This window comes from Leuciscus leuciscus, assembly GCF_965113295.1.
Source record: "Leuciscus leuciscus genome assembly, chromosome: 6".
In the NCBI taxonomy this organism is placed as follows: Eukaryota; Metazoa; Chordata; class Actinopteri; order Cypriniformes; family Leuciscidae; genus Leuciscus; species Leuciscus leuciscus.
Window position 1 is genome coordinate 8,902,281 of NC_138730.1, and position 72,089 is coordinate 8,974,369.

General features: G+C 38.6%; 2 protein-coding genes across 4 annotated transcripts; one reads left to right on the top strand and one right to left on the bottom strand.

The window, feature by feature from the left end:
- Positions 1-746: 746 nt before the first annotated feature.
- Positions 747-13,540, bottom strand: wrnip1 (WRN helicase interacting protein 1). Its single transcript, XM_082174014.1, has 7 exons — positions 12,860-13,540; positions 9,525-9,719; positions 6,443-6,675; positions 5,311-5,534; positions 3,510-3,665; positions 3,319-3,398; positions 747-1,217 (listed from the first exon to the last, which is right to left on the bottom strand). The coding sequence occupies exons 1-7, from the start codon at positions 13,364-13,366 to the stop codon at positions 936-938; spliced, it is 1,677 nt and encodes a 558-aa protein (XP_082030140.1). The 5' UTR covers positions 13,367-13,540; the 3' UTR covers positions 747-935.
- An 8,908-nt stretch (positions 13,541-22,448) lies between these two features.
- Positions 22,449-46,990, top strand: mylk4a (myosin light chain kinase family, member 4a). 3 transcript variants are annotated; one of them, XM_082173985.1, is made up of 15 exons: positions 22,449-23,607; positions 33,330-35,167; positions 36,269-36,359; positions 36,446-36,911; positions 39,258-39,535; positions 40,443-40,548; positions 41,153-41,246; positions 41,342-41,451; positions 42,623-42,764; positions 42,896-42,966; positions 43,055-43,183; positions 43,464-43,616; positions 44,831-44,909; positions 44,996-45,050; positions 45,167-46,990. In XM_082173985.1, exons 2-14 carry the CDS (start codon positions 34,661-34,663, stop codon positions 45,047-45,049), a joined length of 2,280 nt encoding a protein of 759 aa, XP_082030111.1. In that variant the 5' UTR covers positions 22,449-23,607; positions 33,330-34,660; the 3' UTR covers position 45,050; positions 45,167-46,990. The 3 variants fall into 3 exon arrangements, with proteins under 3 accessions (XP_082030111.1, XP_082030113.1, XP_082030112.1); XM_082173987.1 differs by lacking the exon at positions 33,330-35,167 and having other exon boundaries at positions 22,468-23,607; XM_082173986.1 differs by lacking the exon at positions 22,449-23,607 and having other exon boundaries at positions 33,806-35,167; positions 39,261-39,535.
- The last annotated feature ends 25,099 nt before the right edge of the window (positions 46,991-72,089 follow it).

Below are 72,089 nucleotides of genomic sequence, written 5' to 3' on the forward strand. Positions count from 1 at the left end.
TTGAATGTAATTCATTGCATTCAATGTTATTTATTTTTATTTGTAAAAATTGTCTTATATTGTATTGGCATAGATGTAAAGTAATTGTCCGTTATGTATGTGTGTGTGCTCAAGAACACAAAGAACTGTGGTTCTACTCCTAGAACCTTAAAAGGAAATCAGCCATCTTGGTTGAGTTTACACGGACATGAAGAGGTGGACAGCTTGCAGCTGCGAGGCCTTTAGGAGGGTCTGGGAAACTTTGAAAAGTCACAACTTATGTCAATCAAAAAGATTAGAACCTAACGCCTGTGGTAAACAACAGGAGTATAAAAGACTGATGAGCCGATTGCCTCTTTGGATACTGATATGTCAGTACCTCCGACGCCTAGAAGCCCACAGCTGAGGACAAGAAATCCCAAGCGGAAGACAAGAAGCCCAGAGCTGACTACAACTTTGATTCAAAATGTGATTATTGTATGTTATACTTTATTGATGTTTTATTTGCCTTTACATTTTTGTTTATTATATAAAGAAAAGTAACCAATTAAAAGAAATGTAATTGATTACAAAAACTGCCTACCGAGGCTTCTATTTATTGTGTTGTAAGACTTTTAATAAGAACATACCACATAGTATGACTTCTGACCAAATTATAAGTGATTTTAAAATGCTTATAATTTATGCCGGACTCAACTTACTTTAACCTAACCTGAGAATAATAAGTAATAAGGTTAAAGGTGTTAAGATCAAAGTACACACCGCAAATCAATTTACTTTTTATTTAAAACTTTGATTTATATTAAACCATTATTAGCAGCATAAGAAAATACAGATTTATTGAAGATTCTGTGAAATCTCGTTGTAAGAAGTGGAAGACACGACAACAATGACAAAGGAAAAAGAAAAACGGCAAACGTATAAGTCCATTTCTCAAGCAGCCAAAAGGGGAACAGTCATCGACTGGAGGGCGTCCAGGTAAAAAAGTTGATGCCATGAAGTTCCTCAGGAAGGTAATCTTGGTCCACTGGCCCATTGAAGTTTGGGTTATATTTGTATCCTTTAGCGTAGCCCAGATTCTTCATTAGTTTGGTGGGGGCGTTGCGTAGGTGGAGGGGCACGGGCGGTAACGGGCCCTGATGGTTTCTCAGACAGGCCTTGACGTTATTATAGGCCTTGTACACCTCCACAGACTTGGGCGCTCTGGCCATATAAACCACACACTGGGCCAGAATGACCTAAAATAATTCAAGAAGAGATGTAGGTGAGATTGAAGGTGAAAAGTTATTAAGAAAGATCAGGGATATCAAAAAACTACTTCAACAAGTATATAAACTTTATGGAAGCTTTACTTTTGTTTAAGTAATTGTAATTGGGAATTTTTAATCTCACTCTTTTTCTCGCAATTGTGAGAGAATTTTGACTTTTTTACTCAGATTTGTGAGATAAAAACTTAAATTTGCGAGTTATAAAGTCCAAATTGTGAGAGATAAACTCACAATTGTGAGAAAGTAGCAATTCTGAGAGAAAAAAAAAGAGATTCTGACTTTTTTCTTGCAATTGCACGTAAACGTAGATACAAGATATACAGGGTTCTCACACCTTGGTTAACTTCAAATGTATGGCTTTCCAGGTCCAATACCCTAAAATTCAAGGACTTAATGTGGGGACACATTTCGAGTGAGAGCAAGGTTTACATCGTAAGATAACTTTAACAATGTTTCATGTGTCAAACAAAACTATGCAAAAAAGCTTTTTATTTTGCATTTATTTTTGGCCATATAACAGAGATCTGATATTCTATGTCATATTTCTGTTTTGCATAAAACTGAAGAATATTCAGTACATCCAATAATGTATTCTAAAATGATCTGATATAAACTTTTGCATGGATTTTATTGAAAAGAGCTTAGGCTCATGTAACCAGAAGTTTTAAGATATATGAATATAATGTGTGTAGATCCAGCTGCATGGCTTGAAAGAGCCGCTTCTCCCATGCTATCCACTTTGATAGATTGACAACAGGCTCTGCACTGGCCAAGTGATGGTCCTTTGGATCTCTGGCAAGTAGGGTTGCCACCTTCAGAGAGGCAAAATAAGGGAAACCCATACACGACCACCCATAATTTAAATAATCTGTCTAATAACATCTACAAATATAATAGTTACCGGTCTACCAAGCTCTAAAAATGTATGGAATATTATATTAAGAGATTATCCAAATTTAAAACCGAAACAAAAAAGCAATAGGCCTATACCTTTAAAAGCACGGATTTGTCTGTCACTGCTTTAAGTCAGAAGTCCACCGCACCGCATGAGCAAATGAAACTCTGCAGTTCGCCTTACGTTCATCATTAGTTACTGGACAGACCCATTGATACCTTTTTTCATATCTGGAGATGACGTGAGCTCGACATGGTTTTAAAAAAGCCGCGCATTACGCCCGCTTATAGCACATGTTCTCTAGACTCCGTCGGTATGGAAACAAAGACGCTAACATGCAATCACCTGCAAATGCAAAGTGACATCACAAAACTTCTCTACTACTTCTTGTGAAATTTATATCATTATAATTACTATTAGTATTATCCACACTGCAAAATCCTTATTTGTTTATTCAACTATGTGTGGGTCTATGTAAAATACATCTTTTTTTGACATATTTCTGTGTGTATTTAACAGTTTAGGCGTGCCGGAGCTCAAGGTTCACTTTTCTTGTCCGGTTTCCACTCTGGTCTCGGAGCGCGTGCACAGAAAGCCACTTTCACAGTTTCAATAACTCTTATTATTAATCACGCACGCCCTGCAGTTTAGCAACAGCAGACTGTATTTTACGACAATCACTGATCTAGCTGATTTGGGCGTTAAGTTTGGGCTTTTAGGGAGGAACGAATGTGCACCGTAAAAGAAATGCACTAAAATCGCACAGCCCTAGTTTCTTGCTGTAGAGTTGCTGCCGTTGCAATGTCTCTGATCTCTGCAAAGACGTTGCAGATTTATTGTCCTTTTCAGACACCTGGTAGAACTGCCAGACTGGTGAATGTAGTGAAGCAATCTTAGCTGTGCAGAGAGAAATTGTCTTGCGAGTTTTCTGTCATCTGATCAGCCATTATAGAGACCACCGATCAAACTATATAAAGCTATTATCGGCTGATTACGATCTGCGCCCGATCAATCGGACCACCCTTAAATAACAGTTAAAAGTAGTAAAACTAATGTAGAACAAGAATTGTTTTAGTATCTGATTGTGACTCCCAGAATCTAAATTGGATCGAATGGTGATGTGCCTAAAGATTCCCACCACTAGCAGCAATGGCAGTGTATTTGTCTGTGTTGTACCTCACATTCGGGCATGCCGATGAAGTGACAGGCCTGGAACGCCGATACAGCCTGAGTGAGCGCCACAGGGTCCGCCAGACCTTTAGAAGAGTCCACAACAGATCTGGTCTGTCAAGACGTTAACTTTTGGATCACACACTAATTATGGTAAAACAACACAGGTTTTGGAAAACAAAGGACCAGCTACTTACCAATATCCTCACTAGCAAACCGGACCAGTCTGCGAGCCACATACAGGGGGTCTTCACCTCCCTCCAGCATCCTTCCCAGCCAGTAGAGGGCAGCATTTGTTTCTGATCCTCTCATCGACTTGTGCAGGGCTGAGATACAGTTATAGTGCTCCTCACCTGTGGGTCACAGAGTTTAAAGTTCTAGTGAACCGTGGATCTGACTCAGTGTATTGTGTGTCGGTGAGAGTTTGAGTACAACTACCTGTAAACATTTATGTGCATTATGACAATATGCAATAAACATAACATTAAGCTTGAGATTGACTGTTCATACAACAATGAACTATAAAGTAGTTTGATCAGTCACACGAAAGTAATCACTAATCAGAATCAATACTGACAGTGCTACCAAGACAATTACAAAATATATAATTGAGTGTTAAATACCATGAACAGAGACATGATGTGAAAAACACTGCATCAGAATGGTATTATTACATAAAGAATGGGTATTAAATGTTTTGATTGTAAAGTTTAACATCAACACAGTGGTGTAACAGATTATATCATATTTAACATTTCAATCTAATAACGTTAACACCAGCTTGAACTTCAGTATGAATGTTAGTCAGCCTTAATCAGCCTACTGGTGCTGTAATAAACAGCTTATTAAGCAATCATGATTTATTTGTTTATTTATTTGTTCATCTACTTATTTAACATGTATGTGTGCATTAAAAGTACCATTTTGGCAACTGAACGTTTCTGTGCCAAATGAAGATTAAGATGTGTTCTGGTGACTGGCGTGTTTGTTGAACCAATCAGATAAGAGTAAATCGAGAGTCATCGAGAAGCTCATCTGATTGGCTACATGAAGAAGGTGGACTCGCCCTCCTCTTCACGCTTGCAAAACTCAATGAGTGAGAGAATCGTGCCAAAACTGGAGGCGCAGGTAAAAGAAAGACGCAACTGTACAAATCGGGTTATTTCGGGAACTTTTTTGCCTCATGTACACAACAAGTCATTTAGACATTTGCAACAGTTTATTTTTTACACAAAGTTTGATTTTACACACTGAATCTGTTTTGCAGATCCCGACTCTGTTGTTTTCGCTTGCAAATTGCTGTTCACAGGCCTGCAATACTTTTGGCCGTATTTGTGCGCAAAAACCGTGCCAAAAGTGTAAGCGCGGAAAAATGGAAGTCAGAAGAATACAGAGCCTATTTATTTAGCGTTAGCATGAAGCTGCAGTTTCACAATACATGAATTACACTTACGAATAACAGTAAAATGCTGCAATTTTTTTTTTTCTTACACTTGAAAGGCGATTTACACCTTTACAAATCTCCTCTTGCGCATGCAAATTTAATTTACGCTTGCAATCTTATGTACACTTTCACAAATCTTACCCTGAGCATGCGATTCTTTATGGCATCATATTACCTTCATAGAATGTATTATTTTTTATAAAAATGTGTGGAAAAATTCTGAAAACTATTGCAAGTAATGTAGGGATAATCTGGGATTGCTTGAACTTGCATTAATTCTGCAGTTCAAAAACATAGTGAGCCACCTGCATGCAAAATATCTTAAAATATATATATATATATTAATAAGCTAATGACAAAATACTTTAATAAGCTTAACAATATATGACACACAAATTGAAGACCCTAAAAGGGACACCACAATGGGAAATGGTTGCAAATTTGTGGTAGCCTAATTCGTGAATCTTTTGTTACAGGTTGGTTTAGCCACACTAATTGCATTAGATGAAATGGACTGATTATTGGATAATGACTTCAGTGCAAACCGGCCATACCTGCTTTGTCATAAAGAATGTGTGATCTCTGAAGGCCCTCTTTAATGTGTTGCTCACGCACGATTATCTGCTGAGGGCTGCCGTTGGGTTTGGAGGAAGCCGCGCGCGCCTGGACAACACACGCCTGCACCGCCAGCTGAAGGCCGTTGAGAGCGGCTCGGGCATCCCCATCACACAGGTGCGCCACAGTGTCCAGGGCTTTCTGCTCAACACACACCTGAGATCTGAAGACAAACAGCACACTGAGTTCAGGCCTCTTTAACAAATAGTGTTTCCCAACCCTTTTCATTTCAACATTTTCAAGCTTTATAAAGACATTGCAAAAAGTAATCCATATGAATCGAGCAGGTTAATCTTCTAAAGTCTTCAGAAGAGGCACTTCCCTCCACAGAAGACAGTCATACAGGTGTGGAACAACATGAGGGCGAGTACATTTTATATATATATATATATATTTTTTTTTAAACGAAGGGACAGACTATCCCTTACCGAAATCACGTAAGGTACACATAACTAAGCTCAATTATTAATAATACAGGGTGGGCCATTTATATGGATACACCGTGGTGGCATGGGAGTGGTTGGTGATATTGAGGTCCTGTTTGTGGCACATTAGTATATGTCATGGTCACCACCCATCTTGAGGAGTTTGCCCCCTCACATGTACTGGTGTGCCACAAACGGGACTTTGGTGTCACCAGCCATTCCCATGTTGTTGCGGTGTATCCATATATATGGCCCACCCTGTATATTAATATTCTTCACAGTCATTCAGTGGTCCTACTCATCAAATGTTTTATACTCATCCGTAAGATCCAAGTCACAGATTGCTCTTCAGACTGAGTCTCATAAAACAATGAGAACATTCGGTTCATTGAAACTCAACACCGACTCCAAGCGTTTGTGTTTACGGCAGACGCTTCCATGACTCCTAAGGGCCCTAAAACCTGATCCGGAGCGGTTCACAGCTGGTACACTTGAGGTCAGGGTTAGAGACAACTGTTTGTCCTACTTACCAATCCCAATGACTAACAAGCCAATAAATCATCAAAATGAGGCATTAAGGTGGGTGGCAGAGCCATCTCTGTTCCGGGTGATACGCTGTGATAACAAGAGCACAACTGACACTTACTCTGAGCAGATCTCCGAAGAGTCCCGTTCCACTGCATCCCCATTCAACACCTGCAGTCCGAGGAAGTCTACAGCCCGACGCAGGATCAAGCCCATCGCTTCCACCGACAACCTTTCCAGCACCAGAACCCTGCACCGACTCAGCAGCGCGCTGTTGACCTGGAAGGACGGGTTCTCTGTGGTGGCCCCTATAAGAGTGATCGTCCCACACTCCACGTGAGGCAGAAAGGTGTCCTGATGCCAGAACGGGAAGAGGAATATTGAAGTAAGGGAACATTGCGGGGGGAAAAGAAGATACCAAGCATTCCCCAAAAAATGGCTAAATATCAAAGGTGAGTCAGTTCTAGAAGTAATGATGACGGTTGATATCTTTGTCTTAGAAAAGCTAATTTTTTCTTTTTAAATAGGCTAAAACTTGACAACACTAGTCAAAAAAAAAAAAAGTACCAACTTCGGTACCAAGTTGCTACTGAAATGTTAAAAATGTGAGGCTTTGAGCGCTGTTAAGCAGAATCGTAAACGCCTCTGCTTGACAACACTGTTTCAGACCTGTAGATTGTTCTAGAGCTTGCACGATTCTGGATAAATTGAGAATCACACATTTTTTGACGTGATATTTTAACGATTACTCGTGCAGATTTCGATTGTTCACTTTGTTCCGAAGTACTTCGATTTTTGCCATGTTGCATTTTCTTCTTGGTTTGGTTTGGTTTGCTTTTACAAGGCAACATTTGAAAGAGCACCAAAATGTGTTCATGCAGGTGACGCGAGTAAAACTGCGCTTTCATTGGTCAGAGTGCACCTGTTTATGTTCCTCATCCGTCATGATGGATTGACAAGGGTTTATTGTGGCTTTAGCTGTCGTTACACTCACTTGTACAAATGTATAGAAGCATTTATACCCTCTCAAACTGAGGTATAGAGTGGGAATCAAGGCTTTGTCTGGACAGCATTGTTGTAATACACTGGTTTCGAAGTTAGTGCAATTACATGACGTTTTAAGATGAAGAGGCGCTCATTGGTTTTCAACGCAGAGAATATGACACTGCTGCTTTTTATGGAACAATTTTCCCATTATGAATTATAATACCGTTCAGCTCATTGGTGTGTTGGGTCTGATTGCTTCGTCATCACAAGCGAGGTGAGAAAACGGCCTTAATGAATTCTGCAGAACTCAACATTGCATCAAGCTGCGGTCATATTTAGACTTTTTCAGCAAATTGTTATGGTCGAAATCCAGTCATTTCCGTGCATTCTGGAATTTCACTTCAGAGTAAAAGATTTCCCCATGCAGATTTTGCATTGTATTTAAGTAAGATGGTTGTATAGAAAGGAGCTATTTGTCTGATTAACTGGACATGTTTGCACTCGTGACACAGATGAGGTACACAATTATCTTTATCTTCCTGTTGACCTCATATTTTCTGTCTAATAGTTTCCAGCTTGAGAGCCTCAATGAGGCCACTTTGGTATTCTGGAAGCACACAATAAAGAGGCGCAATACATTCCAGCATAAATATATGTCGCTCCTTTTTTTGTCGGGGGGGAATATGTTTCAGGTTCTTTGAATCCAAGCTAAATAAGAAGGAATGAGAAGGGTATCCCCATGCCTGGCATATTGTCTGCTGCATTTAGAAATATAATTATGGGTTTATTTTAAGGCCACTGGCGCTGTCGTGAAGGATAAACTTTACTGGCTGTCTGGCATACACAAATAAACATGTTTCCAGGGTGATCCTGTGATAGCTGTACCTACACGATAGGGCTGGGAGAAAAAAAATCGATTCCCCTAGCTATCGCGATTTAAAAAAAAAAAAATTATTCTAAAATCGATTTTTTATTCCAGAATCGATATTAATTCAAATGCAATTGCTTTATTTTTGTCCTTGCTTGTAGATGAGGTTGACAAAAGTTGGCCACTTTTGTTCCAACAGAGGATGAAATGTGTCGTTATCTATGAGTGTTGAGTGACGTAATATTCCTTTCAAGTGGACGTGTGGAAGAGACGTGAGACTGAACGCACTGAAAAGCCCTTGTGCTAACTCATATGCTTAGAGAGAAATAAGACAATAGAGCTGCACAATTCATCTTTAAAAGACTGTGATCTCGATTCAAACACCCACGCGATCCTTCAATTCGTCTGTCTATTAACCTGACAAAATCATATCGCAACATTCAAATCTGTGTTGGCGCTGGCGCTGACCCGGAGAGAGTCGTCATGAAACAGCTTCACAAACAGCCTTTTCAATGTCATAGTATCATTATTTCTGTGATGCAATAGTTAAAAGTTCAAATATGAACACTGATGTCTACGACAGCGATCAAAATCAGCTTTTGATAGAAACTTGTTGCTTAAAATAACGCATCTATTGATTACAAGTGACTGTTAAAAATGTTATTTGTTATTGAATCATTTATTCAAGAGAATGTAGTAATGTAAGATGTGATGATTTGTTTTTGTAAATATGACTCATCTTATACATCATGCACAGTCTGTATAAGTGTATGATTTAACTTTTCCCAATGGTCTAGTGTTAAAAAAATTGAAATATATTACAATATCGAATCACAATACTTGTAGAATCGCAATTCTTAATTTTTTTTTATTTTTTATAAATCGCAATAAATATTGTATCGGCGCCCAAGTATCGTGATAGTATCGAATCGGGAGATAGGTGTATCGCCCCAGCCGTACTACACAAGACATCTAACATACATGAACTTACACTCAATGACATGCACTGGTCACCGAAAGTACTTGGAGAGCTGCACGCAAAAACATCTGAATTTCAAATCAAGTGTCTGTATCTAAAATGCTATGAGGAATCAGCTGACGTTCTAGGGTTTTTTATGGATGTACTGTATGATGTCAGTTCTCCTCAGTTGTCCTAGAGAATTACATGAACTATCATCATGTCCCACTAATGTTTTACAACCACAAAATGGCACAAATGTCTCGTCTTCAATTTCAAAAACAGATCTATTATGTTTGATGTTCTAGTGTTTTTACCTAATGTGCTGACATTCATAAATTCTATGGCTTTAGCATCCAAATACTGTCTCTCTAATGTAAGGTAACAGACCTGCTGGGATTTGTTGAAGCGATGGATCTCGTCGATGAACAGAACAGTCTTTCTCTTGCACAGACGAAGCTCGTTCTGGGCCTGTTTGATGACCTCACGCACATCACTGGTTGAGGCGCTGGTGGCGGAGAGCGTTATGAAGCGTCCTGTACCTTTCTTCTTTACAGAACTGGCAATAATATGGGCCAGGGTGGTCTGTGAACAACAAACAGGATGGGGTGGTGAAATTTACAAGAATCTTCTCATGATTTCATCAAATGTGATCACTTTTGACTCAAAATCAAGTTTCAATACATGTTTGTTGTTTGCAACGTATCAATTCCATTTGAAATAGTTGAGAAACACAAAATTTGACATGAGTGAACTCAAGTAGAGGGGAATAGACCCCCAACATGTGACACTGGCTCTGCTGTAGATCCATGTGACAATCTATAAAATACCAAAAATAAATGAGTGAAACCAGATAGTGGACACAGGAAGGTCCCCGTTTCTGAATCCCCCGAGTCAGTTTTCCATTACACATCACAAAGTGAACTATCCATCACAGCAATCGAAAATAAGCTTCTAGTCTACACTAAAAAGAGTACATCTCGACATCCATACAAGTACTGAAGGCAAGATAATAACAGGGCGAACGTCACAAAGAAATGTCTGAGCCACTCGAAAATCTAAAGAGAAATAAACATTCAAGCACATTACATTCTCATTACTATAATGCAGTAATGAAAATCATCCTGTCCCGCCACTATCTTTTCAGAGTAGTAAGTTAACTGAATGACCCCTAGGGACATTACTCTAGCACATGCACCTGTCAACAGCTAATGTGACCCTTTTCACACGTCTTAACACGTCACTTCAGAATAGCATACAATTGGGTCAACTAGCTCAAATGAAACCAATGACATTCACGTTGTCATATCTCAAATGTCATTACTTTTGACCAAAGTCAATTATTCTAATCGTAATAATAGAACTGAAATAAGCTCACGTCCACCTTCTACAAGAGATCTTTACTGTATAGAAGACATTAAATGCTCTATTATGGCCAAAACATTGACACACATACATGACTTTTTATAAACTCTCAGGCTCTGTTTACACCTAAGATGTGTTTTGGTCGATCGGATCACAAGTAGACGAGGGAGACTCATTCCTGTTTACACCTGGTGTTTTAATCCGTCTCTTTTGTCCACTTTCACCCACTTCTGTCCTGATTTCTTCCATGGTCGGGTAAATGTATGAACTTTTTCAGATCTTTCAATCAAATGGACAAATTAAGCTCACGCAATTCACATACGAACGGCCCGGAGACGATGGGAAAAACACACGGAGAGCATCAGCTTTAGTTTCTGCTCTGACAGACACAAGACCAGCCGAACGCTGTGAGTGTGTGTTAGAAATCAGGAATGGAGAGAGAACATTGTGCTTGGGACATTTTTCACCTTTAAACCAAACTTGGATCTCCAGCCGACAAAGTTTAAATCCCGTCTGGCAAGAGCTCTTCCCATAATGTTACTCATGAGGTCAGTAGACGGAGAGAAGACGGTGTTTAGTGGCTGTTTGAACACATTCGACCACATGACTGTTTACACTACGAAAGCAATCCGGTTAAATGTGTTTTCAACTTCTTCTGGAAGTGGTCGACAGTGGACAAGCTCAAAACCTCTTAAACCCCGTTTACACCTGTATTTAGTGTCGTCCACTTGTGATCTGATCTACCAAAACACATCTTAATGCCAGCCGTACACAGGGCCATACATACAAAGGTTCAAAAAGGGGGTTTTGGTTGCATTAGAAGAACCTTTTTTATTATTATTATTATGAAGAACATTTTAATAATCTAAATAACCTTTAGTGCGAAGAGAAGGTTCCATGTGTGTTCTTCATGGAACCATCAATGCAAATGAAGAACCTGTCACTGTAATGAGACTGTTTGGGGGAATTATGCGTAACTGTTATTATTAATAAAGCTGCATTTTCTTCCAGTAAAAATGTCCTTTTATTTTTATTTCAATTCCACTGTGAGATTTACTCACATATGCGGTATATTATCTGGATATTACCTACTTCCTGGGACAGGTTCGTGTCCATATAGTGACTTGTGCGATAGTCTTAAACATAAGACCATCACAACTAGGCAGCATACAGTATTTCCAGCCACAACAAAGACACTAAACAGGGAATGGAAAGGTTGCATTGGAGTCAGATATCAAACAGTGAGGAGAATGAAACGACTAGGCCTTTGGAAAGCATCATTCCCTCTGCTGTGACATGAATCACTGAGGCAGTGTTTCACGAGTCTCGTGTATGGAATAATTCCTATAAAATTCCAGATGAAGAATCTGAAAATGAAAAGTGACTTTAATAACAATGACATGACAAAAATGTGACTAGCATGTAACATTTTGGAGAAATAATTTGAAATGTAAAAACAAAATTGTGTGTAAAAAGCCTAATTTATTTTTTGATAAATGCAAATATTTGAAAATTATTTTTTTGGGAAATATAACGAAGGATCGGCCTGATATTTACAGTTAAAATGTAGAGTTCAGCCAAAAATGTTAAATTCTACATAATTTTTTAATGACATTTATAACGCAAGACTTTTGTTTGTGGACATTTTTTTAATAATTTTTTTTTTTAAGTATTCTTTTGTATTCCGCAGAATAAATAAATCCATACAGGATTGGAACAACATGACACTTACATAAATGGTGACAGAATTGTCATCTATGGGAGAACTATTCCTTGGCATATTTTCAAGCTGTTAAAATGAGTTTTTGAAGGTTAATAACTAAGTAAACAATCAGTCTGTAGCATCCATTAACATATATCTATATCTGGAGTCTCAGAGACCAGGATAAAGGACTTTTGAAACACATTAAAAACAAGATGTCTTACTTGATGATATGTTTTATTTTTTCAATACCACATGTTTGTGGGTATCTCCCTTAAAGTCAGCATGAAATTAAAGTTGAGATTTTGCTTCCCAATTGGGAAAAAGCTTATGAGAATAAAGAAATAAAAATAGGATTTGTCTATGGGAAATGTTAGTGATCGTTGTTGTTTGCTGTTGCCGTGATCTCATGCCAGTGACAGGAATGAAGCTGAAAGTGGAAGGCAAAGTTATTTTGAATAAAGATTATGAGGGCACATTCTTTTTTTTTTTTATAATAATACAATGATGTGTGCACGGATAAATAACTGATAATAAATACTGCAATATTTCATAAAACATAAGAATTGTCCATTTTGATTTCATGGTGACTTTAATAGAACATAAAGCTTGAAGCTATATCTAGTGCAAATGAGTGAATTAACTACAAACCAGAGACCTTTCCACAGCCTGGCGGCCCCCAGAGAATCAGAGATGGGATGTCCTGTGACAGAAGCAGGGGTCTCAGCAGGGTCTGCTCTCCCAGCAGTTTATTCTGCCCGAAATACTCCTCCAGGGTGCTGGGTCTCAGGACTTCAGCCAGGGGTTTGCCATTATTCAGACGTAATGCTCTGGGTGAAGATGCAGCGGGTGCGTCTGGACACTCAGGGTTCACGTCTGGACTGATGGACACTTCTGTAGCGTTACTCTCTGTGCCCAAAGATGCGGGCTTCTGTTTCTGAGGATCAGTCGCTTTAGATCTGGGTTGAAACACGGAGAACACTGAAGAAGGGCGGGTGTCAGTAGTGCCAGTGCGGGGTTTTTTGGAGGGTGGTCCAGATGTTTGATGAGGAGCATCATTGCCCTGTAAACACTCATCCAAGTGCGCATTAATTCTGCCCGGGTCAAAGTCACACGCGCAAACCGGACACTTCACGACACGATCATCTGACGCATTCTCCGCCATGCTCACACTGAATTCCTCTGCGTATTCCCCGAATATAGCGTGTAAATCACCTGTCGTGCCTTCTTGTTGACATTCACCCACATGCACAGAAAGAGCGCTCTTCCGAGAGGTTATTATGACGCGGGAGATTGAAATCTCCTCTCGCGAGATTCTGTAGTGACAGCAAAGTTAACTTGAGTTCCTGGTTCCACTGAAGTTCCACGTGAAGTTCGAAGTTGGAATTTAGAACGTCGCTCTTCATTCGCGAAACAAACACACTGCACGGGTGTGTGTTTTACTTCCATTCATAATGAAATGGCTCTTGTAAGCCGGAAACGGTGTAGACTTGCCGGAAGAAATTTTAATTAACGTACTAGCCTACTTCATATGTCAACATTACGATATAAGCCACAAGTTGCAATTAAATATCATGTTGCAATTTTAGGAAATCGTTTTTTTTTTGTGAATAAAAAAAAAATCCCTACAAGTTTTTAAACCATACAAATGCAGGGTGTAGTTTAGTCATGTTTTAATAACCATAATCTTAAGAACTAGGCTAAGTTATAATATCTGATTAAAAACAATTTAATTCATATGTATTTGTATAGCGCTTTTCACAATACATTGTTCCAAATGCATCTTTACAGAAAACGCATGTGTCTACATTACAATTTAGAGTAATCTTTTATCAGATTTATAATTAGTCACATTTCCAAATATTTTCTAATTTTATATTTAAAATTTAGTATAAATATTTATTTATAATAATTATTATATAATATATAATAGATATAATCATTCTGATGGAATTTCAACATTTAATCAATGTCACCTTGCTATCTGGGCTGTGTCAAAGTAATGTCCATATGTCAGCAATGTACAGTTAGTTCTAAGATGATACAAACCATGCATTTAGATAACATCATGTATTCATTTTAGGAAGGAACAATGAGCTCATGAAAGTAATTATTACAAGTTGTGAACATAATGATTACAATAGGCTATAGACAATTTGGCGTGCTGGTTTGGTGTCGGGGGTCTCCTGCATGACTGTCTTCTCGTTGTCTGCTTTGATGAATTTATTAAACAATAGAAAGTATTGTACAATTACAGTTTTCATCATGGCTCATGTCTAACAACTAGCGTAAGAACAAGATATAATAATAACAACAACATATGAATGCTTTTTAATTTCTTTATTTGGAATTGAGTGCATTCACTTCCTGCTGCAGAATTTTACTGATGGACTAATTAATTTCAACTTTCTTTTTACGCATCTAGCCCTAAAAAGCAACCAAGCCACGAGAGGCCGGTGACTGAAGTGACCCTGCTCAAAAACACAGAGACTCCAGATGAATCTGCTCAATTCAAACAGGCCAGCATACATTTGGGAAAACTGGCCTTTTCCCACTATCTGGAGAGGGTTGAGACCATGCGCTGCTTCTGGGAGCTGAAGCATATTGAGCTTGAGGGCGAACAGGTATAGGCATACTGTGCACACACAAAGACTGTTTACATCAAACAACGTTATTATGTACATGTGATTTAACTTAAGCTTTTGAATTCCATGCCAGTCATGCCCTGTCTTCCTTTAGCTGCACTCACTATACTGCTATAGCATGGCACCATTAACAGTAATGCCACTGGTTTTAATCTTATAAAATGTTTAACTTCAATGCAATTAGCTTCAGATTCAAGCATCTGCCAATACATGAATGTGTATTTACCATCTAGTTTGAGATTTCTCTCTCAAACCTTGGTTCCACAGTGATAAAACATGGCACACGGCTGCCATCTAGTGGAGTGGGTTTGCAACTTCAATGACTACACTTACATTAAGGACATTAAGCTAAATGTGAATACATGGAAATCAACTATTGATAAATGTATTAGGTCTATTTTTTCATTGTTTTATTTTATTTTCAATGGGTAAGAGTGCATTCCAATCCAAATAACAGCACAGATGGATTAACTTTGTAGATGCACTTATGCATTGTAGAACATCTGCACAAATTAAACGTATTAGTCTGTAAAAATTGTAGTATAAATCTTTTTTGAAAGAAACAGTTGACTGCATCTAATTGCAGGGCCAGATTCAGCGAAATTGTGTTTTTCTGCTGTTCCTGGCTTGTTATGAATAAATAGTTGATAATAAATCCTTAAAAATGCATAACATATGTGAGAAATTAATTAATAGATTAATGAGTAATAAATGAAGAAAGTAACCTAAACTGATTTGTACGTTTATGGTATAAACAAAGTAGAAGTGCAGAAATGCTTGTTGAAATGCAACTATTACATAGGAATGAGCCATGCAACATCTTAAAGGGGACCTATTATGCCCCCTTTTTAAGAGATGTACAATAGCCGCGTTTCCACTGTCGGGCCAGGGCCGGGCCGTGCCGGGCTAATAGCACCGGGCCTGCGTTTCCACTGTCGGGCCAGACGCTCCACAGCGCTTCACTAAAACACGCCCATAACACGCCTCTCTGGAACAACGTCACACTAACCCATTCACCAACAAATGGAAGTTTTATCAGAAAACTAATCAGAAATCACTGGAAACAGCATTGAAAACAAACATGATAAAAGCGGCCGTTTGCTGGCATTTTTGTTGTTTGCTTGAATATTTAAAACCCAAGCATCGATGTTTTACCACAGGTTTACAATAAAAAGTGATACATTGATCATAATGAATTAATTTATGTCAAAATTGCACATTAGTCACTCAGAAATAAATTACCGTTAGGTCTATTTCACAAAAGAAAGAGGACACACTTACTTCTTCAGTCGCGTCTGTTACTGTTTATCTGGTAGTTACAGGACATATTTACATCACATTTAGAAAGAATGATCATTTCTACAAATATATGCCACCAAAAATACGACCTGAGGAGCTTTAGCACTCTCTCGACTCCCATACAGATATTTGCCGTCAGAGAAACAGAGGAAGCTCCCGAAAAAAAAAGTTGCTTTATTTTATGATAGTCCGGTATAAAGAGACGAGACGTAGGCTACTGACAGATACAATAAAAACATGATTGTGATAGCCTTTATGATTGGTCTGATTTCTTCAAGCGTTCACTATGTTTTTTTACTATGCGTATCTTCAAGCGTTTACTATGTTTACTATGGTAATGGTTAGCGCGCATAGTCTTTTGCATCACAAACACAAGGCATTCAAACATGAACGCGAGTTAAATTATTTTAAAAGTCTTTAATGCTGACAGAATCATCCGGCGCTGCCGTCTCCCGACTCAGGTGAACTCCGCCTCTGTTCGTAACCACTCCTCTAGCCCGAGCTGGCCCGCTCTGGCCCAAGGTATTCGACGGGCCAGAAATCCTGGCCGTTGGCCCCGAGTAAGCCCCGATCAAGCCCCGGAAGTGACAGTGGAAACGCGACTGGCCCTGGCACGCACTAGCACGGCCCGGCCCTGGCCCGACAGTGGAAACGCGGCTAATAAGTCTCTGATGTCACCGGAGTGTGTATGTGAAGTTTTAGCTCAAAATACCCCACAGATAATTTTTTATAGCATGTTCAAATTGCTTTTTGGGGGTGAGCAAAAACGTGACGTATCAGTGTGTATCCCTTTAAATGCAAATGAGCTGCTGCTGCCAGCCCCCTTTTAAGAAGAGGGCGGAGCTGCAAGAGCTCATGCTCCGCAGTCAGGACGCACTGAAAATATCAGAAGCTCTCAGTAGCGGCGTTCAGTTCAAACCGGAGTCGGACAATAATGTCTTCAAGAGCCAGAGAATATATGCTGTATGGAGATAGAACAGATATAGTGTAGTTTAATTACGGTTATAACTTATGTTGTGTAACGGCCCTTGAGCAGTTACTATGATTTCAAGCTGTTGTACCACTATCATGCTCCAGGGGGCTCTCCAGACTCCTCCTCCTCTGGATAAAAGGCAGGGAGAAGTAGAATGGGCTTTATGCACAGCATGCACTACTTCCTGAACTTCAGCCAGCTCTTTGTTTCCTGTCTGTCATTATTGGACAAACTGATTAATCCAGGTGTGCCTGACCTCAGTAACAATAATCAGACACACCTGGATTAATCAGTTTGTCCAGTAATGACAGACAGGAAACAAAGAGCTGGCTGAAGTTCAGGAAGTAGTGTAGCTGTGCATAAAGCCCATTGGAGTATGTTTGGTTGGAGAGAAGCATGGCCTCCTCTTGTGCCAACCTTATGTGTAAACTATGTGCAACCTTATGAGTCCGGGTTGAGAAACTGTTGTTTTAAGCTCATCCAAGACTTCTCGTACATCCCTCATCCACAATGTTTATCTTTCTTATTCTACTGGGTTGAGACATCTTCCATCCTATGCTGTATTGTTTCTTGTGGGGATTTTACTGAGTTATGCCAATATCATCATTGGATAAACTGAATCAACTGATAACAGGGATGTTTGAGTGCTGCAAGGACACTGTTATTGCAACATACCCTAACCTGAAGCCTGACTTGATTGAAGCTAGAATTTGAAATGATCTACTGGACTGTTTGCTCCTTTCTTGTTTAACAAACCCCTATCTTCACCTGCACCATTCTCAAAGACCTCTAAAGGAAAACCATGTCTTGGACAATGATCAGATAAGCTCAGTTTCTTATATCTTTATTCACCATGACAACAAAGAAAACATACATGCAAATATCTTCATATATTGACTCTGTTTTGATGGTTTTGTGTGGCATATCTCTGCAACTACTTCTGTGTTTGGACTGGTTTGAGTGTTTCTGAGTCTGGTTAAAGCTATTATATTCAATAGAGTCCTCCCTTATAAATGTATGTGTGATGTGGCCTTCTGAGCGTTCTCAGTTGGACGGTTACAGTTGTCACCTTGCTTTTGTCCACTACAAGCCTGCTGTAGCAGACCCCGTCCGAATGATGGCCGAAACTTTACTGATGAGTTTTATGAAGTTTATTGTACATCATACAAAACATGAAGCGTCCGTTTTACTCCAGAAAATCACTGTAAGAGCTGGATAAACACAGTACAAGAAGAGTGCATTAAAGTCTTATCCACAAACTCTTTCTCTCTCTCTTATGTAAGAGTTGGGGGAAATATGGATCTGAGCGTTTGGAGAGATTGTTAATTATTTATGAGGATTATAAAAAAAAAAAAAAATTATAGGCTGGTTGTTTACACACACTGTAGACACACATCTGTGTTCAAATACCTTATAAAAATGAATTTAGCATAGGCTAATAGGTCCTCTTTAAAAGTCCTCCTGTGGTGAAAATTAAGCTTTGAATGTTATTTATATGTCTGTGTGGTGTTTTTGATATGTTTTAAGACAAACCATGTGTAAATTCATAAATCAACACCATTGGTTCACTGCAGTTTTAAGGAGAAAATACTCAACAAAGACAGTCTCAAAAACGCGGTTTGAAATGTTTCTGACGTCACAAACTACCTTGTGACCAATCAGATCAACGTGTGATCGTCAACGAGTGGATCTCTGAGCTGAGTGAGTGAGTGGAGGTGGGGCTCATTTGCATATTCATAGAACCACGTATAGTAAGTGAGGCAAGGGTGTAGAGTTACATTCAAGATATTTTAAGGCATGAAGACATTTTTTTCAATTAAGGAAAAAACGTTTAAATATGATCAAAGATTGGTTTTAAGGGATACAATTATTGACTACAGGGGGACTTTAAGACTTTCTAATTCACACTGCGACGACAACAGATACTTTCATTGCGATCAGTGTGTTACCCGTCGGCACTTGTTTTCACCACTGAACATCTCCAGTCTGCAATTGTCAGGTTGTGTAATATCTGACAAATGACATACTGTGATTGTCAGCATTGGTCAGTGTCTGTCAATGCAGTATTAATAAGCTTTCACACTACAGCAACAAACACTCACTTGCAACCCAATTTTCAACCTATAGTTGAAGCGCCACTTTCTCATAGGATAAGGCCATGCAGTCTCATGAATTGTGATTTACCAACGTGTCATCTATGTACTGTCACTGTCTTTCTTCAATCCCTCTGCCATCTGCCTGCGCCTTAAAAAAAGATCCCCTCATCTGAGTCCTGGGCCCGGTTGCATAAATCTATTTAAGACTAGTCTTACAATAGTCGTCAATTTTTTTTGCTTCGCGTCGTGCCTTCAGCCGTGACTTATGCACGATACAGCACAGCCGCTCATACCTTATTACTTACTTAAACACTGTTAATCTGTTTTTAACTTAAAAATATTATTGTCAGGAATAGTAGAGGGTTAACTAACTAGCTGTAAGATTGTAAGCTTTACCTTCACTTTGTGTTGTTTGGTCCTGGCTTGGCTCTCCCTCTCCGTGGTGATTCCCCAAAACATCAGAAATATAAATTCCGTTGTCCTTTTCAATTTAGGAGTTGGTCCTCCCCCTGTTGCTGGGTGTTTTCACTTGTATATTTCCTTTTTTGCCTCTTGAACCATATTTTTAAACCATTTCTGAACATCTTTGCTGAATCGTTGACGCTGTTAACTTTTTCAGTTATTGTGGTCCAAACCTTGTGTTTTTCTGCTATTCGCGTTGTAATCGCTTAATTTGTTCATTAAAGTCGATTTGGCAGCATTGTATTCCTCTAATATACAAATGTTTTCAGTGAAGGAAATCTGTGGTCCTCTGGCGACTCTGGTGCGCAGTAGGTTTCTGCAACGCAGTTCTTGAGGGATTCTTGAGTATGCACAATCATAAGGACTGCATATATTTTCACCACTCAACAGTCAGCATCGTCTGTCATTGTTAGTGACTGCACTGCTTTCATGCATGCAGTGTTTCATTCTCGTCTTCCATGATTGGAATTTTCTTGATCATTCTGGCTAGAGCGTTTTAGTGTGTAATCTTGTTTGTGTAAGTATATTTATCTCTGTTATGCCAACTATAGACTGTGCTATTTCAGCAATCCTTTAAGATCATTATAAATCACACTGTACGGCATGAATCTAATAAACTTGGGTACGACATGTACTTAGACTGTACGATTGTAGCAAAGTTCGTTGTTATGGGAAGAAGGAGGCGGGAACCGGCGAACATTTAAAGACGTTTAATAATAAAATAAACAAATACAAAATGAATGTAAAGACAGTAGCCTCTCACAGATGACTGTCTCCACATATAAAATCAAAACATAACATAAATAATCCAGGCCTGGTACTCTCTCTCGTCCTTCCCTATCGTCGCTCCTCCTTTTATGTTTCTAAAGCTCCTCAGTGAGAGATACGAGGCCGTTCTCTCACAGCCCTAGGCCTCGTCCTGCTCGCCACAACGATGATGACACCTATTGAATCAGAGGCTACGACGCAAGTTCGTATAGAAGAATAAAACATCATTAGCATGCGCTAGTGGTAAACAAATAGAGCAAGATGAATCGCACTTTGGCAATTGTGTTTTTTATGTGCGCTGATAAAAAAGAGGAGGAAGCGAAAGAGGAGAATATGGACGTGGTCATGGCTAGGGGAAAAGAGGACAACTTGGCATGACAATTCTGCAAATGGAGCTTGAGGAAAATATTTTAAAGTTTTAGCATCATGTCGCATTGATCAAACCATCATTTCATGCTGCATTTTTATTGGCTAGTCAGTAGATGTAGGTTTTAGCAGCAAACACACTGTGAGATGATCATGCTAAATTGATGACACTGTCAGAAAATCATCGAAGGCTATTTTTGGTCTCAAGACCGTGGTGACGGCCGTCTTTAAACCTCTCTCAATGTAGGACATAGGACCAGCGTTTAGGAGCCACGACCACAGAAATCACCACAATTGGCCATCTTTCATCTGGGACAGACCAAAATCATACAATGTGTACATGGCTTTACTCATCAATGCTAGTCCTCCACTAATCCCATCCCTGTAAATGTGTTATTCCTCACTGTGCTTGTTCCATCCACTTGCCATCTTCCTGCATTAATAAAGATCCGCTTGAGCTTAATTCCTGACAATAGCACTTAGAAAGTAATTTAGTGGTAATTTTGCTGCATTTCCCTGCATCTTCATGCTGAGTTTTTCTTGCTTGTCTATATCTAAGGATTCATATAGGATAAAGAAACCACAAAAAGGAATGTAACATAACACTTGACACTCTTAACCGTACTTATACTTTAAAAAAATGTAACGCCATGAACCAGGAGCTTGTTCTTTACCTTATTGTATCATCCTGGCAACTGGTGGACAAAACGTTGTTTCGTTGAACACTAATAAAACCCTGTGCAGCACTGAATTCCCTAATGTTCAGGAAAGACCTGTCACCAGTGTACAAAAGGAATCAGATGGTCCGTCCGTGAGCTTAATTTGGGAGTCTGATTGGGACTAGTCACCTTTTTCCTCACTTCTCCGTGGGGGACGCCATAGCGGCGAGTGTTCCGGTAGGATGCTCTCAACATCCGTTTAGTAATTGTCATCAGCTAGACGCCGTTACCGGTGATGGCAAATAGTGGAGGCTCTGCTAGAATTTGCTACTCCAGGGCTGCCAACTCTCAGCCATTCAGCGTGAGACTCACGCAATTGACACCTTTCACACGTTCTCACACCACACATCCATTTTCTCACGCAGAGAAAAATCGCAGAACAAAGAGGACACGGAGAACGACAGACAAGACAGAGCAGGTGACTTTTGATATGAAACTAATTCTCAGCACTCAGATTCTGTCAATTTTATTATGAAATTCAAACAATAAATACCGTTTTGGCGCTTGTAAATGTGACGTGGCAGATCGCTGTAGCGGCAGGTGAACCGATCTCACTCTTCTTTAATACTAATTAGTCAACAAACACAAATGAACAATAGGTAGCCTATGTTGAAAGATACAGTAGCCTACAACTTACCGAAATGTACATCCCTCATATATAATATCGATCAATCAGTGTTTTTCAACCGCGGAAAGAGGTCAATAAAACAGCTGGAGAACAATGTCACGTAACGTTACATTTACCTCAGGAAAGCCATTTAATGACCATATATAGCAAGTTAGTTGGTTAGAAAAATTAACTATAGAGAGTATTTGCTAAAAATGCTGTTTCCACTACTTTGTTATTTTGTAACATAACCCATGCAATGTGATTGGGTTTATTTACAGTCTGACTCGGCTCTACCTCCGCTTTTAAGAAGGTGAACTGCTGATGATTATGGCAAAGAATTCGTTCAATTTTATTACTGTCTAAGTAATTGCATGCTTCCGTGCTTTTATCATTTCTAAGCTCCTCGCCATTGACACCCTCAGACAAAACAAGATAATTGAATATGTCAACACATGTGACTTCTGGCCATTGTTTCATATCATAAATCCAGGAGGTGGCGCTTGTCAACTTCGTAGGATGAGGGACAGACAAAGTTACTTTGTTTACGGTCTTCGTTAAATAGTCTTGCCCGTGCTGCCACCGCAAACTAATGTTGCCATTGCTTGTTGCCATTATAGACATTAAAATGAAGTAAAACAGATTACAACCTTCGTTTCAGAGTCGAACGTCAAGCTGCGAACCGGAAGTGCATAATGGGTAGTTTCACGTCCCGTGAAAAATGTGAAAATGATAGAATTGTCTGTTTTATGTAACAGGGGTTCCCCACAAATAACCAGTTATAGTTCAACCTGAAGGGTGTCTATGTAGTATTTGTATTTATATGACATAAAAATTTCCAAATAAAGAACTGCAATCTGTGTACTGTATATTTGGTGTTCACAGAATGATGTTGAGAGCATACTTTGTGAATGATAAAAATATGTTTCTGTTGAAGGAGCTGAGATACAGCTGTATGACGCTTCATATGCACCTAGAGTTTATAATTTCATGTGCACTGAACTGTAGCATTGGTGTCTCAAGTAGAGGGGAACTGGCTGCCTTGTCAAGCATGAGCTCATTGCATAACAGTTGTTTAGACATCACAAGGATGGCAAGTGAGAGTGAAAAGAGGGCAGCCAATTCAAATAGCCTTATCTCTCCACCTGTCACTCATGTGTCACTAGAGACAGATGGGTTTGTCCCCTTGGTCCTTCCAGTAGTCACACAAGGTAGGGAAATAAAGGGGGCGTTGATTTAAGGGAGGCCCTCACACTGCAAAATCCACATTCTGTGCTTATCTAGACGCCCACATAACGGTCCTATGAGAAGAAATAACAAGTAGTCAGTGACAATGTATTGTTTCATCAAGGGCAGAGAAACTTGGATTGTTGGCAGTGTGTGTATTATGGCATCGTATCTTTGGCATAAAATCTGGGACTTACTCTCATACCGGAGAAAAGCCAGATCCCCCTCTTCCATCAACGAACAGGTAAATGTTTGTTTGTTTGTTTTCTTTACTGTAACTGTATTTTCTGGTCATTTTATAGCTTCAATTTGCAATCTGATGCATTTGCAGCTGCTTTAGCAAATCATTTTCAGGGTAAGGTGGACAGCAACTCAACCTGCCAGCTGTATTTTTACAGATTCAATGGTTGCTCAAGATAGCAACTGATATGTTCCTTTCAAGTAGTTCATAACTCATAGCTTTACAAACAGTGTGCCACTGGGCAGATGAAAAAATACTTTTCAAGTACAGACTTGATCATTTTTAAATAATTAGTAAATCATTAATTTATACAATATTTGATTTATTAACAGGAGTTAGTGCAAAGGACCCTTTTCTAAATTATACAATGCTATATTTAAACATATCAAGTGTAGTCATGCCTCTGGAAACAATGTAAGCGTTTGGCAGTGCACACCATGTCAATTCATCACAGACTAGATGTGTAACAGTCGCAGAAACTCATTCACCTGTTTCCCAGAGAGAAGTTGAGCAGCAGTGACGTAAAGAAGTTGTCAGCACCTGATGCTGTGAGTCACGAAGCTTTAAGACTTTACAACACGTTGACGAATGCCATGTGGTGAGGTCGGAAAATCTCTCGTTTCATATGACTATGAACTGGAGTCATGTGTAATCCATTGATCCTTGAGATCTGAGTATCTGATAGTCCATTTGTTAGCGCCTTTATTTCAAGCACATCCATCAGTTAACATCAGGCTCAATCTGTAAACAATTACAGAACAAATTAAGACTTTCTTTGCCTCAAGTCAAGTTTAAGTTAATTTCTTGAATGTTGCAAACTGTTGTTTGGTATAATTTCTCATCATCAGTTACTCATGGTTAGAGCTGCACGATTAACCGATAAAAAATCACGATCTCGATTCAAACACCCATGTGATCTCATTCGTAAATGGCCATGATTCACCTGTGTCTATTAAACCTTTGACAAAATCACACCGGGACATTCAAATCTGCGTTGGCGTTGCCGCTGTCTCAGAGAAAGCAGTTTTATCTAGACTATCTATATATGAAAACGGTCTTTTCCACCACACAGTATCCTTATTTCCATGTTACAAAATAGAAAAACTGGGATATAAGTTTATAGTTTGGATAAAAGTAAAAGTGACACGTGATGGCCAGGTATGGTAACCCATACTTGGAATTTGACCTCTGCATTTAATCCATCCAAGTTAGTGCGCACACATTAGGAGCAGAGTTGTGAGTAGTGAACACACTCCCGGAGCAGCGGGCGAGCGATTGGGGGTTAGGTGCCTTGCTAAAGGGCAACTCAGTCATTTCCTGCCGGTACTGGAATCGAACCATCACCAGTCCAACTCTGTAACCATTAGGCCATGACTGCCCACAGATGTACGATATACACAGATGTCTACGGCTGCGTTTACACTGGCACAAAAAATCCGATCTTTTACTCACATCCGACACCAATTTCTTGCACACGTGTAAACACAAAAATCTGTGTCCGTTATCTGGACATCCGACCTACGTCTAAAGACGCATATGCGATTCCCCTTTGAATTGCAAGCCACCACAAGGCGATGACGACTCGTTTAATCACAAAGATAGCTTTTTACTGTTGTATGATGCGGCAGACTGTGCCTGTATGTGCCTGTATCACAGCATTTTATTGAGGTGGGGAACTTTATATTTATCTTTGTAAAGTTAAGAAATTGCACGAACACAGAAACATTCAGGAGCTGGTTTTCAACCTCTGCCCGTGGCTTTTATAAATAAAACAGCTTCGCTACTGAAAGCTACATTATATTTCTCAGCAATGAGGTGATAACTTTGCTGTAATTAAACCAACCAGCTTCACTATTAGGTTACTCACACACTCTCTCTCTCTCTCTCTCTCTCTCTCTCTCTCTCTCTCTCTCTCTCTCTCTCTCTGGTTAATTCATTCGAATTCATTAAAAAAAATCTATATTACAGGGCTACTTTATTTCACTTCAGATTTCTAGATCTGAGCTGTAGATGAACAAAAATTATATTTCTGTTCCGTCAGATTTTGCGCTACAACACATTCATGACTCATGATGACAGCTGTTATCTTGTCCACTCTGGAAAATAATCATGACCACCCAACATGAATTATATAAATAATTTTAATAGCACGGCCATTCAAAAACAGGGTCTACCATGTGGATAGTAAAATGATAATTGAAAATCATATTGGTCGGGAATTAATGTAAACACAGATATCGGATACCAATCCTGTCTAAAGTGAGTGTAAACAGTCGGGCCAAAAAATCGGATCTGGACAAAAGATCGGATCTGTGCATTAAGACTTGCAGTGTAAATGCAACCTACGGCATCGATCAAAATAGAGCAAATCACCTTCTGAAAATAATGTGACACTTCAAATAACTATTGTATCAATTACATCTTTATGCCAGTAGGTGGCGACAAGTGTATTTGTCATTGAATCATTCATTAAAAAGATTCGCTCAAAAACGTAGATTCATCAAGTAATTAAACAAGTTAAGTATTTATGTGTGAGTCATTGCATCATTCATTCAAACCTGTTTTTTTTGTTGTAATAATTCATTCAAATTAATTAAACATTTTAAATACACTGCAGCAATTAACATTTTGTCAGAACCTCAAGTAAGTTACATGTTACATTTTGTTGAGTTGGCAGAATTGTGATCTCTGTTTGAAACTTAAAAAGAATGTTTCTCAATTTATCCTGCAGTTCAACTCATGGTAGTTAGTTTCCCTTTTCTTTTTCTTTTTTGGTAACTGGAAACACAACCTCTGCCCCTAAGAATGAAGCCATAAACACTTCTGTTATGTAATTTGAAGCACAGTGCTTTTCCAAATGTTTTATTTGCCATTTTTTGTGGCTATATGACTAGCGTTTGATTAGTTTATATTTATTTATCTTATTGTTCTGAGCTAATTTTGTTGAGTTGTCGTATTTAGCTTGGATGGCGAATGCCATTATATTTATTTATCCCAGGGCCACCAAAAGGAGGCTGAGCCATGTAGTGTCAGGTGATTTAGTGCTGTCAGACAGTTGGTATGCTCATTGTCTGCAACTAGGATAAATGGGATGTCCACCCTATATTGTCATGAGGCTGAATTTGAAATAGTCACCTATTCTGATGTTCACAAACAGTTGCACCTTCCATCACCCAATTTATTTATTTATAACTGCAGAGTCACAGATGCAACATTCCACTGTATGGTTTTTATAGTAAACAAAAGGGGTTTTACATTTACATTTATTAAGTTAACAGATGCTTTTATCCAAAGCAACTTACAAAATGAGTAATGCAACAAAGCTATACAGTACGTCTTAAGTCCATTTAGATCTTTTAGAAATAGGTTTAAGATGACAATTACGTCGAGAGTTGTCTAGAGGGATTCGGTATATTCCAATAATTCCGCCAATGGAATGTACTACAAAATGTTTTTCCAAACATTGTTCAATGTAATTGTCATGGGATCACCAGGTTCTCTCGCTATCACACAATGATCCCTGTCACCGGAGTACTAATCACCAGCACCTGTCAATCATTACTCCCCTCATCAGTCACCACTTATAAGCACACACCTCAGTTCAGTCTTTATCTGGCCATGAATAAGAACACAGTGTGAATCTCCATGTGAATCCAAGTTCCATGTGAAGATTCCAAGATGTAATCCTTGTGTTTATTTCCTCTTGTTTCTAACTCTGCTTCCAAGTGTGTATTCGCCTGCTATACTTACCTGTTCAATGCTCCAATGCCAGTCGACTGAGGTGTGTGCTTCACCTGCCAGCTCTGTCAGCTCTCCATCAGCCATCTGTGAGAAAAAGGACTTTCATTATCATATCATCACCCACAAACTATTTCATTTATTTATCACCCATCTGCTCTTCCTGCACCTGCTGTGTGTCAAATAACGTTTTTATCTGGATCCACTTACCATCCTGCTCAGTGTATGTTTCCTGACAGTAATGCATTGTAGCATATTTGCCTTATGTTTTGTATGCCATTTTCAGGCATTTTTTAAAAATGATACTTGTAATGAAATGGTTACAGCTGGCAAAAAATCAACAGGTTCAGCCTGAATGGTTGGCTTTATGCAGTTTGCATGAGTTCAGAGCACACAGGTTTTTATTAGTCCACTAGGAGGTTTTGTTGCCAGTTACTCGGCTGCTATAATTAGCTCTCCTCAGAATGAACCAGTCTCTGCATTGTCTATAGTTTGTCCGGTTGGGGGCTGTGAATCTTTAGCCTGGAACACACCAATCCGACGGTCTGTCGTCTGGCAGTTTTTGTGCGTCAGCACAAATTGGTCCTCGTCGACTTTTTTTCGGCCGATTCGACATGTTGAATCGGCATCGGGTCGTCGGTGAGAGAGAGAACTCTGATTGGCTGTTCGGCTTAGTGAACGAGTCACTGCATGAGAATAATAGCAAAACGGCGAGCAAAGAAGTCAAAACGGTACAGATAGAGGCTGTTCTAATGTTACGTCATCTTACCTGAGTGTTCCTTGGCGAATATTTCAATATTAACATGAGTGGAGTGGAATACAGAAAGTGTTTAGCAGGATAGATATTCAAAACGGTAAGCATGCTCTTCTTTGTTTACAGTTTGTGTATTGTGTATGGTTTCCCTTTTTGAATGACGAATATATCTGCAGAAATAGACCGTGGTCTCATTTACACGCAGAACGCGCATTCTAGCTAACAGTCGGCTGTAGTTCTCTCGGTGTGTTCAAGTGCAGCTTTTTACCCCGACGCGAGGCGACAACACGGTCGGCCTTCATCAGTGCTAGTTCGTCGGCGTCGGCTTGGTGTGTTCCAGGCTTTTGAAAGAGTTCAAGAGTTTAAGTTTTCATTTTTATCTCTATCTCTATCATCTTTAAGATTATTTCCCTCATATTTGACTTTTGTTCCAGCCTCTCCACCTCTCTTTCCAGTCTGTCATTAGCCGCGTTTCCATTACCCTTCAAATTGCGCAAATTGAAATTGCGAATTGAAAATGCGCTCAATGGAAACACGTCAATTTCGCAAAAACTCCCATTTATCGCAAAAAAAGTTTTTACGCTCGCATGAGGTGGTTTTTCAGGCAATTCGAAAAAGAAATATTTCGCAAAACTGCAATGGAAATTTTTTTTGTGCATTTACAGGTCACCTGACTTAGAAGGCGCGGTGTGTTTGGACAGAAAACGAGATGGAGTTATTTATTGAATTCATAAAAGACAAAAGAATGACAGAAATACTGGATTCTAAACCTCAAAGAAATGCCACAATCAAGACCTCGAAGCAGATATGAGGGAGAAAAACCCAGAAACACTTCATATGTGCCGCTCACAGACACAGTATAAGGGTCTTTGCTTGCCATTAATGCTTGGATAACACGCCTACGTTTCCTTCCGTTAATAATAATAATAATGTCTAGTGCGGTACGTGGCTGTGATTTATTATATATATATATATATATTATAACTTAACAACGTCCATGACTTATCGCGAGAGGAAAAAATGACGTTTTAGTCGCATAACATCGGTTAATGGAAACGCCGTCATTTCGCAATAGTTTTTTATCGATATTTAGAAAAAAATCACAAAAGTTTTGCGCGAATCTTTAACGGAAATGCGTCTTGTAACAGCCTGTTTAGTTCCTGTCTCTATGAAGCCCCTCCTTCTGAAAAGTACAGTGTGCTCTGATTGGTCGGCTGGAGCAGTGTGTTGTGATTGGTCAAGCGCTTTGAGCGTGTTTGGAAAATGTCCTGCCCCTTTCCATAACCGCCAGTTTCAACAAAGTAATTAACTCAACCAGACCCGGACCCTTTATTTTGCTTATACTTTGGGTGTGAAATTATTTTATTGAGGAATATTGTGACATGTTCATTCGCAGAAGAAAACTCAAGACTACAATGGAGGCGTTTCGGGGAGTTCAGAAACAGTGTTACTGATATAGAGTAACTTCTGCTGGAGGTGCTTTGTAACTTTGCAGACCTTTTTCATTCTCAAACAGCAACATTACACGTTAAAGGTATAGCGGAGGATGTTTTACTTCCTGGTGGGTAACCTATACTATTGGTCCTCCTAATTGTCAATCATTCTGGTGAATCAATCAAACTTTTCAAAAAGTGGAGAGGGCGGGTCTTATCTAAAATTTGGAAAGATCCTCCGCTATACCTTTAAATAAAGTTGAACATGTAAAAAAGCATAATAGGACCCCTTTAATATAGATTTAACACAATAGTAAAATTTGATTTGATGTTGTTTGTATTTCCTTTGTGACCCTTTGTATTACCCTTTTGCTCAAATAAAACTATTGTAAACTGGACAGTTGATCCAATAACTGAACAGACTAATAAAATATAATATTCAGAATCATTGTACTGTTGGTTGTGCAATGCAGTTACAAGCCATTTGTGGTCCTTACATTGCCTACTTATCAAATCTTGGCGGTTTTCATCCAAATGTTAGATTTATTTTTTTATTTTTTTTGCTGAAAAAGTCCACTCCAAATCACAACAGCACAAATGTGTTGAGGCACTAAAAGTCAATTAGCTCAAGCTTTTTAACTACTGTGCAATGACATGTGAAGACAGTTCTTCTCCCCTTATTTGATATTAAATTCCATTCTTCTACAAGAAAAACATACAGAGGTTGTATGTGTACTGTATCCACATGAGCTTCAGACTACTACACTAGCCCTGAGCACAGCTCATATTTTATATCCTTTGGGCACGTGTCATGTCTTGATTCCGTCAATGGAAAGTTGAGTGGTTGGCAGGCAAACTGATACTGGAACTGAGGGCCAAGGGGTTTCAAACCACCCCCAAATGTCCTGGGACAAAGTGTTCTGGCTGGATGGAGGGGCTGCTCAAGGCTCCCCTGCTGTGAATGGGTGTTGCAACGTCACACTGAACTAGCTCACACTCTGTGTTTATATGTGTCCATCTCGCTCTCTTTGGAACTCTCTGTAATTCATAAATCAAGTATTATAGACAACATAAAAACTGCTCCTCTCTCTCTCCATATACATACAGTACATTTACCCACCCTCAATCAGTTTTAAACACTTTTTTTTCTTTTTTTTTTTTCTGTGGGACACAAAAAAAGATACAATATTAAAAGGGATAGTTCACCCAAAAATGAAAATTCTGTCATCATTTACTCACCCCCAAGTTGTTCCAAACCTGTATGAATTTCTTTCTTCTGTTGAACACAAAGGAAGTTCACAAACAATTTGTCATAACAATATCCATTGTACACAATGCCAAGTTTAGTACAGAGATTTAAGAGTGAATATTCAATTTAAGAGTGAATAACCACTTAGATTGACCTGTTTTCATCATACAAAGTGATTGTATCACCTGAAGACTAAGATTAAACCACTGGAGATGTATCATTACTTTTTCTCTACTTTTATGTAGGCTTACCTTTTGAAGCTATAAACCTTTGGACCCCATTGATTTTCATTGTTTGGACAAAGCAGCTTAACATATTTTGTATTTCACAGAAGAAAGAACATCATTATATGGTGTAGGAAGACTAGAGTTTCTAGCCAAACATGCCCACTCTACAACTAAGATGTACAAAAATAAGCTAATTGACAACCACAAATTACTGTCAAATTTAGCAATGGGTTTTGGGTATAGAGCGCATGCACTGATGTAACAATTTCGTAAAAATTTATCGGAGGGCCATTTAAAATGGGCCAAATTTTGCTTGCAGTGACAATAAATGACCAAAAGTAAAGTGTCACAGTAAATGGAATGTCCACAAATAAACACATTTTATGTAATGCTTATTTGTCAATTTGTCTGTTAAAAGCTGAGATCAAATATTGGTTCAATATTTTTTTATCTGTATTTCAGGACTACACCTGCCTTGGTATACCTTGGAAGCTTTCATTGTAAATATACTGTAATTGGCGTTTTATTGTGTATAGTATCAAATTAGTGCATAAACTGTACAGTAATGTTAACGGTCAAAACATTAATAGGAATGGTCATCTTAATCAGGTTTTCAAAAAGACATTTAACATTGATTTTGTCTGATGGGTGACAAACCCATTGGATTTTTTTTTCTAGCACAGGGTCTTCATGTGCTTCCATCGTCCTGTAGCAATAGCCCTCGTGTGTATCCGTTTACCCAGCTTAAACTTTCCATTTGCCAAAAGAACAATTCGTGCTTGGACCTGTTTGGGGATTTCAGCCCTAGTTCAAGCTTCAAAACATTTGTCTCACCTTGTCCAAGAGGTGACACAGCATGCCTCAATCTCTGTAGCTGCGTATTCATTACTGCACAACATGTGTTATTTAGCTTTCATATCAGTAAATGAATGGCCTGAATGCAGTGTATGTCATCTTGGGCAGCTGTGCAGCTTTTTTTTTTTCCACGCTGCCATAACTAGCAGTGCAGCCGTGTTTGTCACTTGCTCACCGCAGCACCGCACAGTAAGACTTGGCTTAAATCTCAGTATGGCTGTATTACCTCCTATCTATCAAGTTTCATTGTAAACTGCTAGTAATATAAACTTAAGACAGTTCTTGTGCTAGCTCCTGTTTACTCATCAGTCTCACGGTTTTGTTGTCTTGAAATGGTACTGGCAATGGTACTCTGCCGTTTTGTGTTACTCTGACTCCGACTGTCCAAATTTATACTCTGGCTAAGATAGCTGATGTGTTTTACTTGGATATGCTGATGGGCTGCACATACATGTATCAAAATGTGCTGTCAATCAAACTCACACTGGAACAGTGGCGTCCTTGCCTGTACGCAGAGTACGCACATTGCGTACCCTGACAGCACCAACATTTAGATTTGATTTCTCTAACCATTGCTAAATCATATATGCCATTAACAATCATGTGTGTCAATAAATATTTTTGAAAACTGTGGGTGACTTTTCCCTTGCCATGTTTGTCTTTCAAATGATTCAATGAGAAGGTGATCATGTTTTGTGACAGTCTCTCATTTAAAGATGGAGTAAGTCTACTAACTGTGCTGAACATTTTTTCCCTTCTAGTTCTAATATGTTAGTTTGCCCTAACAATGTTTCCAGGTTCCTATACAAGGGTGCATTAAACTAATCATTTTTATAAAACAGGTGTCGATTGATTGCATTTTGATTCCTTGAGTTGTCCTTGAACACATTCGTGCTGCATTGTAACACAGTATCTATTTTGTCTTAGACAACATGCAGTGACTGCCGTCTACATTTCTACTTTGTAAGTGTCCAAGGACAGGTGATGCACACCCTGGTCTCACTTTGATCCCGTTGTTCACAGCACCATCAGTGTCAGATGTCCACTGCCAGTACATTATGAAAATAGGCAACAGAAGTCTGTTTCTCTTGAGACTCGCCCAGCCCTTGTTTAAACATACAGTTTTGCGAGTTATTGGGTCAAATGATGCCTGTGACTTGGAAACGGTGACTATGGTGTTGGGTATACACTAGAGTGACTATAGTTGACTATAGTGTTCTAATGCTATTCTGGGAAGAGACATTTTAGTCTGGTAAGAATGGCATTTAAGAAATATAAAAAAGGAACACTGATTTGAAATGCACACGGGACTACTACACTATAACTAGGACAAGTGAACTGTATTATGGGGCAGAGTTTGAGAGGGTGGAGGGGGGCTTCGTATTTCAACCTCTTAGTTAAAATTGATCCATAACTGTCTTAACTGTGGATGGGTAAGCTTTACTGTTTTTTTGTTTTGTTTTTTTCAGGTTTTTTTTCTGTGGGTTTCCGCTCCAAACCCCCTGAACATACAAATTCGGTGCTCCGACCAACCCACTGACGGAGAAAATCGCATTGGGCTAATTTTGATTGGCATTTGGCCTAGTTTTGTAGCACAGACCTGGCAGCCTTGGGAGATGGTGAATAGGTCAGAACACTGGCACAAGCTCTAGTTTCAATCGAGAGAGGGTTAAAATTTTTTTCCAATAGTGTGATACCATTTATCAGTTTGTCTGTACATAAGAGGATACATGATCCTATTCAATAAAAAGAATGTATGTAGCCCCTAATGGGACACACTGATAGTAAATAAATAAATAAGTAAATAAATTAATGAGATGGGAGAAAAAAATATATATATTTCAGTGGTTTTGTCTTTCCCCAAGAAATTCTCTCACAAAACTTGTGTGACTGAAATAATATGAGGTAGGAGGAAAAACTATATTTCAGTGCTTTTGTGAGGGAACACAATGTTTCTCATCGTAATGCAAACATTTTGCGAGGGAATGCAGATGTTTTACAAGAAAACCCAATCAGGGGAATGCCATACTTTTGAGAGAGGACAAAGTTTCTCAGAAGACTGAAATACTTTTGCGAGAGAATGCAAAAGCATTTTACCTCCCATCTCATATTTTTTTTCCATCACCATGTCCCCTTTAGGGGGCTCCCTATTTTTGTTCAGTTTTTTCCCCATAATTTTTTGAGCGACCTCTTTGTGTGCTCTTGGCTTTCCCGACTCCTGGCTTCATTCCTCCTGAATACGAGCCCTTGGAATTTCTGGGAAGTTCCATCAACGTAAAATATTAAATAACATGACGTCTCTGATCGAACCTCTCAAGGTGAAAGAGAAGTCAGTACTCAAGTTTCTTTCCATTCATTTTCTGAGCAGCCCTTTCTGGAAACCGAGTGTCTCCGGGGCCCCTTTGACACCTGGCAGGGAGGCATCTGCCATGGCTTTAGCACTCAAAGCTTCTAAGATATCACACAGCAATTCCTGAGCCAAACATAGCCCCTCCCCGGGAGTTGCTGACGCAAAACCCCATACCAGTTACATTTACTGAGACCGGCTCATTCCATTCTTAATGTGACCTCCCCTTTGTAGAGGTACATAGTGTTCAATGGAGAGGAAGAGATGGACGGATCAACTTGTTATTGGGGGATTTAAAATGTTGATGTTATCTGAGTTTTCTGCTTGGCACATTGTTGGATTATTGATGTCTTATTGAACACCCAGATTGAGCTGGCTTCATCTTCTGCAGGTGAATCTCTGTTAGGTTTCCCAGAAGTCTGGTTGGTTTTAGTTGAGATCTTTAATACTACCATGAATTCTGCTGACTCTAGCACAGGTATTGACCTGCTTCAGGTCAGGATTGAGTCCTTGAGTAGCAAAATGGACAGGCTCATAAGCATCCAGGAAAAAGTGCTTAGCCGACTCGATGGCATGTCTCAGGACATTGATGGAATTGAGAAAGATGTAGAAACTCTAAAAGTGGAAAAGGAGGAGATCCATTTTCCTCCAGTTATCCGTACAGGACCAGCCAATGAGATGAAGGAAATGTGCCAAGAAATGAACAGCATCATGTTGGCAGTAAATCAACGCTCAGAACAGCAAACCCAGAAGCTGGAGGGAATGGAGAGACTGGTGACGAGCATTCAGCAGGTTGTTAGCTTTATTGGAGAAACAGTGAAAACTTCCAAAATCATGGATATTATGTTCAAAGGGCCGGCTTCTCGAAAAAGCAAAACGGCCCTCAGGTCCAAGGATAGTAAAATTAAACTGATCGCCAAATGCCAAGCGTCAGATAACAGTGAGCCTCTCCTTACCAAGGTGAGTTAAATCTCAACAATGCAAGATTAGATGATGCTCGATTGTCTGAGTATATACTGTACAAACAGGTGAAATAGTGGCATTTCATGAATAAAATGTCATCATCATCAATATAGTCAAATAAGCAATGTCGTGATTTAAACATTTCCATTCATTAAATAGAAGCTTTCTCAAGTAGACATAGAAGGTATGGTGCCATTTTGAAAGGTTTTTAAAATGGTCCCATGGTCCTTACACCAGTCACTGAGGTCAGATTAACTTTGAAGCACATGACTAATTTGGCCTTCATGATGTGAATTATTGGAAAGGAGAATATTACCTAGATAAAGCTGGATTTGTGTGTTGGGCTATAGTTTCAACTAGATGAAACCCCACCCCACACTGTTTGGCCTTCAACATAACATGTGTTGTGCTATTGTAGATAGCCCACATATCATCAGCCAAGCTATGTAAGGGAAAGTCTTCAACTGATGGTGCCACATTAGGGGAACCATGTCATTTATGCCTTCCTTATTGGTATTTCATAGGACAGTCAAATGAAACCCGCACTTTTATGCCCTAACACTTTTAGAATAACTATTGAACAAGAGACAAGTTGTGCATAATTGTCACATTTGTAATTATTTTGAGCAATATATTTATTGATTGTTTCATAAATTAATTTTATTATTAATTTACTACTGTGTTTTATTGTATTCATAGTTGTATAGTTGCCTCCTGCATCATTGCATGAAGAGAAGCCAAGAGTTTATTTCCATGTAATATTTGGCTATCCCAGACTAACTGTGCTTCCTAACAACCCATCCCACTTATATTGTGTCTGTGCCAGAAAACGACCTCTACTAAAGGCACTAAAGGCTCTAAAGGGACTCGGAAATCTGACCCCAACATTCTGAGTCTACTTACAACCTCAAGTATCTTGGATCAAAATATTTGCTTCAGATGTACTAACTTTGTAGGTTCATGAACCATGCATTTTACACAAATTATTAGCGACCCTGAAGAATTGCATAAATTCGGTACACATTACCGTTTTGTTGACAAACTTTAAACTTATTTTCTTATCTTATTTCTTTGCAACATTTTCATTTTGCTCCAAAGCAAAAAGATCACAAAGGTAAAGATGGGAAGTTTCATCTGAGCTTCAAAGGCCTCAAAGCACAGAAGAAGAAGAAACCACCTGATTCAACTGGTAAATACAGCACTAAACAAAATGCAAATAAAGTGTGACACATTTAACACAATTTTCACTTTTTCTTTACTATGTTCATATTGCAGTTGATACAATCTCTTTGAGGAAACAGACACTGTTGCTTGAAGAGGTTCAGAAACTAAATCAAGAGAATATAGATCGCTCTGAAGCATCCCAACATCAGGAAAATTACGTGCAGAAAACTGAGGAACTTATCCTGGAAGAAGCCAAGATGCTTGAACCTGAACAAGAGAATAACTCAGAAGAAGAGAAGGAGGTCACTCCGGAGCTGAAAGAAGATGAGATAAAAGACACAGAGCCAAAGATAGAGGAGATCCAAGTTGAAACACAACAATTAGCAGAAGAAGAGACTAAGGAGATGCCCGTAAAGGCCACTGACATGCTCAAAGATCAGGAGGAAGAGAGTACGGAGGACCAGACGTCTACTGAGGTTCCTTCAGAACCTGACATTACTGACACAGAGCCGCCTACACCAACTGATCCGCCTACACCAACTGATCCGCCTACACCAACTGAGAACTCAGCGCAAAGGTGAGCTGTGAATCTGGTGGGGTTTCCATGTCATACACCTCATGACCAAAAGTATGTGGAAACCCCTGTCTAAGTAACATGTTTGGCTATTCCAATATTTCAAATAATTACAAAGCTCAATCCTACTGCATTCTAGAGCAGTGTTTCCCAACCTTTTTATAACAAAATTGCACAAACATGCATTGCTTTAAATGGCATATTAAAACTGGATATAATATTAATAGTACTCACAATTAAGGTGAAACTTAAGCTTAAGTCCGGTAGGAACACAATAAGGTCATATAAGTAGCTATAACGTTGGTGATGATAAAACAACTAATTTACATATCGTCAGGCTGAAACCTCATATTTTTTATATAATTAAACAACGTATCGAAGTTTGTATTGTGGCTTATATGGTCAGACACTTGTATGTGTCATTATAATAACGTGTTATGAAAATCGAGCTTACATGTAGGTAAGGTTTTCTTTTTTTTTTTTTTTTTTTTTTTCAATGAATGACAGGGATCAGTGTATTTGCTTCAACAAGATGGCAAATGCCAGACTAAAGCCCTATTTGGACGGGGTTAGTTTAACATGGAGAGGTTGGGTAAAGTAATTATTACCAGAGCTTCTCAGTGATTTTAGTCCAATGTCAGTAAAGATTACAGTGGCTTTTATCTTCTGTAAAAAGGTCCGGAAAAATTCCCTCAGGTAATACTAATCCCGTGCGAATAGACCCGCTGTAAATATGTACGTAAATATTCAGTTGTTTCCTGTTTAAAAGTAGTTTCCCGTGTTTTTATTTTCTCCCAAGTATGGAGGTGCTAGAAAAAGCATTCAGTTGCTTTCTTGGGGGTGGGACAAGTCTTTGGCTTTCTGGATAAGATTCAGATCAAAAGGTTGAAAGCACTTGTTAGAGGCACAGAATTTCTTTTAGCTTCAGGTAAGTGCCTATTACCAACAGAATCCAATCAGAATTTAATTAATTTGATTAATAAATCGTTCGACTGGACTATTATATATAGGTTATATAATTTATGTGTTTGCGCACATAAACGGCAGTGCTTAAATTGAGTTACCCCTCCCACTTCTGCTAGTTCTGAGATTTCTAAAAAAAAATGTCCTGTTGTAAAAATTACATTACTTCATCTATCCTTGAAAAACTAATCCTGTCCGAAAAGGGCTTAAGACTCTTCTCCACTCTTTAAATATACAAAAAACATATACCCTTGCATTCCAAACAAGCAGAGACTGTTCAAACTGCGTGTGGCACTTCACTCACATTTGAGGCTGGTGGAGTTTTGCAACCAATTTGAGCAACCAATGGAGTTACGAGGTTTAGTCACAACTTCTTTTAAATGCTTTTCATTGGTAAAATATGGGTGACTATATATAGAAAGTTGACAGCATGGGGAATCAAATGACCACTCAGTCCCCTTGCGACACACACCCAAGTTTGATGAGCCTGTGGTGGACCTGCCTTGGCGGAGAGTGTCTTGTGGTACATGTCCGAAACACCCAAAGAAGCCAAGGTGCACAACTGAAGATGTGTCGTATAGGAGGAAACATCACTAAGTGGTCACTAATGAAACATTCAATTTAGAGATATAAGGTTTCCACCTGACAGCAACAATATATTCTTATTTGTAGCATTTATTATTATACTTTTTTTGGAATCTAATAATTTTCCACGGCACACCTGACAACCTGGCACAGGGGTAGGGAAACACTGCTCTAGAGAATTGTGTGCTTGACCTTGCTTCCAATTTTGTGGCAACCCTTTTTTATTCTGGCATGACTATGCCTCTGTTCATGAGGCGAAGTCCATATATAGTTTATTGATGAATTGCGAGGCTAAATGTGAGCCAGACTCCATCACCCAACATGCTCTTGTGTAACCAGTCCTACTCGACCCTCCCCGACCCCGACCCGGCATGGGAGGCGGGGATGCTAACAATGTTGCTAGACCACAGTCTTTAGCGTCATTCGCTAGTGCGCGTCTTGAGGCCAGGGGAGTGAGGTTTTACCTGCAGCAAGGTTTTTTAATAGTGCTATTCTCAGAACACCTTTATTATATAGTATGCCTAGACTACTGTTCATGTGATTGGCTGAACAACCCAGAACAACCTTACTCTGAAAGTGTTGGTCAATTATTCAGTTTATATTAGTATTTCTAAAAAACATAACTTGTTAATACATACATATGTAAACACATAACATGTTTCTGAGACTACCAGGAGTCTTTGATTGAGAAAAAGTTTAAGCCTGATTTTTGTGTGAAAACATTCATACAGGCACAAACTGCACGGCTATAGTGAATGAGACCGGATGTCTTCACCCTCTTTTCTGATTCTGTTGTTTCAGCAGTGAGTCTGAGCTGGTGGATGAGGTGACGACCAGCAGCAAACGGCGCGTAACAGAAGAAGATATTGGTTTAGAGGACCACAAGAAGAGCAGGGTTGATGAGGGTCAAGACCAGGGTGAGCAAGAGCCAGAGGAGCCACAGGAACCCCAGGAACCCCAGGATCTCCATGGTGTTTTCAAAGCTGATGGTGTGGAAATCAAGTTGGATTTTAGCAAACTAAAGAAGGAGAGTTACGAGGATGAGGATGAGGATGAATATGACGATCACTTCTTCATCGGTAAGATTCTCAGTGGTTTATTGCATAATTGATACAAAATTATGGAATATATATCTTATAATCACATAATCCACCATTCATTTCCTATTAATCAGTTTGCTACAACAATTACCAGGGTTCATTATCATGAACTAAAACCGTAAAAAAAAAAAAATTAACAATATGGAATTGGTAATGTAAACACACGGTCATAACATGTCTTGATGATCTAAAACCCGTGCAAACTGTACGATTTATAATAGTCCTTAACAACTGTTGCTTGTCAGATGATTCCCCCATGTCGCAACGATGGCTAATGTCAAACTAGCGATCAGAGGTTATGGCTTTTTCAATGGCTGATGCCAATAAAAAAATGTTTGACACACCTATTCATTCTTTATGCTGACTATTTTCCATATTTTTTACACAACGTACATCCTGGGATGCATATTTGAAAGAAATTCACATGAATAATACACGCTTGATGATCTTTTTCCTACTATCCACTACAACTCACCGTTTAAAAAATAAGTTAAAAAAATTGTCAATTTAATTTTTAGAAAGAAATTTGTATTATAAGAATTTTTGTGTGTGTGTGTGTGTACTAAACACATTTCAAGCATTTGAACACTTCTCAGTGAAATATTTTAGTTAAGTATGTCTAGATCTTTCACTGTATGTACTGTATATACATAATTCAATTTAAGTCTGTCACAAAGTGGTCAATCGCCAATAATCGCAAATAATGGCCGAATTATCAGGTATCGCTATTTGACCAAGAAAGTCTTGAAACCTAGTTAAGCATCTCATGTTGGGGAGCAGCTTTCAAAAACATAACATATGTGTCTGGTCAGCATGTCAACTGTTTAACCTCCATGCTTTTCCAGACATTTCTATTCATTGTTCTTCATCTTCTACTGTCCTGCAGATTGCACTCCACCTCCACCAGCACCCTTCAAACACCGTGTTGTGTCTGCCAAACCCAACCAGATTAACAACTTCTACACTATCAACCGACAGGAGGTTCTCGGAGGGTCTGTAGAAGTATTTTCTTGAAGTTGGAACCAATTTCTCAGAACAGAATGTTTTAGAGACAGTGTAAATTCAGGCAGTGTCGTCTGCTAATCCCCTCAAAGGCTAATTGCGTTACATTGCAGTCAGTCTCCACTCACCCGATTCATAACTTCAGAGTCAAGCCAGTTATTTTTACATAGCGATTTCAGGGTATGTGAAATAGTACCTCCACGCCAGCTGGAAACTAATCACTAGGTGTTAATCCTTCTCTTCAAAGGGAATTTTATTCTTGTTGTTAATGGAATAGTATCTGAAAAATATGACACCCTCTACATTACAAAAGTGTCCCTGAAGTCTTTACTGATCTGCACCTCTAAGTCCTTTAAAATGTTGTTTTGCATACAGTTGCTCAAAAAAGTATTTGGACACTTAAGCCACACTTACACATGTGGGAATGTCATTGCAGATGTCTATATCTGCTCTCACATGCTGCAAGATCTCTTTTCTCAGAACTTATGTCAATATCACTATTTCCTTATAGTGGGGGGATAAATGTGATTCTCAAAATTTTGATTCTTCTAGTTGTCTTAATAGTCATCGATTACTGCTTTTATCTCCTTCCAGAGGTCGATTCGGTCAGGTGCATAGATGCATGGAAAATTCCTCTGGACTTACTTTGGCTGCCAAGATAATCAAAGCTAGGAGTCAAAAAGAAAAGGTACAAAGAACCAACCAGCATTTTTTTTTCAAATGTAAATGTTTCCAAATAGAGCTCAGTTGTAAAATAATAGCTTAATGTGTTTTATCTGATAGGATGTGGTGAAGAATGAGATTCAGGTTATGAACCAGCTCGACCATGCCAACCTGATCCAGCTTTACGCAGCCTATGAGTCCAGGAACGACATTATCCTTGTACTTGAATAGTATGTAGTTTTGGTACATTCTGAATGGCTGGTTACTATTACATGCAATTGAAACAAAATGCAGTGGGTTTGGTGGGATTTTCACTGGCGTAAATTTAGCATGTCAATCAAAATATATTATCAACTTTAGACCTTTGCTAGGCTGTAATATTTAGATGAGCTGTGGGTTATTAAACATATATAGTCTTTCCTGTGTTGTAGAATGACTGACTAATAAGTAGAGATGCTACTATCTTGAAGCTTCGCCTTCATCCGCTTTCATTTGTGTTATTTATAATTTGAATCACTATTTGATGTAATGTACTGTCATAATCAGGGCTTGACATTAACAACAACCAACTCGCCAAATGCGGGTGGATTTCATCAGTCACTCCTACTAGCCACTTTGGTGGCTTGAATTTTATATATAATACATACATTTTTCAATTGTAGTCTTTTAAAAAAGCATCTAAAATGATAAACTAAGTGCAAGTCAAAAATATCTATTTTATGATACATATCGATACTGAAATATCTGAAATGCTTCCAATACTCATTTTCCGCAGAATAGATACACGATACCAGCTGCTCTTTCTCACTCTCTCATCTCTCTGACTCTGACAGCGAGTGACACACAAACCTGCCTCCCCTCATTCACTCGTTTCATCTGCTCCGGAGGAATATTGTTGGAGTTACATTACTTACATTTCAGCATGGGATTGCTCGTATTAGGCATAATTTTACACATTCCCGCAGATTTTGTTCTCACACCCAAAGTGCAGCACATAAAGCTGCCTCTCAGTACTAAATTGAGTTCCCATCCGAAAGGGGTCGCTGGGTAGGAAGCCTTGGGCGTGACAGGTGTCTGAAGTGGCAATGAACTTGTCATAATAAAGGGAAAAAATACATAATAAAAAAGGAAAAATTACAATTTACATTGTATTTTTTTTTATTGGAGGGGATTTTTTGAAGTGATGACAATAATAACTGTAAACCATAAACAGCCTAATATACCAGTTGAGATAATATAAAAAAAATATCTATATGGGTGTTTTTTCCCTATGGTATCGATGGCCAGTGAAAATGCTGAGTGACTAGTAACTTTGGAAAACCGCTAGCCACTGTGGCTGTTGTTTAAGGATTAAGGTAAGGATTGGAAAGCTAATTTTGTGGTGATCCTTCCCCTGAACAGTGTTGATGGAGGAGAACTCTTCGACAGAATCATTGACGAGAACTACAAGTTGATGGAGCTCGACACAGTGACGTTCATCAGGCAGATCTGTGAAGGCTTGCGCTACATGCACAAAATGTACATCCTCCATCTGGACCTAAAGGTGCAACAATAAAAACAATTAAATCTTAAAATATGGCCCTCGCAGGAGGGAACCAGCTGGCATTCCTCTTAGTTTTAAAACAAATAACCTCAGTAACCTTTATAACCCATGTTGTTTCTTGTGGCCGGCAGCCAGAAAACATTCTTTGTGTCAGCAGAGTAACTAATAAAGTCAAGATCATCGACTTTGGACTTGCGAGGAAGTGAGTATGGTCACGGCATTGTTGTCTTTGATACAAAATATCAAATATTTAAAAAGTATTTAAATTGAGAAACATTCATTCTCTTCAGGTATCAGCCCAGGGAAAAGTTACGAGTGAATTTCGGCACGCCGGAGTTTCTCTCGCCTGAGGTGGTCAACTATGATTTTGTGTCGTTCAACACGGACATGTGGAGTCTGGGCGTTATTACGTACATGCTGTAAGTTGCATATGCTGTCAGGTATACTCTGAAAATGTTCTAGCTCAATTGAAATGTTCACTTTAGCAAAACTTCCCCTTCATTTAATTTTTAAATGATTCACTTAAAGTTGTTTTTTCAATTTTTTGAGTACATTTATACAATAAAATACTATAAATATTCAGGGTTAATTCAATGTGTTGTTTTCCATTTATGGGTATTTTTTGTGTGTAAGTGTAAATTGCTTCAAAGAAAATCCTACACCATATTTTTTTTTTATTGTATAAATTGTGTTTTATAGGCTCAGTGGTTTGTCACCCTTCCTTGGGGACAATGAGAATGAGACACTAAATAACATATTGGCCTGCCAGTGGAACTTTGAGGAGGATGAATTCTCAGAAGTCTCGCCAGAAGCCAAGGATTTCATTTCCAAACTCCTTGTGGTAGATAAAAGGTATACAAGAGAGTTGTACGTGTATTAAAGGTGCTATATGTAAGATTTTTCATTTATTAATCGCTTTATTGCCAATGTGTGAACAGCTTGCAACAAAGCAAAAAAAACGAGACCTTTCCCCCGACTTTCTAGGTTGTCTATGAAAACCTGTTGACTGATTTATGTGAAGGATTCTCTTTCGCGGGCAAAATCCAAAGGATGTGACGTATACGCTCCTTAGAGAGTCTTCCGTTCAGTGACATGAAATGAATGCTTATACAATGTTCCAAATAACGGCAAAAGATATATTCTGTAATGTAACGTCAGTGTGACATAAAAAGAAACAGGATTAATTCATTCAAACTATTGTCTCACAAAGCAAGATCTATATAGTCTATAGTCTCATAAATACTTTCAAATTACACTGTTATGATAGTTTGATTATAATGACCTCATCTCTCGACATGATGCCGGTGAATTGCAGAGCTGGTGCAAACACATACACATCGCTATGATCAGATGCTTTCTTCACTGCTGTTTTCTCACCGCTGTCGTTTTTGTTGTGTTTACTTTGTTATTGAGAGGAAAGAGCGAAAAAAACTATTAACATATTCATCTAAACGGTGTGGGCGCCGTCTCTATATTCGTTAACAGTAGGCTATATCACTGGTATTTTCAACTTATTTTTTACTTCTAAGCAAATAATGAAAAAGAACTTCGCCGTGAGTATATCAGGGCCTTGAATCACGTTCAGTCTCTTGTACGTTATGTGAGCACAAGAGCAATAAGTTGCTGACTGCAGTTCACTTAATAGCCACTGGTGTCGCTAATAACAAGGGTTTCTGAATTCTACATATAGCCCCTTTAAAGAGACAGTCAACTGGTTTTGCATTATTTTGCTGTCCTAATGGTGCAGTCACATTAGAGAAATATTCTTCTGTTGGTCAGCATTGGCGAATTCGCATGACCAACTTGAAACCGAGCAAAAGAACGTTTTTTTGGCCCTTACGCAAACCCCCTGAAATTTCGCTACATGTGACCTCATCTTAACTATGCATGATTATATGTGCATAGTTATTCCCTCCGATCATGTCAGAACATACCTGTGACCCATTTTGGATTGCATTCGGCTAGTTTAGAGCCACTGTCTCATGAGATAATGGCATTAGTTCATGGATTGGAACCTAAACCCTTGTTTTTATGTCAATGGATGTTTTCTCTGTGTTTTTGTGTAGTTGGAGGATAGGAGCAACAGAAGCGTTGAAGCACCCATGGCTGTCGGACGCAGCCGTCCATTTCCGCCTGCATGAGAAGGTACAGTCTGCGTTTCATTCTCACATTGTTCTGTTGAATTAAGGGATTTCTTTGGGCTTCTAAGAGTAACTTGGTTTTCTTGACAGAAAAATATGTGCCGTTCGCGCAGAAACTCCTGTCTGCCTCCACCAGAGAGTTAATGTAAGTCCATTGTCAATATATCGTAGTCTAGAGAATATATTGTTAAATGTATGCTATTTTTGTGTCCGCAAGCGACATTATGATATTTGACCACTTTTCTCGGTTTCCTCTTTTAGAGGGACCAAGCCTGCTGTGGAACCATGAGGATTACTGGATGTTATATTACATACAGATGTATTTCATAAACTGCCATTTCACTATATGTTCCCCATTAACATGTTGTTAGTTGATGGAAATTCTTAAACTACAACTATATGTCACATGCAATTGATCCTATCCCAGAATTTGAAATGAAGAGAAGGTGGAATTAGATTTGGCAGATTCCAGGTTCACATGCTGATTTTTGAATATGCCGTTCATTTGTTTTGAGGCACCGGGAAGTTCAGTTCAAAGGCCAATATATATATATATATATATGTAGGAAATAAGCAGTATAGGAAATATGCACCAAAAAACATACTTGAACCATAAAGCAATATAAATCATAAAGTTTAATTAAGGGCATATAATGACAACAGAGCTTTTGACTATTATAAATGTAAGTTCAACAGCACACAGCTTTTAGTTATGGTTTTCATATCTTGTGAATTTCAACAGATTACGTAAACATTCTATGACACTTTACCTCCTCTTTCCAAAAAAAACACAACAACAACACAATAATGCTTTAACAAGCTCCATCTCTGGAACATCATGGTTTTCAAGCTTCCTCAGTGGTATGCTGATTTTTGAATATGCCTAATATAATAATTGAAATATACCTGAATTATAAGGGAATATGAGAGATTATTGACTCAACATTACCACAAATTCACGTTCTATGGGAATGCAAAGGGATGCAAGCTGTGATTTTGACAGAAAACAGAAAAATTATGTTAAAGCTAAAATATATTCATATATAGTTTTTTTCACTTTATGTTTTGAATGTTGAGTATGTGTCATTGTATTATATGCACTTTAGAACATTATTTATTTTGAAAATAATATGAAAACGATCTTAATAGATTTTAAAAGCAAGTCTAGTATTAGGGAATTTGTTTTATAACAATGTCTTTTTCATGTAAACATGAATGAAGAATATCGTAGAATTAAACAAATATAATTAGAGAAAAGTCGTACCTTTCTTTTCCTTTATTCAGCTGGTCTTGTAAATGAGATATGAGACAAATATGCAATTCAGTTAAGACTACGGTAAGTGTCTTTTCTAATTAGGCAATGAACTTATTTTTGGATTTAAATCTGAATTAAAATAGAATTTTGATTGCTGTTTAAATGATTCACATCACCCCTTAGTCAGGGAATAAAAATAATTTAAATGAATTATTATTTTTTTTTTTTTTTTTTTTTAAACTTTATTTAGTTTAGGCAATATTATTGTTGTTGACATATAAAGCCAATGCTCTTATTTTACCTTTTTATTGATATATGTAATATGTCCATATATTCCTTAATAGGCCCAATGTAGAAACATATTGAATGACACTTTCATTTACACTTTTGACACTTACTGTTACGAGACAAATAATTTCTCCATGAACTAAGGTAAGAATGTACAGCATACAAAAGCATGCTAAATAAAAGCAAGACCTACCAAAGATCTGCACGTTCTCTTCCATTGAAGACATCTGGTTGGTCTCATGTGAGTTGCTTCCATGTCTGTGTTGGATTGTAACACAAGCTTTCAGAGGCACTGAATCCTCCTCAGCAGAGTCGCTCCTCAACCCATTTTTACAGCACTCGTTTGTGTCCAGCAGAGGGCAGGACAGAAGACAGTTTCCCACCACAGTTATATGGTTTGTTTTGTCATTCATTACAGAGCTGTTGCTCTGTTGTATAGCATCAGAAGAATGTTCTTCTACCTTTAAAGTTATAGTTTTAATCAAAACAATGATACAAATCATCAATAGCTCTTGAAACACCAATTCTCAGTCCTGACCAAGCGTGCCGCACAAGCCCTGAGAAGTGAAGCCAAATCGTCTCGATCGTCCCCCAGTGACTGGTCCTAGTATAGGTCATAAACCCCGCCTCCCCATGTTATTTAACGGCACATGAGACCAACTAAACAATTAAATTACACTTCAAATATCTTATTTCCAAAGATGGTTTCTGTAATTTACTGTAGCTTTTATCACGCTGATGTAAGTTAAAGTGATTCACCGATTCTACTGCGCAGACTCGGGTCCCAAGATGTCATCGTCATATCGGGACACTGGCGGCTTCACTTCTCACCAATGGAAGAGAGCGAAGGGGTGTCGTCCATCTTTTTTTACAGTCTATGGTCCTGACGGATTAAAGTTTGGCTGGTTAGCATGAACAATTAGCCCAGCTAGTAGATGCTGCACCTTTCTGTGCAAAAGCCTGTTCCTCTGTTGATGGTCATACAGAAGTGGCCATGGATTCAGATTAGTAACAGAATATTTAGGCTATAATATGGGCCAAACTCAGACTGAGGACCATTGGAGCCCGGCATGGAAATAAACACTGCAATTTTGTTCTATTTCGAACTTTTTTTGACATGGTGTGTTGATTGTGCTGTAGGTCCTGCATGATAGGTCACTGGTCTTTATGAGAAATCCTCATGTAATTGCATCTTTATTTGTTGAATTTCTCATATTTGTGATTTAAAGGGGGTCCTATTAAGCTTTTTCACTTTTTCAACTTTAGTTGGTGTGTAATGTTGCTGTTTGAGCATAAAAAAGATCTGCAAGGTTATAAAGCTCAAAGTCCACTCCAAAAGGGAGATATTTTATTTAACAGAATCCACTTTTCAAGAACTACAGTGAACCGCTCATTTGGCCTACAATGCATTTTTTCTGGATCTTATGAAGTCATAATATTACTCATTTAAATAATCCCCACCCACAGAATACCCAGAAAAGTTGATGAGGCCAGGTTGAGCTGCGCTAGAGAAGACAGTGAGTGTTGTCGCTGTTTTTTGTCCTAGAAAGTTTGTCCTAGGCTGACGAACTTAGAGTGGTTAAAATGTATTTTAAACAATGTTCCTGAACATTATAACCTCAACGTTTGTCTGTGTGCTGCACATTTTAACGGAGAACTGCAGACAGAGTACAATGCAGACTACCCACAAAAGCTTCTCCTGAAAGACAGCTGTTCCCACAATATGTTGTTTATGGATCACAACTTGTAAGTATGTCTTATTATTTGTAGTTGTGTTTTCCATTAACAATTATAATTATAAGTTTTATGTAGTTGCTATAATGTAAACGAAGGGCAAAGCTTTGCCTCCACTAGCCTGCTCACTAACATTACAGTATTGATGTAGTATTTACTTTAGCTTTTGTAAGCTCTCGCTTTGGTAAGACTGTTCACCGCCCATAAAGAAAATTAACTATGGTTTTTTGATCGATTACTGTTTGTTTTACCATAGTTTTCCGACAAATATGATTAAATGGTGGATAACATCGTATCTAAAAGAAAATTACAAAAACATACCACTCTGAAATGCCCTGTGAAATACGTTCTGTAAATCAATGCCTGAAATTGACGCCATTGTGCCATTTCCATCTGAGTAGAGCTCGCGCTGCCAACCACAACACACTGGGCAAGCTAACCAATCACAGAACATTTCGGAAGGGGGGGCTTCATCGAAAACAATGCCTTTGAGACAGACTGGGAAGAGAGAAGCTGCAATAATGTAAAATATGTTAAAAAAGAATGTGTTTTTTGAACAATCAAGCATGAAAACATATTCTAGTACACCCCAAAACAACACAAGATTTTGTAAACTTCGTTTCGTTTAACTTGTCACAAGTGAGACTTTATTTTTCACAATTGCTACATAACTTCTTGTTAGTTCTTATCTTGTGGTTCATTTCTTAAGAATAGTTTTATTTTACTACAATTATGTTACAGTTTTCACTTTTTCATCCTATAAGTATGGCTTCTGCACGTAGCGCTTTGACCAGTACACAGACAGGGAGGTACAAGAACAATATTGCAGGCCTAAATACATTTTTATCAGCACTTGACTAGACACATTTGCACAAAAAAAAATATTATTGAGAAGGATAGGTAATGCAAGTGTTTAGGTCTGAATTGTGAGGTATTAGGAGGTGCTTTTCTCTGAATATTTTCCAATAGTTATGACCATTTCATTTAAGGCAAATACCTTTACCATGCATAACTAACACATGTTTTTATTTATTATAACATGACTCCCACATTCTATGTCCTTTCTCTTGGACAGTATGTACTGACTGTTATAGGGTTGCGCAAGCAACATATTCAGACTTTTTCTCACCCTGACTCTGTGGTTGAAAATGAACTGTGTAAATATTACTCCACAGCCTCCAAATAATATTCTTCAAGTTCTGAAGAATAATTATTTTTAGTCCATGTGCTTCTGTCTCTCCGTCCTTATAAATATCTATAATACACTATATGGGCAACAGTATTGGGACTCCTGACCATTACACCAACAGGGACTTTAATGACATTGTATTCTAAATACATAGACATTAATAAGGAGTCGGTCCCCCCTTTTATTGATTTCACTTTTCTGGGAAGGCTCTCCACAAGATTTTGGAGTGGTTCTGTGGGAATTTTTGCCCATTCATCCAGTAGATCATTTGTGAGGTCAGTCTCTGATGTTGGATGAGAAGGCCTGGCTCACAATCGCCATTCCAGATCATCCCAAAGGTGTTCGGAGAGGTTGAGGTCAGGGCTCTGTGTGGGCCAGACAAGTTCTTCCCCACCAAAATCATCCAACCATGTCTTTATGGACCTTGCTTTGTGCACTGGGGCACAGTCACGCTGGAATAGAAAAGGGGCCTTCCCTAAACTGTTCCCACAAAGATGAGAGCATAGCATTGTCCAACATGTCTTGGTATGCTGAAGCATTAAGATTTGCTTCACTGGATGTAAGAGCTCTTCAGAACGACCCATTTTTTCACAAGTGTTTGTAAATGCAGAATGCATGGCTTGATTATACAACTGAAGCAATGAGTCTGATTGAAACACCTGAATTCCTGAATATCCATATAGTGTATAATATGTAATACGGTGACACATTTGCCAATTAAAGATCATTATTTCTGTGAAAACATTTTCCAAAATAGTCTGAACATCATTACTGGCATTGATGAACTCATTGATGAGTCCTCTAACACTTTCCTCCATCCTCATATTATGTAGAACTTTTACATCTTAAAGCTAGCAGTAACTGCACAATTTAACAATGATTTTGATAAGAAAAAGATTAATGTGGTCAATGAGGCAGGGAGAAGTTCACATATCCAAACCTGGTCCTGTTAATGCCTTATTGTGATTGAATATGCAAACAGTCACTTACCCAAAGCAGGTTAAATTATTTCTGTTCAGGGGATTCTTCATGTGTCTGTTTCACAGGTATGAGTGGCCAGAATGAAATTAGAAAAAAGGACTTTCTTTTTTCCGGTCAGTCCTTTCTTGGCTTCTCTCTCTCTCCAGGGTAAGAGAGGGTTCTGGAAGCACAATCAAAACCAGATGAACTTATTATGGCCCAAAGACAATAAATAACATTGTCAGGGAGACCACCGGCAGTAAGCCTTCATGTGTATACTGTGTTTACACACACAGGCGTGCATGCACACACCCATATATATATATATAAAGGGCAGACTCTCACCAGTGGCATGCTGTTTCTCATATATTTATTGTTTCATTGAATTATATATATATATAGTAATTAATTCATTTATAATTTATATAATTAGATCTAAATTCTAAACCTATAGGCTGAATCATAAATTATATATTTATAATGTATTGCTATTGACAGCCCTTCTATTAATGCATTTTAAATAAATAAATAATAGTCTTACCATTTAGCAGGAAATGCAGTTTTGTACAAAAAGGAATTTAAAGCAAAGTGATTCTGGGTTGAGCGCAGATCCACCAAACTGTGGCATGTTGCTCTCTCATAGAGCTCACGGCAGGTGCAGGCTCCATTGTATGACCTAAATACAGGTTCTCCCAATTGCTTCCTCTTTCAACCATGTTTGAATTGAGTTTGACTGAGATTTTATTTAATCAAATTATCTGGGTTATGTATGTAACCCTCTGAGAAGGGGAATAAGATGCTGCGTCAATGATGACACTATGGGACCGCATGAGCCAGTGTTTGAAGCATGTCATCAACTCCACATTATCTGAATAAAGACGTGTGGGAGAGGCTAAAGTATGGCAGTGACGCAGCTTCTCCTTCTCAGGGAAGTGTTGCACACGTAACCCAGACGTTCCCTTTTGAAGTTAAACTCTACGCTGCTTTGATGATTATGCTATGGGAATGTTAATACCCACTAAGCCATACAGAACAACAGCCTGCCCACTGTGTTGTGTTGGTTCAACCAACGAGCCAGGCCGTAACCAGGAGTTGCCACACTGTGTACCTAGTGACCAGGAGCTATGAGACCGAGGTTTGATATTAGCATCTCAACCCCCTACTAGTCATCCCCAACCTGGAGTTGGAGCCGTCTAGGTGAACTGTACTTATTGTGCCCCCAACAAGGAAAGGCTAAACTAGTTCTGTTATCCCCACAACTCGACCTCTCGTAGAGACCCGTAATGTGCTACCCGGAACCGACCCGGACCCGTCTATTATTTCAAAAGCTGGACCCGGACCCGTGCAGATCCGAAACACTGACCTGACTGGACTCGATGGTCACATATACCACACTAAATTGCTATTAACAAGTCAATAAACCAGTTGCAAAAAATAACACTTTTGTCTTACTTAATTTTAATAGCCGTCGTCTCCCTTCCTTGTACCTGACTGAGATGCATTACAATCCTCCCACAAGAAAGTTCTATTCATGTTATTCCTCTCGTTTAATCCACTCATTATTTCAGCTTCAAAAGTCCACTTGATGTCACTGTGACAAATGCGACTGTGCCAAATGCGACTGTGCAGATTTGCATTTCGACTTGTTAACTCGCATAATAACTTTGACTGTTTGCCCTTTTGAACTATAATAACGTTTGCTCTTTCAGTGCCACGGCCGCTGACGCTCATCTCTGTGCTCTTTGCGCCGAGTCTGACCAAAAAAAATTTTAACTTTAAGATTAAACAAGACGATATTATAAAAATAGTAAAGCGTAAAGCGCGTCTTGGCGGAATAAGTTCCACCTTTTAAGTAAAGGAGCCAATTGTCAATTGGTAAAGTCATTGTGTCACTGCAGAAGCTCTGGTTGCCATAGAAACATGATGCACTTGAGACTGAACATTCGAATTAGCTGCCTGGAGCAACCTGAAATATTTATTTTTTTAACGCAATTTTTTTTTTACCTTATTTCCCGGCTCACACTTTTCTTATCCTAATTTTACAAGTTGCAAGTTACAAAAAACACACAAGCAGTGCTGACTGACTGACGGCCGTGTGTTCTCCGAGTCTGATCGACTCAGGTATTACACACAATGTTACATTTCCAGGGTCTCGGGTGCTCCGTGTAGACCTCTACTTTGAAACTCATGCAGCACATCTTTCATCAGTGAAAGGTCTTTAACAAAACCTGTGCTGCTGAGTTTCCTCAATAGTCCACTGCATTTTCACCGAACCAAATCAGTGCGGGAAACATCCACAGAAGCATTCTGCATTTCTGTGGCAAGTGCTGGAAAGTCCTGCCAAACAGCTCTGACAGTGCAACCCAGTGAGTGGAGAACATCTGCCCAATCTTCAGCAGTGAGATGTCGACATGAGAGGCAGCATCATAGAGCAGTCTGCCATGTTTTGGAGATTGGTGGTAAAACTTATACAACTTTGAAATAAAGATTTGCTGAAAACTGTTGTGTACCTTTTTTTTCCAGGATTCTTTGATGAATAGAAAGTTCACAAGAATAACATTTATCCGAAATAGAAAGCTTTTGTAACATTATAAATGTCTTTATTGTCACTTTCGATCAATTTAATGCATCTTTGCTGAATAAAAGTATTGATTTCTTTCATTTCTTTCCCCCCCAAAAAAAGAAAAATTGTTTTTGCAAATTTTTGAATGGTTTGAATGGTTATATGCTGAATTAGGTTACAAAAGCTTTCTAGTTGATTTTCAAATGATGACAAAATATTTTTTTGGGGGTGAAACCCTTTAATGAAACTAAATGTTACAGTAGACACTTGAAAATATCTGAATGGCATTACTTTAGATAAAAAAGGTAACACTTTACAATATTGCATCACTTGTTAAACAGATAATTTGAACTAACCATGAACAAATCTTTTACAGTATTTATTCATTTTAGTTCCGGTTAATCTCAGCATATGCTAATACACTTGTATCAGTCAAATCAAAAGTATATGTTAACATAGTCAATGCAAGATTAATAAATGCTGTACTTAAAAGACATTACTTCTTGTTAGTTTATGTGGTAACACTTTACAATAAGGTTAATTAGTTAACATTAGTTAATGTAACACAAACTAACATTGAGCAATACATTTGTTACAGTATTTATTCATCTTTGTTAATGTTAGTTAATACAAATCCATTGTTTGTTCATGTTAGTTCACAGTGCATTAACTAATGTCATATAATGGTACATGCACTTTTACAAGTTGATTGTACTGAAATGTGTGTTGGCAGTGCCTGTACACAACCATCATATAATGATAAAAATCCATCCAGTGGTTTTTTAAAAATCTTCTTATATGTTTTCCCCTCTCTCAAATCAAGGTGTTCGATTTAGTGACATCACAAAATCGACGCCCCTCCCACGATTTTTAATCGATTTCAGTCAATCATAGCCCGCGCGGACCAACGCATTGTTGATAGCTGGAGCACTGAGTAGAATGGCGTCTAAGCGATTGTGGTGTTCTGTTCTTGGGTGTAATAACGAACACAAGCAGTCTTTTTGATGTTCCTAAATCCGAACCGCTGAAGACGCAGTGGCTGAGTTTGTTTTCGAAGGGAATATTCCTCACGATCAACGTCAATGCTTTCATGTTTGCGTGAATCATTTCTCCAGACTGCTTTACAAACAAGGTCAGTAAAAAGCTGGTTTTGCTAAGAAGCTGCTCCTGAAAAAAGGATCGGTACCAACTATTCGTGTTCCTGCTGCACCTCCAGAAGAAGAAGTGAGTGTAACGTTTTATTAACCTTTATATTAATCTTTGCAAATCGCTTGCACTCTTCACGATGAATGCGGCTGTTTACACTCAGGGTGCATTACGGCATGTTTTCTATGTACGACGTCCTCAATATAATTCATAATCCCACGTTTATAATGAACAACGCGTTATGGTTATTGTGTTAGAAACGGTGTATGCACAGAACAGAGGGGCGGGGTGAGCAAAGCTCATTATCATTTAAAGACCCATGCACTTAAACGGCGTGCTGAAAACAGAGCTGTTTTTGACCAGATAAAATGAGTGTTTTCTTACAATACTAATGAGAATTTTTTATTAAAGTATATTACAAACTTTTAATTTAGACCCTAAAGAATCATATTAGCTGGCATTATATAGCATTATATGACGCCTTTAACAAATACAACCTTTGATTTTAATAATGTATTAGTAAATGTTGAAATTAATATTCACTAAGATTAATAAATGCTGTAGAAGTATTGTTCATTTTTAGTTCATGTTAACAAAGGTTAACTAATGTTAACTATTAAACCTTATTGTAAAGTGTTACCGTTTATGTTAGCTATAGGATATAGTATTAATGGAAAATATAGTTATATTAACTTTATTTATTTTTTTGCCCTCATGCCCTGATAAAAGATTCTACCAGTGGAATTCAGGCACATCTGTCACAGCTGATAAGCTAGACCTAAATTGAAAGCAGAGATTGTTGTGAGAACCGAGATGTGTTTTATGATCATTTTCATCTGTATCAGTAACTCATCTTGGATGTAACAGGAGACTGGATTTCTGCTGAGCTGGGTTCACCACATTAGAGCTGTGCACAACCATAGAGCACACTTCACTTGTAAAACAATCATTCGCTCTCTCGCTGTAATGGCAGTGCTTTGTGCAATCTGTCAAAAGTGACTTATGAAATCCAAACAAGGCGTAACGTACTGTCGTACGGGGGAGCTCTGGGCTCTCGCTGGGCCTGCTGTTCTTCAGAGGCCTGATCAAATGTAGAAGGAGAACCAAAACCATGCGGTTCCAACAGAGCCGTTGCCGTCAGAGTCAGGCTGTGTTTGGGCTGTGGGCCCGACTGGTGGATCTGATGGTGTTTGTGTGGCTCCAGGGGTCCGCCACGCTCACCGTGCCCAGGGTGGAGTTCTGTTGGCGGGTCTGACCCTCAGCAGTGTGGATGTCTTGGAGAGCAGAGTTAATTCATCGGGCAGTCGTGGTCACGTTTGCCTGAAGCTCTCGGTTCTCGAAAGATCACGGGTGCATCTGGAGGCCAAGAGAGTGTGAACATACTGTATGAAGAATCTTAGTATGAAGGCGCTTATTCCTCGTCTCTCAAAGACAAGTTCAGCGGCATCAAGCACTGTCAATGGAATCTTTGTAGTACTTACAAGAATACCATGGTAACATATCCATGATTCCATGGTACATGTCGGAAAAAGTCCAAAAACCCATAGGGCCCTATTTTAACGATCTAAGCGTATGGTCTAAAGAGCAAGGCGCAATTGCACTTATGGCCACTTTTGCTAGTTTATCGATGGGAAAAATGGTCAGCAGGCCCAGTGCATGGTCTAAAAGGGTTGTCCCTATTCTCATAATGAGTCATGGGTGTGTTTTGGGCGTAACGTGCAATAAACCAATCAGTTTCATCTCCCATTACCTTTAAAAGCCAGTTGCGCTCACGCCATGGCAGATTTGCTTTTTAGATGACGGAATTTGCAAACGGAAAGACTGAACGCTTCTCCGGAGAGGTAACGGATCTGCTCATGCATGAGGTTTAACTGCGCAAGCAGACCATCTACGGGACAAGCCGGATTCCACCATATCTTTATGTTCACAATAATAATCTTTTACATTGTAATCCTTTTATTTTTAATATTTGGCATGTTTGTGTGTAATATGCAGAGTGTAGTGCGTTGTGGACCTATAGGCGCACATTACTAACGCGCTCTTTAAATAACAAAAAAAAATTGACTTTAGACCAGGTTTCAGTTGGTCAATGGCTCAGTCTATTTCAGTTACTCAAAATAGCAACATGCCAACAATGCGCCAGAACACACCTCATTTTCAGACCAGCACGCCCATGGGCGAACAGATGGGCGCAAATGCATTTGCTATTTAAACAACGTGATGCAGGACGTGAAAATGATAACTGCGTCGGGCTGAAACTAGAAAATAACACTTGAGTCGCGCCTGGCACTACATTGCGCCAAGTGTATGATAGGGCCCATTGTATCATGTCTAAAAATGGGTATCATGGTATATACCATGGTATCATGACTATAAAACCATGATAATACCATAGTATATGTCTAAGCACCTCTAGTATTACCATGTTATCATGTACAATAACACTGAACTACCATAGTACATGTCCTAAAAGCCTTGGCATTACCGTACATGGCACCTTATCTAAAAAAAATGTAAAAGCATTTGAGTACCATATTTAAAAAAAACAACCAAAACACGTCATTGCCATTGAACCATGTCTAAAAAAAAGCATGGTATTATCATGCATTATTATTACCATGGTACCGTCCAAACACATCACGATAGTACTATGGTCCTTGATAGTTTTTCCCTTCCCCATTTCTGTCTGTCCAGCGCTGTGTGTCGTGATGGATGTGAGGAGCCACTGAGGGCTAGAGGAGATCTCATGCCTGTGTTCTGTCTGACTCCCCCAAGAATCACAGCCAGCTCCGCCAACACAAACACGAGCCGCGGCACCCAGAGCGCCAATGCTCCGCCGCTATTGTGCTGTGAACGGTTCCCACGGAGTGACTCAGACGAGCGCGGACAGCCGTGCTGCTATGAGTGACGAGACTCTGGTGCAAACCAGGGTCAGCAACTGTGCGACTGTCTCGAGTGTTGAAGATTGGGTGGTCAGAGGCTGTATTCACTGCAGAATAGACTGATTCAGTTAATATGCCGTTCATACAGGCTTGCAGCGCACATGGGAACAGCAAGGAACATTGGATAAACACATCGTCTTTCATATGTTTATTACTATTATAGTGAGTTCAGAGCAGCAGAATCTATAATATCTGTCACTGAATATCCAAATCACTCTTTTGCATCTGAACATTTTAAGCAGAGTCATGTTTTCTAAGCTAATATCTGGGGACAATGTGTAATAATTGTGTAGGACGGACTTAAAGTCTCCCTGTGGTGAAAATCAAGCTTTTAGTGTTGTTTATATGTCTATGTGGTGTTTTTAATGTGCTTTAAGACAAACCATGTGCAAATTCACAAGTCAACACCATTGCTGAGTATTTTCAGTGAACCAAAGACGGTCTCAAAAACACGGTTTGAAATCGCTGGTGTTTCTGACGTCACAAACTACCTTGTAACCAATCAGATCAACGTGTGATCGACAACCAGTGGATCTCTGAGCTGTGTGAGTGAGTGGAGGCGTTGCTCATTTGCATATTCATAGAACCACGTATACTAAATGAGGCAAGGGTGTCGAGTTACATTTAAGCTATTTTAAGTCATGAAAACATTTAAATATGTAATTTTGGTGATCAAAGATGAGTTTTAAGGGATACAGTTAGTGAGTACAGGGGGACTTTAACCAACACAGGCTCATTGGAAAAACGCTCCTGTGGCAACATTTTTGCAAAACGCAAAATGCATACTAATACGTACATATCACTGCAGTTTCCAACAGAAATGAACACTAGAGGCATTTAGTGCATTTAAACTTAATCGTTTTCACACACATTTATGATTACAGGGGCAGATTATGGATTAATAAAGACTTGGTTTCATGCAGCTCCTTGCACAATTATGACCTCAAAACACTTTTTAACAATGCATGATTTGTAAACAAATATATTTTGGAGTTTGTATCATTAACCATCATCAAATGTTCAGTTTTACTGATGTACTAAGCTTGCTTGGTAGCTCAGCTGGTACAGGATTGCGCTTGTGATGCGGAGAGCTTGAGTACGAATCCCGTGAAAGAAGTCAAAAGCCCTATTCGGACGGGACTAGTTTCACAGGGGGACGTTAGAGAAATTTCTGTTTCACAGACGTACATTGAGATTTTAATCCTGTCCGAATCTGCCATGTCTGTCTTTTTCTAACACGTCCTCAGTAAAAATTCCAGAGCAAATTACCTACTGTTTTTCGTCAAACTCGGCGGTCCTCAGAGAAATCTAATCCCGTCCGAATGCGAATGTCTGTGATTGCCTGTGATTGTTTGTGATTTTTTCCAAAACGCTTTTTCTTGTGTGTTTTGGTCAACGTGAACTACCGTATAATCTCTCGCTATCGCGCCGGTATTCAAGTTTCTGCTTTTTGCGCACCGATAATGGATGTGGATATGTTCGGTACACTGCGAAGAAATAAAAAATGAAATCAACAAGAAGAGCCAAATCATGTAAACTGTTAAGACTGGCTACTGTAATATCAGTTTCAGGTAAGATTACTTTCATTTCTGCACTTAATTACATAACGTGAAAATTCTATAAGTTAAAACTTTTTATTCCAGTGGGTCTATTATAAGAACCCAGTTCTATAAAATCATGATGATAAATGTATGTTTAGTTTTTTTTTATACTACAATTTTTATTTAATGTTTACAAAACACTAAATACGTGAGGACGTTTTACTTTATATTTTAAAGTGCTTAATTTTAAAAGTAGGCCTACTTAATTTCAAAATACATTTGATCAAATTTCATACGCAATCCACGCATTCTGAACACGTGATCTTCTGCAATGCCCACATGTAAAACACAGACACTCCTACCTCGGTAATAAACACAGAGATGTTAGTCCCGTCCGAATCCGTACATGAAATCACAGACGTAGGTTGATAAGAATTGTAACTCAAACGTCGTTTGGAAAACTAGTCCCGTCCGAATAGGGCTAAAGACAAGAGTTCAAAAACAAGCTTAAATGGTATGGTTACGATTGTGTTTTATGTCACATTTGCTTTTGTTAACACTATCGGGTAGATTTAGGGTTTTGTGTAGGTGTCCGTAATTTTAAATGGAGCATTAAAGCTTTTAGCGCCACTCACTGGACATTTCAATTCAGAACTGCGGTGATACGTACAAACTCCAACGTAATGAAACATCACCATATTTACGTTCATCTGTTCAGGAAAAAACTAAACGCATTTAGCAACACTCACTGGACATTTCACTTCGAAACTGTCGTGAAACGTGCTGACGCAACATATTTTGTGTTTTGCAAAAATGTTGCCACAGGTCAGTTTCTAATGAGCCTGGGCTGACTTTAACACTGAGGACATTGCACACACACTGAAAAAAAAAAGTGGTAACATGTAAATTAATTTGTTTTATTCAAGTCAAAAATATGATTTAACATCAAATAGCTCTTTAAGGTACTTTTTTTTTTTTTTTTTTTTTATCATTAGGGGTAACATCCCACATCCCATGGTGTAATGATTTAATCCACTGGAGGCAAGTTGAAGTGAGAACCCAATTTTTTAACAAAACGTGACCCAACATAAAACAAGACATGAAACTGGAAAAGCAAAACAATCAATACTTGACAAAGACACAGGGCAAACATGAGGGCTTAAATACACAGACTAATTACAAGACAAGGAACACCTGTGAACAATGATCAGACGATTAACCAATGACAAGACACATGGCAGGATCACATGACAAACAGGGAATCACATGACATGAAACAGAAACATGACAATGACAAGAAAAAGAAACAAAACCCAAAACGTGCCACACGGGCACCAAATGGATTATCTTCCTTTTCCCCTTATGCAAATTCAAGATTGATAATATCTGGAGATGTAAAGTCAAGGTATTACATTGTAAAGTACTTTTCAGTGATGCCATTTGTATTTGTATATATATTATTTGCCATGCAGAATATCTAAGTTCACAACATACTCCATAATCTTCTTTAATCATTACTGTGTGTGTATGAGCATTTTTTACATATTTCAGAGCTAAATTGTAATGAACTTTTCTTGGGTCAAATAAAAAAAGAACTAAGATCAGACCAAAATACTGCAAATAAGTCAGTTATAAAACCAAGTTATTTACAATATCGAAAGTGCATTTTATAATTCTATATAAGTGTTACTTTGTTAATGTTAGGTCAGTTCCACTGAATAATATTAACAGATACAATTTTGGTTTTTAGCATATTAGTAAATAATGAAATGAACAATAATTAAGATAAAAAAATAAATAATTATGTTAACTAATGGTAACAAATGGAACCTTATTGTAAAGTTCTTAAATATTTTGCTGTTATTGGCGTAATGAGGTTGTCATTTCTGAGTCTGAAGACGTGAACATCTAAGAGCAGAAACTCGACAACTGCGATGTGAAAGATGTGAACATTTGTGTACGACTCTAGGGTTGTGTTTGCCAATTTCTACTTCTGTCTCATTAGCTAGAGCTCAGAAAATCTCTTCCTGTAATGTGATGTTTTCTTTCTTTTTTCTTTGCTATGGCTACTTCCAACCTTTATTTAGACAGGGAAAACAGGAAGAGTGAAATTTTATAGCCTATTCTTTCAAAAAGACTCACTGTCTGAAAGAGACATTTATGTGTCGCTCAAGCCTGCAGATTTACTGTACCAGCGTCGCACAGGATTTATTTCTCTTTATTTATAATTTCCCCCTCCTTTCTTAGCTTCAGGTTTTTCCCATGCGTGTTTAGCTTGTCATTTAATGCTTCACCTAACAGGATTTTGGCATCAGATATGACATAATCTCCCTTATGTACTGTTTGTCTGCAATCATTGTGACTGAAGAGCATTACTCATGGGTGCTGTGATGTCTAGAACACTGTGCTGAAGTTGACTTGTGTGATTCTGCTCTTTTTCATTTTGATTTAACCTCAAGTCTAGTCGTCAATTTCCATTCTTACGCTATACTGAGAAAAACTGTGAATGTCAGTACATTAGACAACAAAATCAAATGTATTTTAAAGGCAGCACAAGCACACTGTACAAAGACAATATTTCACACACAAAATTAAATAAATAAATAAATGACTGAACATTCCAGTATGCATATATTTTCATAACGACTTGGTCGTGGAATGAAGAGAGTGAAAGTGGTCAGTGTGTGTGTGTGTAAATGTATGTTTTTCACCAATGTTTTCCACTTTTTCCAAATTTCTTTCTTTCTTCTTTCTAATAAATGCTGTTCTTTTGAACATTTTATTAATCAAAGAAGCCTGAAAAAATAAATGCATCACAGTTTCCAACAAAAATATGAAGCAGCACATAATTGATAATAATAAGACACATTATTAGTAACTAAGCACCAATAATAACTGAAAATAATTGAGCAGCAAATCCGCATATTAGAATGATTTCTGATGGATCGTGTGACACTGAAGACTGAAAATTCAGCTTTGATCACAGGAATAAATGACTTTTTCAAATATATTACAATAACAGTTCATTTAAATTGAAATAATATTTCACAATATTACTGTTTTTACTGTATTTTCAATCAAATAAATGCAGCAGAAGAAAACATATATTTTTAAAATAATTATTCCAAACAGTTGATTGGTAGTGTACAGATGAATGTACATAAACTGAGTATATATTAGGTGTACGTGGTTTACCTTACAGTAATCTCTATCATTCATTTGTTGCTGAGTCTGTGTGTGGGCTGACAGTCGTCTCATGGGAGAGCAGGAAGAGAGAGCAACAATAGCCCACACACACATCCTGTGAGTAACAGAACATAACCAAGACCCTACGCAAACAATTTACTGTCACATTCCCACATCCCAGTCTCTCCTTCAGGGTTCCAGGTTTTGTTCCAGTGGCCAGGCGAAATGTTTCGCAACTTTGCATGCGGCCCACTTGTGTGTGTGTGTGTGTGTGTGTGTGTGTGTGTGTGTGTGTGTGTGTGGTTATTTTTAGCTGCTGTCACCGATCAGACAGAGTAACAGATGGTCTGGGTGGAAGGAGTGTCAGGAATGAGTCTGCGTGGGAACTTTGCTCGCAGGATTGGAGGATCCAAATAAGGGCCTGCAGCAGTTACATCTGGGGGGAAAGTTATTTGAACTTAATTAAATTAAGGAAAATGTTTCCATAAAATTAATGTACAGTAGGTTACACACAACTAGAACAAGCCCGCTAGCTAGCAATAGCACATTTCAGTGCATGTTAGCATGCTAACTTCATTTATTATTAAATGTTAAGAATGGGATGATGAAGTAAAAAGAGACACATGCTCCACTCTTCAGCACAATGCAAAAACCCAGCAGAACACACTATCAGGTCTTTCTCTTTACTCAAAGACACATAAAACAGCACTTTTATATTGTAATATTTACTTCCAAGCATACTGGGAATTAGGAATCAACTGTGATGCTCATGTAAGGATTCAATCAAATGTATTACTTTATAAAGTGGATAAAATATAATTAAATTATTTATTTTTTGTTTCAGTTGTCACTTTCATCATAAACTATCTACACTCACTACAATACGTGTACTACTGATGTAGGGTTCTATTCTATATCCAAAATATACAGATGTCAATGATAACACATACTGTACATGCAGCAGAGTTTATCATCACAAGGTTCAAAATATCCACCTAAAACTGCCACATATGAGCTTATTTCTTTTAAATGGCTTATTCTAAAAACAACAATTAGGATTAACTTCTTATAAAAGTATTTTGTTACTACTAATGACAAGAGAATATTCGTTCCACATATTTGTGTCCAGTTTTACCTGCAATATTTAACACACATCATACAAAGCTTTATGTGATTCCCTGTACTCTGGTTTTGGCAGCATTTTGCAACAGGATGGAGGGATGGTGGGATGACTGGATAAAGGGAAGGAGGGAGGGATGGAGGGATGGATGGATGGAGGGATGGTGGGTGGGATGGATGGATGGATAGAGGTATGGATGGATGGAGGGATGGAGGGATGGTGGGTGGGATGGATGGATGGATAGAGGTATGGATGGATGGAGGGATGGTGGGTGGAATGGATGGATGGATGGATGGATGGATGGATGGAGGGATGGTGGGTGGGATGGATGGATGGATGGATGGAGGGATGGTGGGTGGGATGGATGGATGGATGGATGGATGGTGGGTGGGATGGATGGAGGGATGGTGGGTGGGATGGATGAAGGGATGGTGGGTGGGATGGATGGATGGATAGAGGTATGGATGGATGGATGGATGGATGGATGGATGAATGGATGGAGGGATGGTAGGTGGGATGGATAGAGGGATGGATGGATGGATGGATGGATGGATGGATGGATGGTGGGATGGATGGAGGGATGGTAGGTGGGATGGATGGATGGATGGATGGTAGGATGGATGGATGGTAGGATGGATGGATGGAGGGATGGTGGGTGGGATGGATGGATGGATGGATGGATGGATGAAGGGATGGTAGGTGGGATGGATAGAGGGATGGATGGATGGATGGTGGGATGGATAGAGGGATGGAGGGATGGTAGGTGGGATGGATGGATGGATGGATGGATAGAGGGATGGTAGGTGGGATGGTAGGATGGATGGATGGAGGGTATGAATGTATTAATGTATTAATGAATCAATGAAAGAAAATAAGAGATTAAATAACAGGCCAGTAATCGACTTCGACATTTCTCATATTCTTCTTCATTTGATTAGTTTGAAAATGCTGTTTTTATTGTTACATATAATTTATTTTATGATATTAAAGTGCCTGAACCCTTTATTCTTCCACACTAGGAATATTGTCTATGACCAATTTTCCCAACGTTTTTTTAAGGTTTCCTTCAGTTAAAAAAACTATCTAAAACATATAAACAGTAATACAGAGAAAAATAAAAGTGAAATCTTCACGACACAGCCCTCTTCTCTATGATTTTACTGGACTGGATATTAACATCATCATGGTTTTAAGAACTGGTTTTGATTTAGCGTATATATCAAAATGAAAACAAGGACATCGTCAGTCTGAGGTTGAGATGAGTTCGCTCTACGTTATAAAACTGATTTGGAAATGTGAGTAAAGCGAGTTCCTCCAGCAGAGGGAGACAGAGAGACTCCACCCGTTCCCTGTTCACATTCAGATCAGTGCTTTCACTGGAAAACCTGCCAGTGCACATCTAATGTTAGAAACACAACCTTTCATTTAAAAAATAACATTAAAGGCTAAATGCTGTATTAGTATAGTTTATTATTAAATCTTGTTAATAATATTACAATTAATAGTTTATATAAATATATATTTGACCCAATTTGTCTATAACAAATATTCTGTTAAATAGCCTATCTAAAAAATTTTTTTTTTATATATATATACGGGTGGTCAACTCTGTTATTGAAATCGACTCTGTTACCATCAATGTCAACTCTGTTTTAGGTTTTGCTTTAAAAATGATCATTATTTTTGTTTTATTGTAAACAAATGGATCAGACGCTGATTAGCATTATTCCTACAATATGAAATTTGAAAGGATTTCGTTAAATTTTAAGGCTATATGTAGAGAAAATTCTCACAATCTTGGCAACTTTTCAGTTAAATGTGAGAAAAAAAAAATCTTATTATGGTTGAAGTTGAATTACTGCAGTTCTCTTGGGGAAATTGTGTTACATTTATTAACTGTATATATTTGACCCGATTTGTCTTTAACAGAGTTGACAGATTTTTAATGTTAGTACATTTATTTTCACAATTAATATTTTAAATCTTACAAGCTTAAGATCAGCATTTTAAGAAATTTAGCTTACAGAAATTTAGCTTATTCAAAAAAATGGTTCAGACATAAATTTATACTGCACTTCAATTCAAGTTTATACATTTACTTATTTATTTTAATATCATTAAGGGAATTAATTTTTTTTTTTTTTGCTTTTTGGTTGCTGTTCTTGTGTACGCACTTTTGCTATTATTTAATTTTCTCCTTTCCTTTGTTTTGAATTCATGCGGAGTGCTGTTTGAACATCATTTACATCATATGACAGATCCATAATTGTATATCTCCTTTTTGCCATTTCTTAACTTTTTTCTGTCTCTGTTTGCTGCATGATCCTTTATATTTACAAGAGGGAATTCGTATACTTACTAAGGACTATAAATACAGAAATGTGATATTTCAATGGTTCCTGTAATTGTGTGATGCATTTTGTTAATGTTGAGAAAATCAAAATAGGCAAACAGCGGATTGTGATAGCATGATTGATGTGGATCTCATACAGACGCTCAGGGTTTGATCTGAGGCATGAGTCTTTGGTGGTCCACACACACACACACACACACACACACACACACACACACACACACACACACACACACACACACACACACACACACACACACACACACACACACACACACACACACACACTCATCCCTCCTGGAGCTCAGGATCAGGAATCTGGGGTGTAAACACGTTGGGATAGACCCTGACCCTGGATCAGAGGAAAGCTCGCTAAACATCAGGGTTTTATGCACTGAGGTTTATGGGTGGTCAACTCTCAAATGTTTTTTCTGTTTTCTTTTTTCATATTCCCCGGCTGCATTAAATGACACAATGTGTTATGGCAGCATATTTTCTGCTGGTCTCCACAGCGCTGAGCTCCACTGCTGAGTTTGCTTGATATTCGACCAAACACACATCTGGGCAACTTTAGCACCCTGAAACATGCATGCACTTTAGAGAGTCGAGTGCTGAGAAAACATCTAGTGTGCTGACTTACTGCTCAACAAACACCTCTGATCATTATCAATCTGGCTTCATATTTAATAATAGTTGTGGAAACCATGATACATTTCCTTCAGTATTTTTTAATGAACAATGAAGTTATAGTGATGTATATATGAATATGAATATATATATATTAATGCAGTATATTTTGGCTCTCACATTTAAAATCACTCTTGACTTTTGTTCTGTTTGCTCACATGGTGGATTTAAGAAGGACAGAAACTTTATATTGGGTCATTTATATTTCAGCCTCTTGAAAGTACAGTTTAGCCTCTTCATAGGACGTCCTGTGACAGGTAAAGATGCAATGCTATATAAAAGTTATAAAAACGTTGTTCAGATGCGGCTCTGATGCGGCTTCGGTTCAGTTGAAATAAATTCAAAGTTTGCCATTGTCATGCCATGCCGAATGGGATTCCCGTATAAACACGTTTATGCCACATCTGTGTCTCATTATAAAGTAAACGATTTCCATTGCATGCAGTCTGACCCCAACACACTTTCACAATTCAGTGATTATCATATTCATATCTGTAAAGTGGCTCTGTTTTCAATTAGGAAACAATCTTGGACATTTCATGAATACATATTCATATCTAAAACAAATTTTTAGGATACTCAGAGGAACGTGGAGAAATAAAGTTTTTCAGTAACACTTTACAATAAGGTTCATTAGTTAACATTAGTTAATGTATTAACCAACTTGAACTAACAATGAGATTTATTAATCTTTGTTAATGTTAGTTAATAAAAATCCAGCTGTTCATTGTTTGTTCATGTTATTTCACAGTGCATTAACAAATAACTTTGATTTTATAACGTATTAGTAAATGTTGAAACTAATATTAACTGAGATTAATAAATGCTAAAGAAGTGTTGTGCATTCTTAGTTCATGTTAACTAATGAACCGTATTGTAAAGTGTTACCAGTTTTTCTTTATGTGTTCAATATATAATATTCAAGTAAATTTACACCAAGAGGTAAAATCAGCCTTTGGTAACACTTTATTTCAATGGTCCACTTTAGAGATTTTACAAGTAACTTTGCAACTACATGTCAACTAGCAGTCATTAGAGTATTACTGTTAGGTTCAGGTTAGTAGAATAAGTTGACATGTCGTTGCAAAGTTACTTATAGTCAGCAGAATGTCTAAAGGGACCATCGAAATAAAGTGTTCCCCAGTCTTTAGTATATAGGACACTGAACAGTCGTCATTCGGCGTCTCCTCTCAGACATAATCAGATCATATTTCAGACACGAGCTCTGAATGATACAGTGAGAATGACTGTTGTCTGTCAGTGTGAATCACACTGGCCATCACTGGCTGCCGTGACTCTGTCAGTCAACAACAGAAGAAGAAGGACAGAAAGGAAAAAGATCTCCTGCTGTCAACCAGATAAAACACACAGAACGTGGAGAATTCATCAGAGTCACAGTACTGTGAAATATTAGAGTTACAGGCGATGACAGGGAGAAATGCGATCACGGGAAAGTATTTTAATGTATTTATTTTTCCAGTTGCTTTTCTGCCACAGACATGATGACCACTGAAGTGCTAATTATTTTTGATGTTTAAACCAAAGTGTGTCAATTGAATGATTTATTATTTAAGTTCTTATAAAACAACTCTCAAAATCTTAATAAATCATCCATCATCTGTCAAAAATGTGACCCCGGATCACAAAACCAGTCACGAGTCGCACGGGTATATTTGTGGCAATAGCCGACAATACATTGTGTGAGTCAAAATTATAGATTTTTCTTTTAAGCCAAAAATCATAAGGATATTAAGTAAAGATCATGTTCCATGAAGATATTTTGTACATTTCCTACTAAATTTCTAAAACAGAAATGGCATACTACATCTTATCACATTAAGAATAACGGTAACACTTTACAATAATAAAGTTTCATTAGTTAACATTATTGATCAATACATTTACAATACATGAATCTTTTGTTAACGTAAATTGTTCATGTCAGCTCAGGTCCATTGAATAATATTAACAACTTTTCATTTAAATTATAACTTTGTAAATGCTGTAATTAGTTAAGAAATGCTTTAGAAGCAGTTTACGTTTTAGTTCACGTTAACTAAAGAGGTTAACTAATGTAAACCAATGAAACATTATCAGAATAACACCTTTTGTTAAGGAAATAAAAATTAGTCCATAACCAGTCATCACTGCTCAAAAACCAACACCAAAGATATTAAAATCTAAAGTACAGTTGGATAATTCACTGGACAAATGAAGAAAAATATGAAGAAAAACTGTTGCATTACAATCTGCTGCAAATGTTTAAGAATTTAAATCCATCGCTTTCTGATCAATCGCCTCAAATAATGATGCAGATGTGCGTCACAAATCCAGGTATGCGACATATAACGGGAACTTCCTAAAGTTCTTTTGAAAGACTTTTTAAACATTCAAGCAATATATGAGGCCATAAAAACTGAGTCAGTGCTTGAAATGAATTCCCTCGCACTGCTTTATGTTAATGAAAAAATAATCTAATAAAATCTTGAATATCTGATAATTGTGTGATCAAATAATTGAATCTTGAAATCGTGATAATCTTGAAAGAACTAATTGCTAAACGACTAGCAGCAGTAGTAACCTATAATAACCCTGTGGGGTAATAATATGTGCCAGTGCTACTGGAGGGTATTTTTTACATTTCTGTTCATTTCTAAACTGGCGTCTCTAGCCGACCTCAAATCCATTTAATGCAAACTAAGCAGCAGAATCTGCTTCGGGCAGCGAAGCCTTGGTTTACAGCGGGACAGCAGTGAGTTTGCTCAAATCCAGCATACATCAGTCCACCACAGCAAAGTGTGTCTCTCTCTCTCTCGCAGAAACACAAATATGCTTTCCATATTCGGATATTGTATAGTATACCTATCAAAAATGTCCTTCAGGAGCCAATAGTCACGAGAGAAGAGCTTTGCAAAGGGAAGAGAGAAGGTTTGTGTTTAGCTGGGAATTTTTCATGACAAAACACCGTTCATTCTGCTAACCTGAAATCACACATCTTACTGTTTCAGACAATCATGTGTTTTATATATAGAGGGTTTTATATATGTGAACCCAATTATTTTATACAATACAGATTATTTCAAAGCAGCTTCACATTACAGGCAAATAACAATGCAATATTCTTGAAACAAATGACATTTCATCTGTAAAGCAACTTTACAAAAGGCAATAATGTCATTGTTCAAAACAATTATAATAATGTGGTGAAACTTTACAATAAGGTTCATTAGTTAACATTATTTAACTACCTTAGTTAACATGAACTAAGAATGAACAATACTTCTACAGCATTCATTAATCTTAGTTAATATTAATTTCAACATTTACTATGTTATTTAAATCAAAGGTTGTATTTGTTAACATTAGTTAATGTGCGGTGAACTAACATGAACAAACAATGAACAGCTGGATTTTTATTAATGAACAAATATTATTAAATACTGTAACTAATGTATTGCTCATTGTCGGTTCAATTGAGTTAATACATTAACTACTGTTAACTAATGAACTTTACTGTAAAGTGTTACCTATATATTATATTATATTATATTATATTATATTATATTATATGTATGCATGTGTGTGTGTGAAAACACTTAATTCAAAGGGAAAATAAGATAATTTTTCTGAACCCATTGGCAAATATTTTTCTTGTTTTTAAGCACAAATTTGAATATCTCACTTATTATTGATGATTGTTGTCAGAAAACAATACTTAATATCTTACGTATTTTGTATCTTGATTTAAGATTTCATGTTGATTGAATCCTAGCTAAAAAATGTCTATCCATTATGTGCACTGTTATACAGTACAAAACTGGGTTTGTGTCCAGACACTTTCTGACCTGGTGTGGTGAATTTGGTCCATAACTAGTCTGAGAATTCATTAATGAGCCCTATATGTGTGGCCAAGTCTACACATACACACACACTAACCTGCCTCTGCTCTCTTTCACTGGACCCTTGAGTAAGATTCAATCCTGTATCCCCTCGGAGAGTCTGAGCGCAGGGTCATTGCTTATTATGTGTGTGTGTGTGTGTGTGTGTGTGTGTGTGTGTGTGTGTGTGTGAAGCGAGAGCGTGATACTAAAAGCAAAGCCAGCCAATAAATTATATTTCACCATTTGTGGAAGCTTTCCAGAATATTCCCTGAAGCATGAATTATATGAATTATGGTTTGGATGTGCTCCTTGGTCTCATTGTAAATTTACATTTCACGCATATCTCTTGTGCATTTCGATGCGTCCGGTGCTCATTTGTTAATGGCTGTTATTTGACCGCCAGCAGAGAAATATCTGGAGTGGACAGAAAATGGACAGAAGTCTGCCACAAACTGTTCCATATGTCATATCAAAAAATAATGGTTTGTTTAGACTCGTTTAGCACTGGTGTGTGTGTGTTTGGGAAATGAGCTGTGTTACATATGTTTGTGTGGTTCTTTGGAGTAACTAGATACTGTCCTAATGACACACCATTTTAAAAGTAATTTCCACATGGTGTGAAACGTCTCGATTACGATGTAACCCTCCTTCCCTGAGAATGGAATGAGACGCTGCGTCAAGAATCGACACATTGGGGAACGCCTTCAGCATGATGCTTCTGAAGCCTGTATGGAACTAGTCCAATCTCGATTGGTGTTGCGTCATTACGTCACTCGTGACGTCGCATGTGACGGTGATGCGGAAGCTATAAAAGGACGCCGGATCACAACAGCGTCAGCTTCTGATAGGTCGAAGCAAGTCGTTCTCAGGAGCACAGGAAGTGCGGCAGAGGGACGCAGCGTCTCGTTCCCTTCTCAGGGAACAAGGGTTACAGTCGTAACCCAAAACACACAAGCAACTGGTCCGACTTACTCCAGCCCGAAAACCTCTGTACGTAGGCCTCCAGGGCTCAGACCAGGCATAATAGATGCAACTTAGCTTGATCAGCCGACACATGCGGTGGAGGATGAAATGCCTGCAAGACTACAGACCGTGCCACATTTGACGGCACCTTAGTTACATAGCCAGGTCTAGGGTGGAGAATGGCTCTCACTCTGCCGGGAGCGAACTCGAGACAAGAGGGGGCAACAGACAGCGCCTGCAGGTCCCCTACTCTCTTTAGGGATGTAATAGCTAGCAGGAAGGCTACCTTCAGGGTTAGATATTTATTGGACACCTCGTCCAAAGGTTCGAAGGGTGCCAGGGATAACCCTTCAAGAACCACTGCCACTACTGTGGCCGTGTTGTCTGTCCGGGCTAGTATGTGTTGGCCCCTGAGCAACGCAAGGAAGCGGTGCAGAGCGAATCGTACTGCCAGCAACTCAAGGCAATTGACATGCAGGAGGCACTGGGGTCCTGTCCAGGAGCCCGTGACAGCATGTCCATTGCACATGGCACCCCAGCCCGTGGCAGAGGCATGTTGATACAACAATATGCTTGGAAACTCATTCTAAGGGTACTCCAGCCCGTAGAAAGCTGAGGTTTGACCACGGGAAGAAGGTCTGACGGCAGGCCCGAGTAACTGGTACTCGGAGCGTGCCCTTTTGCCATGCCCATCTCGCGAAGCCAGTGCTGAAGCGGTCTCATATGAACCAGCCCGAGCGGTGTGGCTGCCGCTGCGGACGCCATATGCCCCAGGAGCCTCTGAAATAACTTCAGTGGAACCTCACTCTTCCCCTCAAATTGTCTCAGGCAAGTCAGCAGAGACTGCGCGCACTCGCAAGCTGCGCATAAATGGCGACCGAGTCGATTTCCATAGTTAGAAAAGAGATCCTATGCACGGGAGAGAGTTTGCTCTTTTCCCAGTTGACCTGAAGGCCCAAGCGGGCTAGGTTCCGGAGCACTAAGTCCCAGTGTTCGCAAACCTGATCTCGAGAGTGTGCGCGCTCTGGGGGCTCAGAGATGGGGGAGTCAGTTCTGTATTTAACCACATTAGGGGGCAACTGGCCGGGAGAACAAAATATTCTCCCCCGGCCCTCCCCTGGGGGAAGGAGTGGAGCTGCTACCACCTCCTCTACAGAACTGAAGCCCGTCTCTGAGCTGTCCTCGTCAGGAGCACCGCTTTGCCTGGCATTTAGCGGGCTGCGGGGCTGGAGCGGACTGGGCCGCGCCTTTCTGCGACTACCTCCACGGCGCGGCCCGGGTGGTGGCTGCTGCTGGGGCCGAGCGGGAGGGGCGGGAGTCGCAGAAGGGCACCCTCGACAGTATATGTTTAATGGTCTCAGTCTGTTTCTGGGCGG

Excerpts from the sequence above, each read along its gene's own strand:
- mylk4a (XM_082173985.1), top strand. The coding sequence starts at position 34,661 with ATGAATTCTGCTGACTCTAGCACAGGTATTGACCTGCTTCAGGTCAGG. Across the intron at positions 36,912-39,257 it reads ACTGAGAACTCAGCGCAAAG|CAGTGAGTCTGAGCTGGTGG; the intron begins GTGAGCTGTGAA and ends CTGTTGTTTCAG. Across the intron at positions 44,910-44,995 it reads ATTTCCGCCTGCATGAGAAG|AAAAATATGTGCCGTTCGCG; the intron begins GTACAGTCTGCG and ends TTTTCTTGACAG.
- wrnip1 (XM_082174014.1), bottom strand. The coding sequence starts at position 13,366 with ATGGCGGAGAATGCGTCAGATGATCGTGTCGTGAAGTGTCCGGTTTGC. Across the intron at positions 5,535-6,442 it reads TCTTCGGAGATCTGCTCAGA|ATCTCAGGTGTGTGTTGAGC; the intron begins GTAAGTGTCAGT and ends GTTTGTCTTCAG. Across the intron at positions 3,666-5,310 it reads CATTCTTTATGACAAAGCAG|GTGAGGAGCACTATAACTGT; the intron begins GTATGGCCGGTT and ends TGTGACCCACAG.